General features: G+C 42.6%; 2 protein-coding genes across 6 annotated transcripts; both read left to right on the top strand.

Moving 5' to 3' along the window:
• The first annotated feature begins 12125 nt into the window (after nt 1-12125).
• LOC308225716 (tropomodulin-3-like) lies at nt 12126-37932 on the top strand. 3 transcript variants are annotated; one of them, XM_080626808.1, is made up of 10 exons: nt 12126-12169; nt 18576-18761; nt 20228-20384; nt 27384-27506; nt 28130-28219; nt 28774-28904; nt 30124-30231; nt 31644-31787; nt 32140-32284; nt 34862-37932. In XM_080626808.1, the coding sequence occupies exons 2-10, from the start codon at nt 18636-18638 to the stop codon at nt 34891-34893; spliced, it is 1056 nt and encodes a 351-aa protein (XP_080482934.1). In that variant the 5' UTR covers nt 12126-12169; nt 18576-18635; the 3' UTR covers nt 34894-37932. The 3 variants fall into 3 exon arrangements, with proteins under 3 accessions (XP_080482934.1, XP_080482935.1, XP_080482936.1); XM_080626809.1 differs by lacking the exon at nt 12126-12169 and adding an exon at nt 12576-13169; XM_080626810.1 differs by lacking the exon at nt 12126-12169 and adding an exon at nt 15941-16015.
• A 929-nt stretch (nt 37933-38861) lies between these two features.
• On the top strand, nt 38862-49825 carry LEO1 (LEO1 homolog, Paf1/RNA polymerase II complex component). Of its 3 annotated transcripts, none has more exons than XM_080626185.1 (12): nt 38862-38957; nt 39843-40568; nt 40830-40934; nt 41673-41767; nt 42151-42296; nt 43687-43771; nt 44111-44205; nt 44490-44624; nt 45193-45328; nt 45622-45808; nt 46096-46193; nt 49279-49825. In XM_080626185.1, exons 1-12 carry the CDS (start codon nt 38900-38902, stop codon nt 49381-49383), a joined length of 1971 nt encoding a protein of 656 aa, XP_080482311.1. In that variant the 5' UTR covers nt 38862-38899; the 3' UTR covers nt 49384-49825. The 3 variants fall into 3 exon arrangements, with proteins under 3 accessions (XP_080482311.1, XP_080482310.1, XP_080482312.1); XM_080626184.1 differs by having other exon boundaries at nt 40827-40934; XM_080626186.1 differs by having other exon boundaries at nt 49283-49453.
• Nucleotides 49826-70733: the final 20908 nt, after the last annotated feature.

Genomic DNA, 70733 nt, shown 5'->3' with positions numbered 1-70733 from the left:
GTCCTGATGTGCTAGAGACAGTAACCACATGAAAGAAACTCATGTAGGTAGAAAATGGAAGAGATGTGTAGAAAAGCATTTTGTCTTCTAGAATCTATCAACTTTTTTGCCTGTTTAACCAAAAAAACCTTCTGAAGAACTCATTCATAAGCAGCACTGAACTGCTCAGGTTTGGTCACCTCTTCTAACCCTTTCCATCCAGAACACAGCACAATCACTTGGTGGATCAAAGCGAATAACCTGTTTAATGATTTGTAGAACCGGGTCCTTTGAGAGGGTGTCTGGGGGGAGCACACTCAGGTGCATATGGCACTGAGCTCGGGGCTGGCACTGAGCAAGTAATGATGTGGCCAAACCTCTTCTATTCCCAAGCCCCGTTTGCCATCTTTTGTCATACTGTAGCAAAGAATCCCCAAAAAACCATGTATGTTTAAAATGCTGGTTTTCTCCAAGGCTAATGTAGGATGATTTCATGTTCTGTTCCTAGTAACAGTCCCATATACACACTGTTAAATAATTAACAAATATGTTGTCCTAACATTAGACTAGGCCTGAACCTTTAGGATAATCATCAGTGATCAGAAACTCCACTTCATAATTTGATGAGCCCTTCTGAACGTTGGTAATGCTCACACCACTCTGTAGTTTACATGACAGTTGGCTCCTTTACTGAGGGACTGATGACTCCTATGCAAATAAAATGCAAGACATCAATTCACTCTAATGGGAGTTCAGTCATGCCCTTTATGAGGAAATAACCATCATGTGTATTGCAAAATTATCCCTATGCATGTACTGCTATTATAGCAGATATAAAGGGATGAGTGCCCTTTGATTCAGATAACATGAAAGATTCTTCACTGGTGATCAAAGATGAAACATTAATGCTTCTTCCACTGATGCAGAATGAAGTTATATAATAACTAATTTCTGATTGTTTCTAAGATAACATTAGGGGTATTATATATATTCATTCAAAACATAAAACCAAGTCCTGGGAAGGAAGTAGATCTCTTCACAATGCCTGATGAATTATAACCTGTTTCTGGGTATCATCATATGTGTAAATCATAATCACTAGAATTGTTTCCATACAAAAATTATGACTAATTATACAGTGACAATATGATAATTAAAGCCAGTCTTACTTAAAGAAAGCTACCTTTAAATCCCTCAGTTGCTACCTGCAGGAAGAAGATAACAGAACAACCTAAGTGTTACAGATGTTAGTGGTATTCTGTATGGCATTCTGACACTCCAGTGAGGCATCCAAGTATGGGAAATGAGAAAGACTAAAGAGACCTGCCCATCTGTTGTGTTTCCTGCAGGGAGAGATTCCCCCTCGCTTTTAGAGGGGTAAAGTTTAGTTCTAAACCAGTGAAGCAACCATCTTCTGTTTCTGCTCATTGCAGCTGGTCACCTTGTGGAACTGGAAGGGAGGTTTCCTCCATCTTTAGAACTTTAGTGATTCTTTGAAAATCCATGCAAGGTTAATTAGCTTTTCTAAAATAAAAACATAACATAGCTACTGTCTGAAACTGAGGCTGGTGTGAAGTGCTCAGCTGAAAATCCTTGACAGCAGTCTTTTTATACAGAAAATGGGCTATGAAATGGCAGATCCACCCACAATTTGTCATCTGTAAGCTTCAGCTCTGACATGAACAGAAACACCCAGTGCTGAGCTGTAGAAGAAAACAGCCCCATCATTTTCTGTGGGGCACCAGTGATATTTTAACCTCTTTTGATAACCATCAGATTGTGCAGGTTTGATTTTGCAGTAGATAGGTGCTGACTGACCTTGGACAAGAGGTTGCACCTCCTCAAGTGAGCACCACCACAGAGCATTCATGCTCTCAGTCTTGTGATACAGTAGGCCATGGGTCTGTGGTCCCCAGATGAACATGGATAAATGAGTTCCGACATCATGCACATTACAGTAATAGCTGTGACATTTACAAGATAGTGTCTTCATCCTGTTCAGTTTCCCAGATTTTGTGTTGTGTAAAGAATGGAACCAATTGTTGTGGTGCCTTACCATCAGCCACTCTAGAGCCTCCCCACTTCACTGTCCTGGCAGAGGAAATGCCTTGTTTGAGATCAAGCAAAAAGTCTGTGGCATGACAAGGAACTGAATCATCTTCCAAGTATCAAGCGTTGGATCACTTTTCCTTTGGCCATGGGTCCCTTCTTCCATGGACAATCTTGTTTATTTAAGTGCATCTTTTAAATTAATTATATATACCAAGTGAAAACATAGCAGAAAGAGCTCCAAAGGCTAAGAGCATATACTACTGATTGCACAACTATGATCCTTAATAATGATCACTGTAGGGTAACTTCTAAAAAACCCTATTTTTGCACCTTTTGTAAGCTTTTTTTTCTCCTTACGATGTACGGAGACATCGTAACTACCTATATTTTTTGCATTTCGGCTGTAAACCAGGGCCAGAAACCATCTGTGATGTGTCCATCCTCATAGCTGAAACAATAAATAGGAGAAGGAAATGTCCCTGGAAACAGACTTTCTATTTTCATAGAGAAACAGATCAGACCAGCCCTGGAAAAGACAACCCTAGGTTTGTTTTTCATTGGAAACATCAATAGGAAAAAGGACACTGGGCAACATTAACAAAAGAGTGTTCCACCTTTGCTGCCAACAGACAGCACACAGAGTGTTACCTTTTTGTCACTGCTGTTCTCAGATTTCCCTGCTTTAGAACAGCAGCTGGGCCTTCAGCTGCTCCTTGAAATAACCCCAGTAAAGAAGGATATAAAAAATAAGTTTACAGATTTCTGTGGCACCAAGTAGTGTTGACCAAGTTTCACTGTTAAACAGAGCCATTGCTGCACTTGCTAATTTCTACTTAATTGCACTTGTTAATTCTGTTAATGGCCAATTAACAGAACATATGCATTCACCCCAGTGTTAACCTACCATGTGCAAATACATGTGGTTACCGGACGCTGCTCCATGCCCCTCAATGCCAATTCCTGCTCAGCTACCACAGACTGTTAAAGGAATACTCAGTCACAAGAAGACACCAAACTATGAGATTCAATAACTTAGGAATGCTACAAAAAAACCCTACAGCAGATTAATAACAGCAGAAATCCATAAACATTGCTGGCCAGAAGTTGTAAAATACTGGAAATAATACTAATTGGGAAAGGAAGAAAAGTTACGCAGCGAGAGAGCAAAGCGTGCCATTCTGAACAAAATTACTTAGATTGTCAAGGTAACAGAGGCTACTGGCTAAGCCCAGACAAATCCAGCCAAGCTAGGTGGATGGGAGAAATGATCCATATGGAACTCGGGTTGGCAAAGTCACTAAATGATTCATGTAATCTTCTTCACTTTTTACATAGTGATAAAAACTTAAATATATCTAGTGGAATGTAAGTTATATAGTTAAAAGCTGTACAGCACACAGCACCACAGCAAAGACAGTCTGTTAGCTAGCAAACAGGTGCAGAATAACATGGAAAAGATTGTAATATCATTTGTATAATTCAGCAAGATACCTCCATACAGCCTCCATACAGGTTTGAGTTTATTTTCCTAATAACAGTATCCCTTGCAAGGCACTTGAGGATGCGATGCCTGCAGTATTAGGCCAATTGGTCTCGGGAGTTTCTTTCCCATTACATGTTCCTACCTCCAGAATTGGAGGGCAGAACAGATGAAGTTCAAGGACAACTTCTGAGAATAATCAGTTAAGGAAAAACTTTCATATGATAAGAAATTGAAAGACTGCACTGATTTACTACAAATACACAACTGAAGAACTTACTGAAGACTTCCTCTACTCAATGTTTTCAAAAGCATAGATCTACAAAGTGTATTATTCATAGTACAAAAATATTATCACCTAATCAAATTATCTTTAAATTGCTGTTTGATACTGATACATTTCTGGACTTGTTTCATCATTAATGATGTTACAACTGGGGGGTTTTACGTTATGTTACTCCCTAAGTGCAGGATGGTCACATGAATATAACCAGGTCTTATTTATTTTTCAGTGTTATAGTCCTCAGATTTCCCTACGTGTTTCTCATTGATCAACTGTGGATTTTTACTCTGGTAAAAAAAAATTCCCCTAAAGCTTCCATCAAAGCAAACCCCCTTCAATTAGCAGAGGGCCACACTGGTAATTTTGTAATCAGAGAACAAAATAGAGCATGTGTGATATCTGATGCCAATGTGCAGGCTTTGGGGACACATTTTGCTCACCAAGAAATTGGAAATGTTACTAAGTGTTACTAAATCCGCATCCTGTGCCCGAACTTTTACACTGGTACATTTATTCTGACCTGCTCCACGGCAGCGGAGCGTATCCGCCCGCCCGCCCACCCGCCATCCATCCTGCCGTATTCCTGACGTACAAAAGGCGTGAGAGCTCCGGCACAGCTCATCTTCATCTACGAAAATATCTTCCTCCCGTATTTTATTAAATTGCTACATCTGATTTCTGTCATTTAACGCCTGACATAAAGGATGCGAGCACATCCAAGTAAATACAGCCGCCTTCCTTGGGAAAACGCGCTATTAAAAACAATAGGCAGGAGGGAAGGGCGCTCCGCACACCGTGCGAGCCCCGGGCGCGCCGCGGCCGCCCGTGCGAGCCCCGCCGCTTCTCACACACCGAGGATGCTGCCCAGCGGCTCTGCCGCCGGGACGCGCTGGGCTGGGGCCGAGCAGCCCCGCGCAGGGGATGCTCAGCGCAGGGGATGCTCCGCCGCACGCAGCCGCCCCTCCCGCTCCACACCGCAGCGCGCGGAGCCGCGCGAAGCCCCGCGGAGCCTCCGCCCGCCCGGGGCCCGCAAGCGATGCCGCGGGGCCCTCCCGGTCCCGTCCCCGTTCCGCCGCCTTACCCCGCCGTGGGGCCGGCCCTCGCCGGCAGCTGCCTGCGCGCCCCTCCGCGCCCGAGCGCAGAGCCGCTCACCGCCTGCGCGCCCCTCCGGCCCCGAGCCCGGCGCCGGCAGCTGCAGGTGGGTGCCCGGCGCGGCGGCTGCGCACCGCGGGCCCGGTCCTGCCGGGCACGCTGGGACTCGTAGTCCGGCAGCCGCCGCGGGGTCCGCGGGCAGCGGCAGCGGCAGCACCGCCAGCCGCAGCCAGCACCCCTCAACAGCTTCCCTCCCGCCCGTACCCGAGCAGTCACCCTGGGTCCGCTGCCCTTCCGCACCCCTTTACATGTCTTTCTGTCTCAAGCCTGTGGGTGAAGCCCCATCTAACCTGCATCCAGACCACGTTTATTTCCCCTCGCCTTTGGCATGATGCAGCCTCAGCCTCACCCCTCCCCTGTGCCCCCATTATATGGAAACCATGAAAACGCGCTGCGCTACTCCAAACACAGCCACCGCCCCTGCCCTGTGCACATCTCAAAGCAGTTGATGTGCACCCACTACAAGAGGATGCACAGACTGACAGCCTGCAGATGTGCTGGACAGCTTTGGGCACATATGTCGGCAGCCAGCCCTAAAGAGCATGTTTGCTTCTCCTGCACACCCTCTGCAAACTGAACCAGCCCAATAGGTCCTGCAGCAGAAGCCGGCTGCCCCTAGCCAGGCACCAAGACACGTCACTCCACGGAGCCAACTCTGGAGTAGAGGGTGCTGGCCTCAAAGGCTATTTTGATGTTCTTCCGCTCTTATTTTAATTAGTTTTGACAATTCAATTTATATTCTTGTTTTTATTCTACACTGAAGTTAACCATTGGTTGAAATTGTATAATATATATAATATTGTTTGAATGTGCCCCCTGTACTCAGGGGTATGTCCGTCATTTAATTTATGAGACTGCCTTCACTGGGCACTGTGCTTTAGCTGAACAGAGGCCCTTGGTTCTGAGCGCTAAGTGATGAGTCACTAGCAGCACAAAAGCTATTTCTGTGATTAAAATGTCTTTAAATTTCATAACATGTTGGCAGGAAAATAAGACATCGCCTTGTTAAGAAGCAGATGTGCACCAGAGACTTATTTTCCTATGGAATAAAGAAAGTGCAACTAGGAAATACAGTACTTTCAGCTTCACCCCAAACCCTATCAAACACCTCAGGCATCTGTAGCAAAACTTAAGAGCAGAAAACTCAGGCTGATATCAGGGACTGAAGGGTTACCTTGGGCTGCTCAGGAAAACACCTGTGTCCACAACCATGTGCAGAGAGCACAGAGATGTTCCAAAGCTGCAATTATCTGCTTCCATGCCTCAAACTCCTTATGAAATGGGATTTTCAGCTATAAGTTCCCAAAGCTTTTGCTAAACACTCAGATAGAAATGGGAAAGAAATAGCTCCATTTATTCAACAATTTTCCCCTATCTCTCTCCGCTTTGAAGCGTGCAGAGGAAACAGGGTGTGCATCCCTGGTTCGCTTGTCCAGTACCAGAAGTGTCAGGAATTGTTTTGAGACCTGCTTCTTTGTACCATGCTGGCTCAGTCTGCAGATGAATCTGTTGGCTTGGTGTTGGGGTTGAAGCTGCACTGCAAACATGGCTGATTCAGACATCAGACAGAGAAATGCGGATTTTAATTCTTAACATAGATTAAACCCTCTTCTGGGGTTTAATCTAGGTCTGTAGGATCAGGGCTTGAATGAGTTACTCAATTATACAAATACTGGAAAGCGAAATGTATGCTATCAACAAAGAGTGAAAGTTAACTTTAGGGTGTTTGTTTTCTGATAAGCTTCTGCAAGTTTTTCACTCACATTTTCCTGCCACACCTTAAAATGTGTTTGTTAAATTTGTTTCTCAGTTGATATGAATGGGAAAAACCCCTCCCATGCTGACTTTTCCATTTGCAGTTCCTTTGTATCTGCTGACAAATCCACTTCATATTAGTCTCTGTTAGAAATGTAACAATCTAAGATCTTTGCCATGAGTGCAGAGTTTGGCTAGAGTCGAGGTCCTTCTCCTTGGCTGTGGTTTCGTGCTTCTTTCTTCCTTTTGCCTCATGCATAGAATTTGCAATTGAAAAATTAGAAACATGATCAGTCTTCGTCTAAGAAAAGATACAGGTCACCTTCATTCATGAGACACTCAGCAAAAATACACCTGGTAAACATATTAAATGCACAGGTACACACAGAATGCTTACATGCATAGAAATAACAGTTTCCTTACAATCACAGCAAAGCAAACTGTATCACATTGCAGTCTCATGTACAGTGTGTGTTCTAGATAGTTTTTCATTCTGTCCAAACCACAAAATTGAAAAAGTATTCAATACCCTTCACAAATCTGAGCTATGCCCCATGTATGGGAGGCACCATAACCCATGTATGGAATACACTACAACCCATGTATGGGATGCACCAGAACCCATGTGTGGAATACACTATAACCCATGTATGGAATACACCATATCTATAAAAAATTTTGCTCCACTCTTGAGGGGTGCCTCTAAGAGCCAGTGGTCCTGTGGACCCCAAAACAATGCATTTCCTGGCTCTTCCTTCCCTTTGAACAGCGACAGTCTGGTTCAGAGCTGCTGCACGGTAAATGCAGTGTAGAGGTTTGGTGTTTTTCCAGCACTGCCTGAGCTGAGATTACCACCAGCAAGCTGCACCAGTAAATCACTGCCTGGGGCACGCAACAGCAAGTTTGAGTTCACTGAACTATTTGTAGCCAAAATGTGGTCAGTTGCTTTAAACTGTTATATTCTTTTAATAAAAAAACAGAGGGGCTGTTGTGATCTTCTCATCTGTTTTCCTTATAACACAGCTTGTAAGACTTCACGTAATTAATTCCTGCTTGAGCTGGAGCTTGTCTTTTAGAGAAACACCTGGACTCAATTACTGTGTTGTGCGTGATCTGATCTCTTCCCTTACAGAACAGCTGTTGATCAAATTCAGTGACCTATACCTAAAACCCCTTCATTCCATGCCTGATCAGCAGATCTTGGATCTAGGGTAGAGATAAAATTTGATTCTTGTTCACATGTAAAATTAGTGAGTTGTGGTGACACTTGTGAAATGGCTTTGAAAGGGGACCAATGTATGTAGTCTGACCCAATTTATTACAGCCTGGTGGCTCAAGCCTTAAAATGCTGGCCAGCAGCATCTCAAGTGGTCAAACTCCAACTATATTTAGGCTGGAATTTTTTAATTACATTGGTTTGATAGATAATAGGATTTTCTTGGGCTGTTTCATAAGGCAGAGTACAGTAATACTGTAATACACTAAATAACACTAACTTCAAGTCATCTGTTATTTCACCCAAACTTGATTTCTGAGAGCCCTTCTATATCCATAGCACTCTAAATCGTGAAGAAATGCATTTAGATTTGTACACTGTACTTGCCATGGTAGTAACAGTAATAATAAATACCTCATCTGTACCAGTTAATTCACAGCAGTAGATCTCAAATTGAATCACCTTTTCCACTTTGCAGATGTGGAAAGCAAGACACAAACCAGATGGTTATTTTACATCTGGGGCCCACTTGGCGGGCAAGCCATTGGTGACAGAAACACTGGACTCAGAAAGGCTGAAAGGTGGAAAGGATTGCCCAAGGATGTAAGAAGAGCACTGCTGACTCCAAGACCAGACCCCAGTGTCTCACCATTCTCTATGCCCCACTTACAAACAGAGGCATCACCGCTCTGCTCCATGCAGTGTGTCCAAAAGTGTGCCTTGGGTTGGATAACACTCCTCTGGAGCCACCCCTGAGTACAGGCAACATGACTTCTGCTCTATCCACTGAGGTACAGTTGCTCCTCCACCCATCCCAGCTCTGCCATTTGTGCTGGCATGAGAAGCAGGAGGCTTTGGAGGTACAGGCTAACTCTCCATGTCATTTAAACTGCCCCATTCAAAGTGGTTTGCTCCTCAGAAGGGAGCAGGAGCTAACAGATCCTGTCCCACTCTCTTTACGGGGTCTGCTAGTGGTAAAGATCTTTCTGTTCCACCTCTTTCTCCATGAACAGATCTGGAGGACAGCTTGTTCAGTGTTGGATTTCTTTCTCTACCTGATGAGCCTGAGGCCCAAGGTCAGACAAAGGCCCTCTGCAGCTGACCAATATTCACTGGGCACATTTCTCTGAGTACATGTTCCTTTTACACAGCCAGCTCACAGTGCACTGGATTAGTGTGGATATGTCTAAACTGTCTTAATGCTGTACTCAAGAAACAACCACCATGCAGAGTGGCCCCAGGTGCTGGGCAGAGCACATTAGACACCATCTAAGCTTCTGGAGATCCGGCTTAGAACACTGCAAGTGTGATGGTCAGCGCTGGAGCCTGCCTCCAGACACACCTTGGCAGGCAGGCAGGCAGGCCCCAGCTGGCTGTAAGGCAGCCATCTGCAAGGGGGGCAAACTCCACAACACGCACAGGTAGCTACCGCTGTGTCCTCACCAGCAAAGCTATGTAAGCCCCTGCTCATGGGGATGAGCCTCTCAACCCTTCATGTCAGAACATAAAATCTTCAAAGCATTAGGGTTGTGTCTCAAGAGAACCGGGGCTGAACCATGTCCTTCTTTGCTGCCACTGCAAGGAATATATTTCCTCACTTGTAATTTGTTTCAGTCTGAGTTTGGACACTCTCATAAAAAATTATATAGGATAGAGGGTTCAGACATCACTTTCTATTATCATCTGCTTTACGGACAATATCCTTCCTGTATGTATCCTGTGTGAATTCCCCAGCCAGGGAGATATTTCTGTCCCAAGCCTTATACATTGAACCTATGTTTTACATTTGTACCATATCACCATTGTAGAAAGTAAATATATCATGATTTAATCAGTTTAGGATTATGTCTGAGGCTTTGGATGTTCTCTTCCCGCTGTGCACAGCTCAGCTTAGCTCAGTGAACAGCAGTTAGGATGCTCCATGCTGTATCTGCTCTTGCTTTGCATGGCATTGTCTTAGCACTGGTGGAATTCCACTGCTGTCCATGTCTTTTATGTCCTTTGAGATTTCACATTTGTAACACTTCCCTCACCCATATATGATTGTCCTAAATTAAATCACTGCCTTTGAAAAAGAAATCTCTCCGCTAATCCTTTTGAGAACATTATGTTCCCCCTCTGAAAGACGGATTGGTCTGTCAGCTTCAAAAAGGCCAGCCCTCTAATGACTGGAGGATTACGAATCTATTGCTGAGTGTTTGCAGAAATGCTCTTGTGGTTATAAAAGTGTCTCTTCATTCACCCATGGGCTCGGTGCCAGAAAGGCTCAGTGTGGCTTTGTGGGTCTCTTGCCTCCAGTGCCGAACAAGTGATAATCTCACAGCGATCTAAAGCCCAGCTCTGTCACCCGCTGACTGCTCTGGCCTCCCCCTTTGCACACACACTGGGTCTTTCTGTCTTTGAAGTGAAGCACTCTTAGGTGGTTCAGCCCAGCACATTGGACTGTTCCATTTTAACTGTGCACAATTTTGATTTAACATGATTTATCAGATTAATTTCTGTCTCTGCTGAAGTTAATCAGAGCCTCAGTAATGACTTCAGCACAGCCAGGACTTCGCAAAATATCTTTGTTTAATGTACCAGTCAGGAGTTACTAGAATTTAAAGTATTTTAAATAAACTCCATATTGAACAAAATGGATCATGTATGATAAGTTACACTCTATATATCTTATGGAAATGAAATTTTGGCACTACTGGAGCAGACGGCAGAACTCATGCTGGCGCCAGTGGGGCCAACGTTTCACCTGCAGTTTCTTTTCCCAAACCTGCCAAGAGTTTCCAGTGACTCTGAACAAGTCAGCACCTCACTATTACCTACTGTGCACGCCTTGGAATCTTTTTTCTCTAAGTTGCAGCGGTATTGTAGGGCCCTTGATATCTGGAAAATGCAGAACTGCTATAGCTGTACTAACGATTATTATTATTTGTACGCTACAAATGTCTCGTCCTGAAGGCAGGAATGGCAGTGTCTACAAGGAAGGTTACTCAACTGTTTCTACTATAAAACCCTGAGTTCCATTGTTTTGTGTTTTGCCATTCAAATGGCACAGGCTGGACAAGTGCCTTCATTTAATTTTTATTTTGAGATGTGAAAAGTTAAATCTTTCCAACAACGAGATAAGAAGAAAGTAAATCCATGGTCAAAAAAAAAACCAGCCTCTGGAAACTGCTGTCTGAGCAGCTCCAGCTTTCACACACACAACGAATCGAGCCAGATCTTCCACTGTTTTCAGGACAATCTGCCCAGATTGCTTTCATATTATAACCTTTAAAACAACGTAGCTGATGTTTACGAGCACTTCATGTCTGGTAGCTGTAATGTCCAGCATTTGTGTTCATTAAGCACTGGCCAGCCCTTAACAGGGCCTGTTGGCATTTGAACTCCACCAGTGTCCTGCCAATGGGAGCACCAAAGGTGCTCTGTCCCAGAGCTTCCCAGGAGAAACTGCTGCATCCCTGTAATTGCTCCTCTTGTTGTGTCAGGGAAGGACTGGACATTGAACACAGCCACAGGGGACTCATCTCCCCAGTGCCCGGCCGACAGCCTGGAGGAAGAAGCTTCGTGTTTTGAATGGAGAAGAAACTACATGTAGGCAGAGGTGAAGATGAGGAGCCTGGAGAGGCCAAAGGAAAGAGAGATCTGCATGCATGTGGAGAGCTCTGAAGGCACCCGAGAGCTCCATGACTCCCCTGGTCTGGCACGGACGGCAGGACCTGGCTGCTTGGACGCCGCAGGCTGCACGCAGGCCGTGCCTGAGAGTGGGAAGCTCTCACACACACACACCTCGGCCTATGTGCAAATCCCATTCCTGCACGGGATTCACGTCCTGGGTCCCGCAGCCTCCCGCCCCATCCAACACCCACCGTGACCACCCAGAGGCACTGCTAATGTGTGTTAAGTGCCAGCTCTGCCCCAGACAAGCGCGGTTTCGGGCTACTGGAGATGGGGAGCCCTTAAGGCGCCGCACCACGAAGGATATCAATGATGATAGCGCACCTCCCAGGGACGTACCCACGCTCTCCACAGTGGCGCTCAAGTCCCCTAAACGCTAAAACCCTCCCTGTGCAATAGCACAGCAAGAGCAGCCGCGCCCACCCCACATTGCGCAGGCGCGGAGCCACTCCGAGAACGCAGGCGCGGAGCCCGGTGCCCCGCCCTGAGGCCGGACTACAGCTCCCGGCATGCTCCAGGCGCGCAGGCGCAGAGTGGTGGCTCGCGGTGGACAGAGTTGGTCGCTGCCGCCGCCCGGGTGAGTGGGGAGCGGCCGCGGGTTGGGGCTGGAGGGTGTCCGTGACTGGACGGGCTGTGCCGGGCGGGCCCCACCGGGGTGCCGGGGACGGTACGGGCGGGTGGTCGGCGGCGGGCGCAGCCCTGTACCCGCTGCCACAGCGCGGCGGGAGAGCTGCGGCGGGACGAGGAAGGAGGGGCTGGGCCGGCGCCCGCCCGCCCCGGCCCCCAGCGGTTCACTTTGGTGCCCGGACCTCCGCTGGTTTTGTGGAGCGGGAAGGTCCGGGCTTCGTTAGCGCGGAGCTGGGAGGGCAGGGCTGGGGTTTGGCGCTGGGCAGCTGTGGCTTCCTGGGCTGGCCGCGAAAGGGGTGCGGGACTTGGGAAGGGGAAGGGGCCGAGTGGTGTCAGCCGGTGGGTGCTCACGTAGGGCTGTCGGTGAGGTTTTATCCAGCGCCCAGCTTTGCTGTAAGACTCGAGAGCTGTGAGTTTGCAAACTCTGCCTGTGGATCTGATTATTGTAATTCTCTCAACTTGCTGTATGTGTTCTGTACAACTTATAAAGCACGCAGTTCACGGCACTGAACCACGGAGGAATGCTTTTCCCGTGCACCCGTGCCTGGGGGGGTTACTGCTCTGCAGCACCCCGGCACAGACCAAGGGGCCTGGACAAGGGGTGCTCCCCACGGGGCTGCCGTTTGCCTCTGCTCTCCCAGCTCCCTGAACTTCCCGGGAGCTTTGCACGTAAGCTCTCGGTATAAGCCCCTGGAAACTACCCACATGTTTCTTCGCAGGTAGGCACAAGCTGTGATGTTCTGGAGAGGTTGTTGAGTGTGTTAAATCTGTTATAATATATTGAATGCATCCTCAAGACTTGTGTTTTGCTCCTGTGTCAGGTGTACAGAGCTTGAAACACAGCCTGTCTTTCAAGGAGAGAATCTGAAATTGGCTACTGCTCAGAAATTTTCCCTAAGTAACATAATGGGAATAAAGTGACTTTCTTCTGCTGTCCTGTTTCAAGGCTTGTAAGTTTCACCACTTCTCTGTAGTGGATACAGATACCTGAATGCTTCTGTAGGTGTTTAAATAGCTCGTACCTGATGCTTCTTTTGACTGAAAGGCCTGTAGGTAGTTTCTTTGGGAGGACATGCTGTGTATCAGTGTCTATGTGCGGTACATTTTTACTGAGGAAAATACAGGTATATTGTCCGAAAAAAAACAACGCCAAAATATCCCTTACCCTGGCCAGCCAGTAACTCCGGATGCAGTGGTGCTGTCCTGCCTGTTTGGAGAGGGAATGGGCCACTGGAATGGGGATTTCTGTTAGAAGCTGCTTAGGGCGGGCAGTACCTGTGGTACCTGGGATTTTTAGCTTACCCCAGCCTTGTGTGTATTTGGGATCATAACACTTGCCCTGCAGCTAGGTTGATGAGCATGCCTGGAAGTGTTGTGGAGATGGGTGTGCTGGAATGCTGCCTCCTTGTGCTGCCAAGGCTGCTGCTTCTTCTGTGCTGTGCCCCGTGCAGCTTGCCAAGCGTGCTCTGTCCCCTCTGCTATTGCCTGGGCTGGATGGGAATGTCCATGCAGCCCTGCAGTGTGATGACTGTTTTTCAGGAACAGGCATGTGGAATAAGTTTTTATGGGACAATGCCAACTTGGCAGCTTAGCCATCACACAGAGCACCCTGCCTGCAAGATAGCTGCGTCCTAGTTCTCTGTAGCTGTATACAGGACATGTAAAAGAATGGGCTTTGTCTGGTTCCCGGTGCACTCTTACGCAGAGGAGGAGCTGTCAGGAACTGGAATTACAGCTGTTTTCCAGTCTCCTTCATCATGGAACAATCTTCATGGTCCTTGCATTTATTCTGCAGTAGCTGTCCCTCTCCATTCCCTAGGTCACCCTATGGACACATGTGAAGCTGGGGAAGCTCAGTTTGTCATGTGTAAAACTTAGTGAATTGTTTCTTTGAACAGAAAGAAGCCTCGGGCTTGCTTTTGTAGGAAAATAGCCCAGAATAGCTATTTCTTGCTGCCCAGAAAACACTATTTATCCTGACAAAAAGTGTAGGCAAAGAGGAGCTGCCACCTGCTGGCTCTGCAAGGCTGTGGGCTAGGGGATGCCTGTGGGATTGCTGGGCAGAAGAATCTGGTTGCTGTGCCCTGCCCCAGGCTGGAGATTCGGAGGGCTCAGCTGGGTTTTTGAGATCCTTCTGCTAAGAAAAGCAGCATCAGCAGAGTTACCGTAAGGCATTACAGAAACATGCCAAGGAACCAGCTGGGGTTGCGGTGATATTTATATTTCCTCATTTTTCTCCTAGCTTTGGTAAATAAAGACAGCTCCTTCAAGTGCAGCACATTCTTTCTATACAGCTCTGTGTAATCTCACGCACTGGAAAGTAAAGTTGTTGCTATCATAGGGGTTCCCTGAGGAAATTCTCAAATTAGGCTTCTCCAAGCAGTTGGGATGGTGTGGGCCCAGGCTGGTGCAGAAATGCCAAAGCCCTGTGGATCCCCCTGCTCCAGGTCAGGTTCACCCAGAGGTTGGGTGGAAGGAGGCTCTGAAGTAACAAATTTGATTAAAGTGACCTCTGCAGACATGCTGACCTGAACCAGCTCCGTTTGTTTTTCATCATGTCGCTGCTATTTTAAAATCCAAGTTATGGAAACCATTTGTGGTGGACTTTAAAAAGACTCCAGTTTCCTGTGGCTAAGATATTTCTAAAGGGTTACTCCTGCTGAAGGGTCCCCAAAACTTGTGTTCTTAAATATAACAGAAATCTGGGGGTGGTGATGAAGTTTTGAAAGAAAGTTGGAATCTAGCTGTTTTTAGAATCTTGGGTTTTAAAAAAATGCCTTTTCACACAAGGAAAGCAAATACTTTAACTTGTAGAGAAGAGGTATGTGAAAACTGCTTGACAGTCTTTCAAGGGGATAATTCAGGTAATTAAGAAATGCCCTAAAGTTAACTGCTGTCTTCTGATTTCTTCAGTTGTTCATGGCTTCCTCAGGTGAAGGAATAGTCACAAGATTTATGTCTCTCTGATGATGTCCAGCAGAATATCTTCATTTCTGATTTTTCCACTTCTGCCTAGCAAATAGAGCATTGAAATTTGATTGATTGGAAGCGATGGCTTTGTTTCCATTTCCCTACATGTTTCTTATGCAACTATGAAGTTGCTAGAGTAGAGAGCTTTACCTTGGAGTTTACGTATCTGAAAAAAAGGACACTAGCCTTTTAGACTTATAACATATGGAATGTTTTCATGGTAAAGCTAAGAAAGATACTTGGAGGAAAACTAGCTTTGCTCATCAAGAAAGTGTATTTGCAAAGCTGAAATTGATGGTTTTGGTTTTGCCTACAATTTTGTGATGAGATGGGCCACAAACATTTGCAACGTGGAAAACTGCTGCTTCTAAAAACTTCTACTTTGTTATGCCTGTATCTCTGCTGCAGTGAGTGTTGGAAAGCAAACAGTACCAAATGTGTTTAATGGGAGGTGAAAGGGCTTGTTTGATTAGGTTAGGGCGTCAGCTGGTCTTTATGCCCTTTTTAGGCAGTGAGAATTCCTGACACCATGTTTTAAAACCTGATTTTTAGCATGTTTTCTGGAGTGTCATGTGTATTGTTGTTGCTGTCGCAGGGAGTGTTTCTGAAAGTTGTTACCAGGGAATCTCTGTAGTACAGCCATGCTATTCAGTGCCACCAGCATAACTTCTTAAAAGTGTCTCACATTAAGTATGCTTTCATGTTTTAAAAAAATACTTTTGATTGATAGGTATTAGAAAATATGGCCAAAACTCTTTAAATTTGCCAGGCTGCATGTGATTCTCTTCCTCTTGCTGAAGTGAAGACTCAGTTACTACCGAAATAGGTTGGTGGTTTTTTTTGCTTTGCTGCTCTATTTTTCACTTTTTTGTGTGTGTCTGAGCACCGTGGCTCAGATTTGAAATGGCTACTTTGATCACATTATAGACACAAGTGAGACTAAGGGCTATGACCTGAACATTAATTGATGTGTTATAAAGGATGAGTAGTTTTCCAATGTGAAACATACTGATGCAATAAATAAAAGGTAATTAATTTTGGGTGACTGACAGCATTTTACAGCAATTCATAGAGAGTAAATACAGCCTACATAAATGTAATGCATGGTAATGCAGTGCTGCTCTCCTTCAGATTATTCTGCAATATGCTAACTCTTCTGTTCTTTATAATTACCTGTTAAAACTGCACCTTTTAATATTTGAATGCAAATGGACATGCAGAAATGTGGTAAATAGCGGCGTCTTGATGTAGGATTCAGATGGTGCAGCCTGGTCACAAACAATGATGTGTAATTGGCTGCAGGAAATGTTTTTCTCTTATGATAGCGTGTAATGGCTTGAACTGTAAGGAAGGGCAAAACATTAAGGCTCTTGGAATGAGAAGAGTGCATGCAGATTGTGTGGCATCTGCTGCAGCTATCAGCTAATTGTCTTCAGCTGCTATGAACCTGAAGAAACAAATAACCACAAGACTATGCAAGCTGTAGGAGGTGGCATGCCAGCCCATGGAGACACTCGTTTAGTTACCTCTGGAACATGGGTTTGAAAAACATAGGTGTGCTACCCTCTGTGTTTTCTGCATCCATTAAACTTGGACGTTCACAGCTGTGTGGCCTCTTGCAAAAGGTCCAAGCTCTTTCAACTTTATTGGGTGTAGTTCAGAGGAGGCCAGACACTTCTATTTGACATAATATACCATGAAATTGAGGATTCCTCATGGTTTTTATGATGCTTGAGGGAACTTTACTAAAGTTGGTAGTTCAGTTTTGGAATTGAGTCCTATCAATGTCAACCGTGGTTTACGAGTAAGCTGCTGTGTTAATATCAGTAATACTTTTTAAAAACAGACATCCTGGAAATAGCTGTAAATCTATTCCTTATTCTGCTGTAGATGTTGGTAGGAACTGAAAATTTACTGTTCTTGCAAAAGCAATTGTTAAAGCCATATTTACTTTACAAGTAAACTTGACTGAATGGTGTGGATGGGCCTTTATGTGCTTGTGTCTGTTCAGTGTCTCTGAACTAAAATATCACTGAGTGTAACTGTGACTGCCACAGAGACCTTTCTTGATATAAACAACTGAGGTGAAGGAATCCTGTAAGGAGGATTCCATGGTATAGTATGTATATATGCCCCTTCTTTTACGTGAGAGGCAATAACTTTAAATTGATCTGGTTTTGACATACAGTGTAAGTGCAAGTTTGAACTAATGCAGTAAGTACACATGGTGCAAGCATGTAAACTGGAATGTGGGCCATTGGAGAACACATTGTTTGCTGCATGTCTGATCTGTGTTGAGTATTTCTATAGGGGGTTAGGAAAGCTAATAAGCCTGAATGTATGGATCTAGATTTTGCTCCCCATATACATTGTGGACACTCTTGCTCACTTACAAAGAGACATTCAAGTTACCTTTTTTGTGCATGTGCTCAACTTGAAGCAAGAATTTGGCAGAACAAGAGGAAAATCCCAGAACTTCTTACAGAAAATTGAGAGAAACCAACTTGTCAGATTCAGCCCTGTTGTGATCAGCTCTTTGTTTTTGCAAGCCAAATGCTCAAAAATTGTGACTGTTAGAAGAAAGGTTCCCTGTGCTCTCCCTGTCTGTAAGAAGTACTATATAGGCTGGACATCTTTTGAAGAACCCCAGTTTCCTCCAAGTATACTATTTAGTGAGCAGTCTGTATGTTTAATTTTTTAATGGGGTGTATGTGTTTGTAGGACTGCCTGGAGTGCTGCTACTTTGGAGCTGTATTCCGTAAGCCTTTCATCAAGGTGTTTTAATTTTCCTTGGACAAAACAATGTTATTTCAATGGCAGTGCTATAATTAACTTGGAGGCAAACTTCCTTTGTTCCCTCTGTAGGTAACACATGGGGATATGAGTCAGTAATAAACAATTAGCTTGTTTGTAGTGAAGTTCTCCTTTACTGCTCTTCAACAGCAGCAGCAACAATAAATGTAAAGCATCTTAGCTCTCCTTTTGACTGCAATATCTGTAAAAGAACAGTGACATTAAGATGGACTCATAAATACTAGGTATAGTTGCCATTTACTCCATCCTGCCCTGCAGCCTGCCCAGCTTTGTGGGAATTGTGGCCTTGGTGTTCTCATTGAGAAAACTGGGTCTGGCATTCATCTGAAAATATATATTAGCTTAGCTACTGATGGAAAAGGGCACTGCAGGACAGGATTCTTGTCAGTGAAGTGGCAAGGTGTAGACAGCTTCCGAGTGCTCTTTGTTTGTTGTAGAGTAACAGGTAGATGTCAATACTGAATGAAAAAGCTTTCCTTTCAGAGATGTATTTGGAGGTTGAAGGTGCTTTGTACTTAGGATATTTACCTTAATTACTGTTGCTTCTTTTAAAAACTTTTCTTCTTTTATAGATCTGGTGAAGAATAAGACTTGGTTTTAAAGTGTTAGAGCAACTTGCTACTGCTCGAGTCATGACACTCCCATTTCGAAAGGACTTGGACAAGTACAAAGATCTCGATGAGGATGAAATTCTTGGCAAACTTTCAGAAGAAGAACTGAAACAATTGGAAACAGTTTTGGATGATCTTGACCCTGAGGTAGATATTAGCCAAGAGAAGTTTTATTTTTTCATTTGTTTAGAAAGTAGTCTGAAATAAGTTGAGACTTTTTTTACTTGTACTTTTGGACAGTTATTTCCTAGTCTGCTCATGATCTTATTTACAGATACATTTGTGTATATAATGTTTCAACTGTTTATTTCCTGTTTTCAAAGTGAATGCAACTGCAGTAGAGGAAAATGGAAGAAGGAATTGTCAGGAGGAGCTTTCTGGGATGTATTTATAATAAAAATTGCTTTGACTTGTGTTCTTGGAAAGACAGTTTATTGAGAAAGGCCTGTTTAACTTTTCTGCTTCCAGTGTTGTCTGGTAAACAGCCCTTCTGCATCTATTTTGTTTTGTTGCTTCCACTGTTAGAGTTTGATGGGAGAGGGAGGGTGCTAACCTCTTCTAGAGATTCCTGGTCTGGTATCTGGTAATCTCAATGTATTCCTGTCCTGGTGCTGACTTTGCAAAGAGGAGGCAAATAATTGCTCAGCTCCTGAGTTATTATGTTGGCATGGGGTATTGAATAACGAACATTTTAGCCCTCTGTTATGAAGGCCTATGTCCTCTGCTGATACTGCAGCTAATGTCAGATTCCAAGACTTGTGTTCTCACTTTCTGATTGTCTGTTCTTGCTTTAATAGTACCAAGATTAAGTTTAATCTGGATGTTTGGGTGTCATTTAAGAATATTATGATCACCTATTTTGTTGCACTGCAAAATACTCATGATACTTTAATTGGCTTTGGCTTCCTAGACATTTTAACAAAGAAGAACTGGCAAAAGTGATTGGTTATCCTTTATGACAATCTGAATTTCAAAATATCCCACTCTTTCCATACTAATATCCTCCATTTTTTGTTGTTGGTTGTGGGTTTTTGTTATTGTTGTTGTTTTTGTTTTGTTTGTTTCGGGCATTTTTTTTAGCTGAAATACTTTGATGATGGCAAAATGAACCACCCTACCTTGAATCATGTCAAAAGTAGGAATACCCTGTGTTAAATGTCATACAACAGTACAGGCAGCTGTTTTGAAGACTCAGAAACACATGGATGTAAGAGGTGGAGGGAGCAGTCTCTTGCTGAATGTCTAAGCTGTAAATAGTTGAGTTTATTTACTACTACTCGTTTAAACAGTATTTATTCTAGAAAATAACTGCAAATTACCTAGTAAGTCTAGCGCTGGGAGCTCTTGTACTTAAAGTATTGCTTCAGTCCTCTTCAGAGTCCAGTGTGCTCTATTTTTAAATATATTCTAGGTATCTAAAGAACAGATTATCTTGTGTCCTTCTCCTGCCCCCCAAAACAAGGAAGTTGGCAAGGGATCAAAGATTGACTAAAAAGGATGATGTGTCAAGTCTGAACCTTGGGGACAGGGAGAAAGAAGAGGGAAATGAAACTAAGCAGGTGTTCGCTCAGACTTTCTAAGCTGTACTTTATATGCTCCATTTTGTTTTGCAGAATGCATTGCTGCCTGCAGGCTTCCGACAGAAAGACCAGACTGCTAAAAAGGCTTCAGGTCCCTTTGACAGGGAACGGCTCCTGGCATACTTAGAGAAGCAGGCTCTTGAACACAAAGACAGGGAAGACTATGTGCCTTTTACAAGAGAAAAGAAAGGTAACGCCACCCTTTCCGGTTGGTGTGGGTGGTTATAAAATCTCTGAAGTGGACTAGCCAGAACTGCTGTGAACCAGAGTTTACTGAAGCACTGGCAGCTCTCATGCTTTTTAACTGGTGGTGTTTCCAAGCGAGTGCTAGCGTGCAGAGGCGGGATGCTTCCTGTTCAGGCAGTTGTGACGCTGGTGCTGCTGTGCTGTTTGTGTCTAGCACAGGAAGGAGACAAGGCTCAAAGATTTTATCAGATGGTAAAGCTCTGATGGGGTGGTATCCTCAAAGTAAGAGCTACCCCTGATTTGCGATATTAATAACAAATGCTGTTGTTGTGCCTGTGGTTTATGCCCTGTGGAGCTGAGTACAGACAGTAACATTTGCAACATGCTGAATTTAAAAAATAGCAGTATAATGATGATGTTGTAGATGATAATGTTCAAAGACATTGTAGGCTGACAAGGCCATGCAAGTGGTGTATGCAGTCATGTTGTTCTTCTAGTATCTTTACTGAGAGGTCTAATAAGATTGCATAGTTATTACTAACTAATTACATAGTTAACATTGCAAGCAGCTTTGAAATCTGGCAGTGGTTTGTGGTCTAAAAACCATGGAAACAGTGACCCAATGAGCAGACCCATTATTAAAGCATGGGATTTTAAATCTTTGTTTTGGATCTAGTTGTCTTGCTGACTTGGATGGGAAGTGTTTTCCTTTTCTGGAGAAAATAAAAGAATGTGAATCTTAAATATATAAGAATAATTTATTAGTTTTCTTCTGCCAAAAGCAAAAGTTCCCAAATTTGTTGTGCCTTACTATGGCGCTATTGGTATGGACAGAAACTCCCGGTCCGGAGCACATAGGCATAGGAGGAGACTTTTAGCTCTCACTTCACAGTGTTTGTGTACTGCTTGTGAATCCTAGCTTGTCTGAACCTTCCCCACCAGCAGGGCACATCTGCAGTAAGACCTCAGTAAATTGTTTGGTAAGTTGCATTCCAGCTGCCCAAGGTGAACAGGCTCCTCTCTCCTTAAGGGTTTGAAACCCTTTACATAATTGTCTGTGTGAATCACTTTATTTTAGACTTCAGCATTCATCTACTGAGTTTGTATGGATGATTGTGATGGTGGTGAATATCCCATGCAAGTTTTGTTTAGGATATTTGTATTTTTCTCTTGCCTGTACCAGATGGCTGTTTCTTGACAATGTTGATCTTTTTCTTTCCCTTGAAGTAATAGAGAGATTGTGACTTGAATGTGCTGCACTCTATGTGATGTACTACTTCCTTAATACACTGTGTTTTGCCTTATTTGTGTAGTTTACACTGCTTCCATTGGAAGGTAACTTTTGACACTCCTTTGCTTATAGGAGAATAGGAGTTTGCTGCCTGGATCTGTAAGAGTAACTGAGTTTGGGATAATGCAGTATATTGAATATAGTGAATTAAATATTCCTTCAGGCTGTGACGGTGGGCATGGAGGATTTGCTCTAGTTAGTACTTTGTATTCTACTGAGTGCTAATGCTTCATTCAGATAGGTGGTTCTTTAAACTCTGCTTATGTACACATGCACATGGAAAACTATTTGGGTAAATAAAACCTGTGTGAATCATGTAGAAAAACAGAAGGGTCCAGCTGTAATGCAGATCTTGGTTAAGAAAGATCAAGTGTCATTTCCTTTATGTAATATACTAAATAGCAGTCTGCCTGTATGTTGCAATATCTCATACCAGTTCAGTTAGCAAAACTTCCCATATCTTTAAGAAACCCCTCACTATTTAATAACATTTTCTACTATAAAGTTTTAGTACCACAGAAGAAGGGAGAAATTATATGAAAAATGAAATTCTTACTTTCATTAAAACTAAAAATGTGGAAGAAAACTGACAACTGTAACCTTCAGATTTGTAAGTTTTGGGGAGAAAGAGATGGACTGGAGTTGCAGCTGGTTTTTTAGTGCCATTTTTGTAGGTCAGGCTCTGCTAAAATATTTGTATGTGCCTAGGTGGTCTCATTGCTCTAACCTGGTCTAATTATTTTACGGAGCAAGAAGGGAAAAAATCTCTTCTTTCCTTTTCTGATTCTTCTAAAATGTTTCATGTGGCAATTTGGCCTGCAGGTTTATCAAAGAAGCTTACCCTGGATTGCTAATGATTCTGGTAATCTTGTTTCCCTACTACAGTGTAAAGGAAAATCTTCTCTTCCAGTTGTCCCAAGTACCTCATTTTGAGGTAATGCTTTATTAAAACAGTGTTGCATCATCTTTCACTGGTAGATGATGTGATTTCTCCAAGTCTTTGGAACTCTTTTTGCTCTGTGCTATGAAATGTAGATGTGAAATAATGTAAAGTGTCCTGATACGGTGAGATGAACAGTGCTAAAGAAATGTAAAGTTTAACAGTCCCTAAATTGTGTTCTGTTGCATTTTTCCACTGCCTGATTTTGTTCCTAAAAGCATTCTTAAAATCATACTTTGTTTTTAAACACAATTTAATGACTTAAGTCACATTCTGTTCCAATTAAGTGTTGAAACATACAGTAAAGCATTGTTCCAGAGATTCATGAGAGCAATGTGGTAATAATTTCAACAAAACCAGCTTTGTCTCAATCTGTGTGTGTAAGTATGTCATAAAGATTTTACAAGGCATAGTGCAAGGACAAGGATCTGTCATCTAAACAGTGAAATGAGGCTTCAGTGCTGGAGGCTGTTGCCCTCAAGTGTGTTCCACATTTCTGTCTGTGTCTGACCAATGCTTCTCACTTCTCTTGGCACAGCAGAAGATGAGGATTATTGTACCCAAGATAAAAACATACCTAACATCAGTAATGTACTTTGTGCTGCATAGTGCAAGAATGCTTTGCGTTTCTAGCCTTTGCACTCTCCTAATTGTGGCTTTCTCTTCCAACTCGCCCTCTGCATTCCTGCCAGAGTATGTTTGTCTGTGTAGATTTGCATTTGATATAACTTCCTCTTTAATGTTTTTGTTTTGGTGTTTTGTTTTGGGTTTTTTCCTGGCTCTGTCACCCAGGCTATTGTTAGGCTGAAACTGTAGTCACTTGGCTAGAGCTCTTTCGTTGCTGCCCTTCTCAGTTGTTGCTGTAGATCACCATTTGCTTCTGTTGCAGTAGGATTTGTGATGCTGTGTTCTGTTTGCCTTTCTATCATTTATCTTTAAAGGAAGTGTGTTACATGTTTAAACGGAAGCTAATACCCTATAGGAGCTTTGGAGAAACAATTTGGCGAATTGACGTTCTCCATACAAGACCACTAGAACAAAATAGCATGTGATATTGTAGCCTTAATGTAAAACAGTTTTCTAACTCACTGCTATGTGCTCTGTAATCAGATATGAGTACAGCAGTTTCTACAATAAGACACTGAGGAAGTCACTTGTAAGTGGATTAAAAAAATAATACTATTAAATTGTGCTTAGAAGTGAATGGATGAACCTAAGTCTGTCACATGGTAAAAGTTGGTGATCAATTTCTGGATTGATGAAACTTTAAGGAACATAAGATGTAAGGAGTATATCAGATGTTGCTCACTCTTCATGAAGTCAGTGATGAGACAAGTTTGTATTCAGTCGTCCTCAGGTGACACTTGATGCCTTTTCTGCAAACAGACTACTGCAAAGTGGATTTTGGATGTTCTTCTGATCTGCAGGTTGAGGTCACTTGCTGTCTAACAGCTTGGGGGTAGGACTGTGGGGTATGTGAGGATAGCACCAGTGTATGCAGTGCATGGCCTCACTGAGTGGACATGATTCCTGCAGGATTTTGAGTCCCACCTTAGATACTGTGAGTCTGTGTATGAAATATCATGGGCACTTCAACAGACATCATTCAACATTTCTGCCTTTTAAGCAATACGATTTTGTGGAACTTGGAAGTTCATTCTGCAGCAAAGAAGGTCTGTGAATTAATCCTGGGATGTGTGCCATTTAACTCCTTAGGTAAAGGCATAGAAGACCTGAATATATAGTTACTACCAAAAATATGTGAACAACTCTGAAATTTGCCTCTTTATGTTGTATTGCTTAATCTTTGCAGTATCCTTGTTGGCTGAAAAGGAGGATGATGTCTTGTTCCTTTATGTGATCAAATCCCTGCTATTTGGAAATGTTCCACTCAAGGGCCAGGAAAGCTATTCAGCTTATGGGTTGCACAGATGTATAGTCTGTGGGGTTTTTTAAACCTTGCATTAGGGAAGGGAATTGCTAAACTGTCTTGGCAGCAGGCCTGGAATTAGATCATTGGCCCCAGAGACACAGGGGTCTTATCTTTTTCTGAGGTATGTTACTAGAAGTGGGGAGTGAGGAAGGACTTGCTGTTCTATGTGCATGGTAAACCTCTGAACTCTGGGTAAGGATGAGATGAAGCCAATGAATGAGACATTATATACACAAGGGTGCGACCTGTTTTGTAACAAATACTGCTCCTGACCCACTTCATGTGACTGCAGTTGGCTGCAATGAAAGTTTCTGGAGGGGAGTGGCTCTTAACATTTTTGCTTTAATAAAAACTGGGTATGCTTGTGCCTCTTTAGGTTATCTTATGAGTCAGGCATGTATGGGTAAGTTCTGTCTTTTGAAGGAAATGTTTGGAACCAGAAGTTCCTAACCTATGTATTGAAGAATTACGTAAAGTAACACCAGGAAAAGCAGCTGTTTGTTGTGAGTACTGTGATGAACCAGACAAAAGGCTCATATAGGTTGAAATAAATTTTAACGAAGTTGCTTTTAACTGAGATCAGTTTCCTTCTCCCACTTGCAGCCTGCTGGTAAAGGATGACATGAAAGAAGGCTCAGGTGCTCACATCACACTTGTCTCTCCTCTTAGTCTGAAATCCTCACTTTTTTGCTTCCTGTATTACTGAGGGGAAACAACACAAGCATAGCTAATGAGAGGCTTTAGATCATGTATATGCTGTTCAGAGTGTTTCATGGCTTAATGAAAACCTCATCAAGCACTCATCTCTCTTCTGAAAATTACAAGTTGAAAGTTATTGCTTCCCCATCAGGTGGTGGTGGTACAGTGGAGGTACAAATGTACTGTGTCATCAATTATAGCAGAATAATCGTCAGCATTTGTTACTGAAGCCTGCAGTTTATGACTCTTTCCTTCATAAATAATTTCTTCTTCCTGATTCACCACAACCATAGTTACTTTTGCACTGTCCATCAAACCAGAGGTGTGGGTGGTAATGCATGTCAGCTGCTTTCAGCTGCTGTTTGTAGTCAATACAGTTATGTAAGGAGATTTATTTTCTGCTTCTGACTATGGATAATGACCATTTACACAGCCTTCCGAAGAGATAACAACCCAGGAACAAAAATACTGTGTTGCTAGCAACAGATCTTCATCATCAGATTGTGTTGTCAGGGAAAAAACTGATAATGCTTCTTTGTAATCTGTGCTAGTGGTCATTCATTAAGTTCCTTTAAAAAGAAAATGAACTACAAACTATTGTAATCTAGGATGGGAATTTGGAGAGAGAGAAAAGGTGGATGAGTTTTGTTATGCTTTTATGGGTTTTGTGTCTGCTCTGGACTCAGGACCTGACTTCAGGCATTGCTTTCCACAAGTGGTGAAACCAAAATCCTGCTTTGTTGGAATTTCCCAGAAATGAAACTGAAATATCCCTATAAAGCTTCTTGTCACGAGGAGGTATTTAAAAATGCTAAACTTAGTCTCAGTCCAAACATGTAACAAGATATGCTTGCATGCAGTTCAAGTTAAAAAAAATCTTCGGCTTCTGGCCAGCTGATTCTGGTGCATGGTGGGTTTTCACTCTGTAATTGGGATGAGCTAGAGTGATTTGTGTGTGGAAATGTTTTTTAGCTATGATTATGACAAAGGGTGGGTTCCTGGATTAGCACTGAGACTTCATAGGAAGATTATCAACACCACTTCCTACCCCAGGAAATAAATAACAACAGTTGGAGCCCCTTTCCCACAGCTCTGTTTGCTGATAGCTCAGGCAACTTGGAAAGCTTGAAAAACTTTGAGTAATGGTGAAGATGAGAGTCACAGTTTTCTAGTTGGGAAATACTTTTATCAAATGCATCGCTTTTGTTCTCTCATACAATACAGTATCATGTTAATTTGCCCTGGACCTAAGCACCCCTTACCTCTCCTGGGTTCTTAACCAGTGGCAGACTTAGTTCTGAAAGGCCAATGCTAAATCATTCCAATCTGAACTGGTTCAGAATATAACTGTTAGAATAGCTTTCTCATATTCTGATTTCTTACCCTAACTTTTCAGCTGAAGATATATGCACTGTGATGTATGAAGAATTATGCACTATAAATAGAGGTCTGTGTAGTTAGCATGTCTCCTGGAATAACTTTTCCCATTACCTGTCCTTAGTGACAGCAAGGTTGGTGCAGAATGTGGTATTACCACTGCTCCTTTTTCCATTGAATCTTCTGTGACCTTTCTAACTATCATTTTAGAAAATAGTGCCATTGGCAGAGTAATCTGTTACCCTGTTTTGTGCTGTTCACTACTGTGGTTTTCTCAGGCAGCTCAGGCATCTCCCTTTTCTACTTAAAAATTGAGTTAACATCTGAAATCAGAAATGCCATGTATGCAGTGAATAAAACTGCAGTGAATACTCAGGTCCATGGTTTCAGATCATGGCTTTTGATATGCTGTCTCTGACACATTCAGATTACAGTTCTGCCTGGGTCCCTTTCTCCCTTGAGAGGATACTGGTCCTCATCCTCTAGTGATACTAAATTTTCCTTATAGGCACTTTTTCTAGGCTGTTTGAAATATATAAAGGAGGCTTATATATACTTTCTAATCCTTAGGGAAGAAACAAATGATTATGTCCTGTTTATGTTTTTTCCCCATATCTGACTTTCAAAGAAACCTCATTCCTTTATGTTGTCCTTGGTGCTCTTAGGATTCATGTAATATATATTCCTTAAGTACAGAAAAGAATAAAGATGAGTAAGTCTAGAATATGAAATAACATCAGACTTCTCATTTTCTGAACTCCAGGGAAAATATTTATCCCCAAGCAGAAGCCTGTACAGTCTTACACAGAAGAAAAATTCACTCTTGATCCAGAACTGGAGGAAGCCTTGACCAGTGCCACAGACACAGAATTAGGTGACCTTGCAGGTTAGTTGTTCTTGAAATATGAATGGGCTGGTGTGTATTTAGACAGGAAAGATCTACAATAAATATGTTTGTGTATTTGTTATTTGAAATGTGACTAGAGGAAGTTGTATTTGTGATATAAACTAGATCATGTTATATGCCAGTTTGCTTGTAGTGTATCAACGTTGTTGCTTCGTGATAATTTGTAGGAAGGTAAATTATTTTGGCCTGCAAAAGATGCCTGATTTTCAAACTCAACCCCTTTAAGTTCGTTCCTCAGACTGGCTGGGGTTTCTTGTGTATGGTACTACTTTTTTTTGCATGTAAGAACATGCTGCTTTAGGAATACACGTACGTGTATTCCTGAAGCTTAAGTCAATAATTTTGTGACTGAGCTGCACTTTTAACTTTGATGCTTGACCCTGGTGAGGTCAAATCTAAGATGTGAAAGACAGCTTAAAAGTCTGCAATTAATTATTTTATTTCTACTTTTCTTTAAATGATTAAGAGATTGAATGGCTTATTGTACTGATGACGGGGTGTTTTACAAACACCAGTTGGTATTAAAGGAACTCTGAACCTGAGCTGAATTAGTCAGAAACAGCAAAATTGTTTTATTTGATTTTCTTTTTATCCTTTTACAGCTATACTGGGAATGTCCCACTTGATAACAAACTATGAGCTCTGTGATGTGGTAGGAAGCCGTAATGGGGTTGACAAAGACAGCTTCTCAGGTAAGTGTGTACACAAGTGCTAGATAAATGAGTTCTTTGTACTACAGACAGTTACTATAGCATTAACTCTTTTCTGTTGCACTAGTATTCTTTAGCCTATTCAGTCTTGAGTTGGAAATGTGTGTGTCTGTAATATTGCTCGTTGAGTTCTGGCAAGAGTGAAATTAAAATATACGTACGCTGCAATCTAGTCTGATTTTAAGTCACTTTTGGGGGATAAAAGCAGGCATAAACATGCATTTGTGTGTGTTGGGTTTTAGGTTTCATGTTTGTGTTTGTAATTCAACTCCTATATGCTTTCTGGTGTGGAAGGAAAGCGGGAAGGTTGTGAGGGCCTTTGGAAAAGAGTTGAACTTTATGAAAATATGGTCAGGAGAGATGGTATGCTTTTTGGGTGGGGAGAGATATAAAGACTGATGATCATAGAATCATCGAATAGTTAGGGTTGGAAAGGACCTTAAGATCATCTAGTAGAAAATATTTACTATGTGTAGCATTTATTCCTAGTGAAGGATGTGACCTGTTTGATTACAATTAAATGCCTTACTTTTCAGATATAGTAAAAGGTGAAAAAATGTTGCCTGTTTTTGATGAGCCACCAAATCCCACAAATGTAGAGGAGACACTGCAAAGGATTAAAGATAATGATTCTCGTCTTGTTGAAGTTAACCTAAATAACATTAAGGTAATTACCTGAAGTCTGCAGTAAATACGCTGCTTTTGCTCAGTAGAAGAGACTTTAAACTGCAAAACTCTGCATGAGAATTTTGCAGTTTACACTCATAAGAAGGTATGTTAGGTTTGTTCTAAGTAAAGCAGCCTTTCTGTTGAATGTTGTGGTGTGTGTGTAATCTCAGAAACCCAGAGCTAAACCAATAAGCCACCTTGGTTTCTTTTGCCAAATGTGTATTTAAAGTCTTAGGTTTTCTTACTGCCCAGATTTCTGTTGCCGCCAAGTTGGCAATGGTTCCAGCAGTTCACAATCATGGCATTAACTTCTTTGAATCCTTTATCCTTTGAAGGAGCAATGTGTTCTCGGTTACTACTGTTGCAGGCAAAGGGATACTTGTACCTGACATCCTTCTGATTCTTGTACAAAAAAGCTGTTGGTAATTAGAGCAGCTTCTGCTTACAAGTGTAACAATTGTGATTTTAAACATGGCTAAAAGTTTTGCATATTTGTGTGAAAGAAAACAGAACTATAGCACTCCTGACTTGCAGTGCAGACTGCAGTGACAGGCTGCTAGCTGCAGCCTCACTAGCAGCCTGGCATATTTGTTGCCCTTACTAAAGAAAGAAAATAAAATACATGTTTAAGATATTTTACAATAGACATGATAGCCAAAATAAATGCCTAAAAAGGCAACAGAACAAAATCTCTGATATAATAAACTGAGAAATTTGCTACCCTAATTAGCTAAAATTATTCCTTTTAAGCTTGGTTACTACTACACTGTAAAAGCTATCAAGCTATACATTGGCAAATTCTGGAATTATACTTAAAATAACACAGAGAATGAAATGCTAATGGCTTCACCACTCTAAAGCTCTAAATGCTGTTGTATTTGTGAGAGGTTAATTTGATGTGGATAGCAGAATGTTTTTTCGTGTAAATTTTGCTCAGTAACAGTTCCAAGTCAGCTAAATACTTTTCAACCTTTACATTATGGTAATGGCATCAGTGTAGTAAAGATGGTTTGCTTTATAGAATTGGTGACTTTAATAGCTGTTATACCTTAATTATAGCTTTGCTACATGTGTAGCCTTTTCCTTGAGACTACTGGAGAACACTGATAGTTAATATAGTACATTTTGCTGTAAAGAGAATAAGATAATGGAAGAACTTGGGGGGAGGGGATAAACTTGTGTATCTCAAGAGAGTGAAATGCTATTTTTAATTCAAGAACATACCAATTCCAACACTGAAAGAATTTGCAAAAGCCTTAGAAACCAACACGCATGTGAAGCATTTCAGCCTTGCGGCCACCCGAAGCAATGATCCTGTTGCTGTTGTAAGTACTCTTGATAATGTGCTTAAGCAGGGTGCAAGGGAAGTTAGGATGGAAAGACAATGGTGAGGGATTGAGCTGAATCCTGTTTAAGTATTTAGAGATTAAAATGATTAAATTCTGTTACACTGTAAAGTATGCTGTCTTTAACAAACCTTTGTTGTATCAAAGTTGGTGATTGCTAATTGCCTAACATGCAGCCGTGCATCAGATGTATGAGTGAGAGTTCTTTTTTTACAATTCCTCCCTGATCTTTCATTTTGCTAACTTCATGTTTTTCTCCTGTTTAGTTCCAAATGTTTGTTCCAGGAGTCACTAGTATATTCAAAATTAACTTTAAAAGAAGCACATTTGAAACTGAAAAAGCTCATAATCTTTTTCTACTAGCTAGAGTTTTAATTGAAGGAAGTTGTAAAACACCTGTTTCTTTGATACCCCTGCTACCAAAGATTGGCTTAAAGCTTTGGCAGTAAAGCATGATATTAGTGAAGGTATCTATTTTGACACAATTGAAACTTGGGCATTTGTCATCTGGTCCTGTTTTTCCTATGTTGAATAAAAAGCATATTTACAAAAAAGAGGTAAGAAAACATCACTAATTTTTCCAGGACAATCCTTTGCATTTGTTTTAATTTCATATTAGAAAGAAAACTATTTTGAAAAACTTCATTGAATGAATATCAGAGAGCTTTGGTTTGTGTCAATTAAAGGTCCCTTTCAGTTGAACTGAAACATTTGTAATAGCCTATACAGGCTTCTTTTCTCAGGTGTCATTTTGCCGGAGTATTTTTGCATTGTGACTTGATATTAAAAGAAAATTCAAGGTTATGGTTTTCACTAAAGTAAATCTCAGCAGTTACTTATTCTTCTTTTATTATTTTCTCAGAAATAAGATCAGGTATATGCTATTTCCGTAAGGGTGCTTTTAGCTGCATCCTGGTGCTGTGCTTATAGCTTTGCGTTTTACCTCTTCCTACCAAATCTTTAGACACAAGCATTTTAAAAGTCAGATCTCCTGTTTACAAATTAACCATATCTAATTCTCCTTTCACTTGACTAATACCCTTTCTTTGGCCTTTACTTAGCTGCTTGCATTACTCATTGTATACTGTGAAGGCTGACAAAATGGAATTGATCCAATATGCTAATTTCAGACTATTTATATCTGTGTAGCTTTTTACTTTGTCACAAGAGAAAGGACCTTTCTTGACTAAATACTATTTAAAAGGAGAATGTAGATAATGCCTGGTTGAAGACTCACTTCAGTCTCAGTAAGTGAAAACTTGCAAAGTTGCACCATGCATTTGTGACTTGTTAACTCCTGTTGAGCTAGTCAGTGGAAAAGGTCATCACTGTGTGCTATGATGTACTGTAGCAGAATTTGAGAGTTTAATGATGCTTTCTTGCCCTCAAAGGCTCTTGCAGATATGCTGAGAGTAAACACAAAATTAAGAAGTTTAAACATAGAATCAAACTTCATCACTGGAGTTGGAATTTTGGCACTGGTCGATGCACTGAAAGACAATGAAACATTGACAGAGATCAAAATTGATAACCAGGTAAGTGAGGTGGTGGTAATATCGTAGTCAAAACCAGTCTATCCTAGTTGACTGTGTATTTATTGAAGGCAGCTTGTGATAAACTCTCCAAAATATTTTGCTTTTAAATACCTTAACCCCATGAATTATTGTCTGTGAGATTCTCAGAAGCATCCTGTTGAGGTTGAGTCCTGGTCACTTCTGTGCTTGCTTGTGCTTTAAAGCGCACAGATGTATTTTGTGACCTGCTGCCTTTTAGATTAATCAAAATGACTCTTAGTGTTTATTGACTGTTATGACGAAAGTATTCTGATCTCTTTTAGGCTGAATATACATAAGCTCTGTTGTCTTTGTGTATCTTTTATTTTAACAGAGGCAGCAGCTGGGCACAATTGCAGAAGTAGAAATTGCCAAGATGCTTGAAGAAAACACGAAGATCCTCAAATTTGGATATCATTTCACACAACAGGGACCTCGAGCCAGGGCAGCTGCAGCTATCACAAAAAATAATGATTTCGGTAAGTCCTGTCAGCACAGAGTGACTATTAAATGAATGTGTGTGTGGTACAGCTGTCTGGGTTTTTCTGCTTTTCTGTTGACATAACCAGGATAGCAGAATATGAGTAGATCAGTTTCAGATTTCTCCTGTGCTTTATTCCTACTGTTCTATTGCTGCTTGATATTCTTTTACTTTATTGAACAGTGTTCAGGTGAATGAGTTGAGGATTTTTAGCATAGTCTAGAACAAGAACATTCAAATTCAACATGAGATGTGGCAAAGAGAGGGAAAATAATAGTTTTGATCAGTTTTATTGAGATAAAAGTCATCATTTCTTCGAAAGCAGTACTTGAAATTAATAGTGCAGGATGTCCTCTTTCATGCCAGCACACTCAGCCTCATTTGGGATTGCTTGAGAAAGAAAACTGAACTCATGTTCAGAGACTGGGGCTGGGTCATCTCATCTGTTATGGTTCTCTTCATGCACAGGTACCTTCCCTGCCTCTCTGAAAGGTAACTGCAGCAGTGGCATCTTTATTTGCTGCAGTAAGTTTCGTTGGAGCTCATCTGTTAGAATCCTAGCTAAATGGACCAGCAGAAGATTGGTTGGTAATATAGCACATGAATGGAAATAGTTCATATAATAAGGTCAAATACTTGAAGCTCTCAATTACAAGAAGATAATGTAGTCCATCTATTTAAATAGAACTGCATTTTAAAACTCCATTTAATTAAACCTGTTGGCTTTAGATCCTTTCTGATAAGGATTCCACATCTGAGCATCAAAATGGGCCACTAAAATGGGCCAGTTTAGTAGGACTAGTAGTTCAGGGACACATTAAAGAGAATGACATAGGAAACTGGAATTTGGTTTAACGATCTTCTTCCACTCTAAGTAAAAAAGTGGGGGAGAACAGCTCTCAAAGAGATGGACGAGGAGTAACGAATAGTGCATGTAGAGAGGAGAAAGACACTTGGACACTGCATAACTCTCAAAATAAGTTATAAATCAGTTACTCTTATTTTTTTGTCATAATGCTCTACTTCTAAGGTTTCTTTCTTTGCTAGTTCTTATTTTGGTGTTTGACAGTTGGAAATCTATGTTTCTATTGATCTCTTGCCTTTTTTTCTTTGCTTTCTTAGTCTGGAGTATGAGAGTAAAAGTTTCTGCAAATACCCTTTCATCTCTCCAGCCCTGAAGCTACAGATACAGTTACACTGAATACCCAGTTGGGTACTGAGCGCTGAAAACTGGGATGTTCAAAGTATCTCATTTCTGTCTTTGTATGTTTCTTTTAAAAAATAGTCTACATCATCTTTCTCCTTTGCTTACACTGTGTACTGCTTCCCTTTTCTTTGTCTGAGATTGTGTATGTGTTGCTTTGAACTGCATGATTGGAGAAGTCGAAGGTTAGAAAATCTTCCGTTTTTGTGATTTGATGGAAGCAGGTGTGCGTAACTGCTGTCACTGAAATAATTTGGATTCAAATGGAGGTAATGGCTTTAAATTGATGCCCTGTGAGGGTGGTGAGGCGCTTGCACATGTTGCCCAGAGAAGCTGTGGTTGCCCTATCCCTGGCAGTGTTTAAGGCCAAGTTGGACGGAGCCTGGAGCAACCTGGTGTAGTGGAAGTTGTCTCTGCCAGTGGCAGGGGTTTGGAACTGGATGAGCTTTAGGGTCCCTTCCAACCCAAACCAGTCTCTGATTCTGTGATAAGTCTATGGGTTATTCTCAAAGTGAGCAATACATTGGCTTTGTAAAGAGTAACGTTCTAGCAAGATTTTATTTTGATTGTTTTCTTAAACTGTATCTAAAGCATTTCTTGAGACAGGAAAGGGGAGGCTAAACGAAAGAGTTTTGCCTCTGTTATTTTGATCTGAAGGTAAAGATCAACTCAAGTTGCAAATATCTGTAAAACCACATAATTTCCAATGAGTGGATTTGAAAACAGAATCACTTCATGTATAGATGTGCTTGCTAACGGAGATCAATGGAGATGCCCTGTATAATTTTGAAGACATTTAGCCTCATGTCTTCACAGAAAAGGAAAACACAATTTGATGGGGGGGAAATAAAATATCAATTAAAAACACTACAAATAGTAAGCAAAACTCCAGTCATTCAGTCAATCTTGCATATTCTTAAGTCTAAAAAGCATGTGAGCTTTTAGTGATTTTATTCATAAATCTGTCACTTGCATTTTTTGACAATTGAATATTTTTATTAACAAATGGAATGTTTTAGGCTATTGAATGTAACTTTTTTTGTGATGTGTATAAATCATATTAGATGCACTGTGAAACTCTTGTACTGTTTCTTTTGAAGCCATGTAAATTTCAGTGAGAAAACTGCAACGTATAAGAAGAGTGAAGGTTAAATCTGCTTACCAAACAAAATGGTTGTTTCCCACGTCTCTCCTCACAAGTATTTGAAGCTGTTCATGAATAAGGCAATAAGCACTGCTAAAGCATAAGCTTAAAACGATGGATAACACTGTGCTAATTACCAGCTTTATGTGGCAACTGTTCGTGTTGTAGAAATATGAAAAGTAGTTATAGTGATAAAATGGTAAAACCCTTTTTCTCTCTCATTACAGTTCGCAAGAGGAGGGTTGAAGGAGACATCTAGCAGATCTTGTCAGAACTGTGTGGAGATTTCAAGGGTCGTCCAGGCATGGTCATCACTCTGGGCTTTGGCAATGTTGGACTACATTTACCTGGGTTAGAAGGGAAAAGACTGGAAACCCCATTCCTTTTAAAGCAAAGCTATATGAATAATCTGCTGGTATGCATCACGTTTTTCAGATTGAGACACAGTAGCTGCACCGGTTTCTGTACCATTGGGTTTTTTAAAGAACTTTTTGTGTTTCAAGACTTTCGCTGTGCTTTCTACAAAAAGTGTAATTGCAAATCAATGTTATAATTGTCTGTAGTCAAAGAATGGCACACTCAGAGTCACTAGTCAGATAATGACCCAATTGAAATGTTTGTTAGAAAATCTGGGGGTGTTTATTTACGTGGAGGGGTGTGTATATTCTTGGAAACAATGCATTAGTGATAAGGGATTCTTCACACAACAGTTAGTCTCATTGTGTAGAGCTGTTCAGCCTTGTTCATGCACTGAAGAGAAATCTTTCACAGCTATCTCAATTGTAATTCTACTTTCTATTAATTCTTGATACTGTGACTAATTAGAGACATCCCTTTAACCCCAACAAAATAAATTGGCAAAGGACTTTTTCCAAGAGATTTGAGAGACTAATAAAAAAGTGGAAGCTTTGAAATAGTAATTGAAAACAGTAGGTGCCTTGCAAAATAACAGTTTTTCTATTACACCTAAACTCTGAAAGTGTTTTTCAAGAGATCCCATGACTGTATCTTGCTCTGTATCTGAACTGGATATGGTTTTAGATCGATTTCATGTGTTTATCAACATTTAGTTTATATTCCTTGTTTAAAAATCTTTATCCACATTCGTAAGTATCAATTTCTCTAGAAGTAGTGGACATGCATTTTTTTTAATTCTGCGTAATTCTGTACAGAAAAATCCCCCTGACTGTAAAGCCACTGCTCCAATTCGCTGGCAAATGGAAAAATCCTTTTTTTTTTTTTTTTTTTTCTCCAAGCTGCTGCATTAAGCTATCAGTACTTCATATAAATCTGACCTTTTTTTAATAAAACAATGAAGTAACGCTTTTAAGAAAGGATTTTTCTATTCTACGTATGTCTTGATGTTGAAACACTACGTAAGACATGCAGAAATTAACCAATATGCAGTGTCAACTCAGTATGATGTATTTAAAGTTCTGTATCTAAGCAAACTAATAAGGCAACAAGAATCACTTCAACTTCTGTACATAATCACAGTAGACTGATATAATATGAAAACCTAGAGACTTTTTGGCACAGGTCAGTCGGTGCTATACTAGTTTGCTCACTGTCATGAGATCACAAAAATGTTCTTTAGGACTGCTCAACAATCTTTCCAGGGACAGAAAATTCAACTGACAACTGTTTTTATCACATGATCGTAAGCATTTAATGTATAGAAAACATTGGACTGGGATTTTGCATCAGGTTGTATATACTATAAAAATTTAACAGGGCAACTCCCTGACGCTGTGCCCAGCTTCTCATTTGCTGCAAATCTTGTTTTGGATCTTTAAAGACAGATGTTACTCCGGAGGCGACTTCAAATTTTACTGCAACTGTACTGAGAATTTTAAACCGTAGTGCCTTCATTGAGCATCTATATAACTGGTTTATACTTGTGGAAGAACAGTTTTCCTATTTCAAAATCAGCCTCTTGTTATAAATAAACGTGTGCTCTGAAAAGAAAGTCAATATTAATTCTGTTAAAACCAAAGACAATTTATGATGTCGAAACAATCAAACTATCTGACTCGTAACAAAAAGGGCTTCTTTTGGTTTTGGCTTTGTAAATTTTCAAGAACTGTTTAGCTTTTGAAATTCAAGTTCTTGTACAGTATACATAAAGTCACAAATTAAGTGTCTTTTTACAGGCAGTGCTGTATAAACATGGCCAAAGCATGTCATGTGCCAAGTTGCCTAAAGCTGTGCTACTTAATGTGCTAGGCACCATAATCATTTTGTGTCAAAAAACAGGCTGTAATATCTTCCTTCATTTGTTGAAGGGCTGCATGGTCGTGGAATCTGTTTGTGTATTGTGATTCTGTGATGATTTATTGTTATCAAAGTTAGGCAGTCATCTGCTTGAAGATGGAGAAAATGAATATGAAAATGAATGAAAATGGATTATGAAAATTATAGACAAAATCCCTTCCTTTATTAAATAAAGATAGCTGCTTAATGATATATATTCTGGTCAAAGGCAAGGGCTTTTAAGCTGCAACTCAGGTGCCTGGTCAAAGATGATAGTAGTAGACCTTAATAATGAATTTAGCTCTGTAGACAGCAAGCTGAGCATTTGACTGCTTATTGGCACTTTCAGGACAGGTATCTGACAGGCTGGGCATAGAGAACTAGTTTGGTTTATTTTCAACCAGAAGCATTTGGCCCTCCAAATTGTTGCAAGACATGGCATGGTGCATGGACCACTTACAGCCATCGCTTTAGTGCCTACAGTGTGTATCCTCATTGGAATAAATGAAGGAATTCAGCCTGTAGCTAGGAATCATAAACAGTCTCAACAAGCAAAGTGAATGTGCAACCTGGTCCAGTGTGAGGGATCCCTGCCCACGGCAGGGGCTTGGAACTGAATGATCTTTAAGGTGCTTTCCAACCCAAACCATTCTATGATTCTATGTAATGCTATCAAATGTAGTGAGATCTTGTGCATGACTTCATTATTTATGAGGGCAAAAGGGTATTTGGTTACCAGCTATCATAACCACAAGGTCTTCCTTTTTCTGAAAGAGGTGATATTTTTTTCTTCCTGATTATATTTCAGGCTTAATGCAGAAGTCAAATGACCACATATACTGAATCTGTTGGTTCCAAGCTAAGCATGGAAACATACCCTATATTCCAAAGCAATTATGTATTTACTGTTGTATGTTAAAGCAACAGCCTTATTCTCTCTACAGCTTGAATAATACTGTTTGTAAGCTACAAAGGAGCAAGTGTTCAATTTAAATTTCCATTGAGGAAACATGAATTGAGTGTTTCAGCATATCAGCACTATATGCTGTCAGATTGTAAACCAGTGACAGTTTTGGATGATTAAAGTACTGTGTTCTTGTTGTGGTTTGGGGTTTTTGTTTGTTTGGTTTGTTTAAATGTTGCCTTGACTTGCTTAACATGGACCCATGTGTGTCTGTTAAGCCATTACTTTCTCCAGTAGCAAGGTGAATGCCCAAATGGCATTTGTGGAAGTAAAAGGCTGGTGCTGTAGAACTCAGTATTTCAGAGAGCAGGCAGCAGGAAGATGAGTTAAGAGCCCCTACATGGAGTAACAGCAGATGATTCGTGTCTGTTCAATGCACACAAGAAGAAATGGGGGGGGGGGGACGGGACACGACGACGTTAGGCTGCCTCGTGCAGCGTTATGGCAGCCACAGTTGGCAATGGAAAGGTCTAGAGGTGCAGGTACCAGATTACGCTCCCCGTGTTGGACACACCGGGTCACTATCCCTGTTTCCGGTGAGCGGGCAGTGCCTCACCCATAGAAACGGGTGGGTCGCGCTCATCTCCCGTCAGTGTTAAACAGGAGGCAGGTCCAAACGCAGCGTGGTCGCTAAGCGTGGAACGGGTGCAGAGCTTGTATTTAATGGCGATAGCGTTAGGGCAGGGTGACCTGGACTCAGCAAGTCCCGCCAACCGGAGGTCGGAGTATCCAAGCAGCAGCACCGTGGCCAGCCCACGTGTGTCCGGTTCTGCTCTGACAGGCCCTATCGTGTAGCTGCGGCCACATCCGCCATCACCGTTTCCTCGCGAGGATTCTCCCTTAATAAATGGTTCGCGGGGAGGCGCGGACACGCGTTTACCTCCGCTGCCATCGGTAACGGCCGCGGGACGCGGTCCCTTTAAGAGGCAGGCTCCCCCCTCCCGCCCTGCCTCAGCCGCCGGCGCCGCGCCACGCTCCGTAGTCTCGTCGCTCCGTATTTGCATCACGGAGCGGCGCCGGCGGTGTGGCGGCGGGCGCGCGGGCCACCATGGCGGACATGGAGGATCTCTTCGGAAGCGACGCGGACTCGGAGGCCGAGCAGAAAGGTGCGGGGCGCCGCGCTCCCCAAGCTGCCCGCCCGCACTGCGGCGCGAGGCGGCCCGAGCGGGTAACGCACCGCTGCGGTGTGCCCCGGGCCTCCGCTGCGCGCCGGCGGGGCTGGGCGGAACGCAATGAACCCCGCGCTGCGGTGGCTGCGGTGCTCCTATGGCCGCGGCCGGGGAACCGGGGTTTGACAAACACACGCAGAGAGCGCTTCCGAATGTGATAGCGCCTTATCGGAGCTGTGCGGGTGCGGGAGGTGGGGGCACGGGGGGTGGCCGGTTTGCCCCTGGTTATCTTGAGACGCTGTCCCCATTGTCCATGCTGGAGAGCTGTCATCATCCTGTAAATGAAAACAGAACACATGGAACACCTCCCGGTTTAACTCATCTGTATGTTTTTAAAATGCATGTGTCAACTTCTGTAAATTACGTTTCAAGGCAAGTGTTTTTTTCCCCTGTTTGAAACAGCACCTTCCAAACTTAGCATTCAAGAGTAGCTCCATTGTAACAGGCGTGTCAGGGTACCTCACACAGCTAACTTGGGTGAAAGGCATGATGGCAGGTTCACGTTTGTAGGATCTCATATGTATGTATTTATCTATTTTAAACCATCAGTATTTCAAATTTTATTTTCATTTGTGTAATTGCTTATTCAATAGCTTCATGTGGCACCCATCATTTTCATTGTGTCTTTCATTGGCTGTACCTTTATTAGACATCTAATTTTACTGTTTTAGGTGACTTTTATATGTCTTTCTTACCATTCACTGTAGGTTCTCTCTCTGGATTTGGGGGTGTTTGTTTGTTTGGTTTAAAGCAAAGCCCAGCATCTTATGTGCATCCTTGTGGGGACATTTTAACTCTTAAAAAGTGATATTTGCTTTGCAGATTCGGACTCTGGATCTGAATCTGATTCTGATCAGGAGAATGCTGGCTCTGGTAGTAATGCTTCTGGAAGTGACAGTGACCAGGACGATGACAGAGAGGCAGTAAAACCAAGTAATAAGGAGTTATTTGGAGACGATAGTGAGGATGAAGGGGCATCCCATCACACAGGGAGTGACAACCATTCCGAAAGATCCTACAATCGCTCTGAAGCTTCAGGACATTCTGAGCATGAAGATAATGATCAGTCGGATGTGGACCAGCACAGTGCTTCAGAAGCTGCTCATGACGATGAGGATGATGAGCGCGGGCATGGGTCTGATGAAGGCAGTCATCATTCAGAGGGAGATGGTTCTGAAAAAGCACATTCAGAGGATGAGAAGTGGGGCAAGGAGGACAAAAGTGATCAGTCAGATGATGAGGAGAGGCAACAGAACTCTGATGATGAGGAGAGACAGCAGAACTCTGACGATGAGGAGAAAGCACAGAACTCTGATGAAGATGAAAGGCCGCAGGTATCTGATGATGAGGAAAGGCTCCAGAACTCAGATGAGGAGAAAATGCAGAATTCTGATGATGAGGAGAGGCCACAGGCCTCAGATGAGGAGAAGATGCAGAACTCAGATGATGATGAAAGGGCGCAGCACTCTGATGAGGAGAAGGTACAGAACTCTGACGATGATGAACGGGCCCAGCATTCTGATGAGGAGGACCAAGAGCACAAATCTGGTAGGATGGAATACAGTAGTAATGATTTGCTTTTGGTTTGATCTCTTTTTATTGTTTCATTTATATTGGCCTGAAAAGGTGCAGACTTCACTGTAAAGGCATTAATCATGTACTTTCAACTACAGTCATCTTTGTAATGTTCTTTTTTATGCAGCACTTTTAAATTCCTTTTCATCTGAATCAGCTTATTAATACAAAGGAATTTAAAACTATGTGGAACAAAATATTTAATTTGCTGAGAATAACTCTGCTCCTCAGTAGAGTCTGCAAGGGGCAGTGACAGCGAAGATGAAGTCTTGCGAATGAAGAGAAAGAAACCCATTGCTTCAGATTCAGAAGCAGACAGTGATACAGAAGGACAGAAAGGTAAATGGTAGCATTGTTCTGTGGGGATTTGGTTCCTTTAATCCCCCTTTTAAGCGCGACTGCTTACAGAACTTGATGAAATTGGTAGTGCTCGCGAGACAGTGTTAAGTGCAGTGCCATGGAAATAAGAAAACAGCCCAGCAAGAATTCTGCGTGAGGAAGTACATACTGTATTTCTCCTAATTATCTCTAGGTGGCTTTATCAGTGTTTTTGTTTTCTCCATGAGAGACAGAGCTTCTCTTTTGTGCATGTTGTTTCACACATTTTTACTGATGGTGTTAAGAAATGGTTCCTCTAATCAAAGCATCCCAGAGAACCCTTGCGGGTTTTGTTATGTTTAGCTGGCTGAGAAAGAGCTGTTGACTCTTCTGAGAAGTAAAACCTTCAAAACATGTTAATGAAGTTGCTGCTTACATGTATTTGTTTACTTGAGTAAAGGGTGATCTTACACCCTTAATTCTTCTGTTGACATTTGACTAGATTCTCTTACTTGATAGAGCCTTTGCAGGAAAACATACCTTGAATCCTTAGGTTAAAAATACAGGGGAAAGCTGTTCTTCAGGATAAGAGAACAGTATGTGCTTCATAAACATTAGTAATTTCTAACCTTTGTAGGTGATTTTAAGTACAATGAAAGTGAAGGATGTGTTAATTTCTTTTTGCTGTAAGTGTGCTTGCATGTAGGGGTGTGTGTATACACATATGTGTATTTTAAAATAGCATTTTTTCTGCTGAAGAGCATGCAGATGTCATGGATCTGTTTGGAGGTGCAGATGACATTTCCTCAGGGAGTGATGGAGAAGACAAGCCACCAACTCCAGGGCAGCCCATTGTGAGTAGACTTGACTTTTGAAATAAGCCTGAAACATGCTATTCCACTCTGAAATACTAACACTGATTATGATAATATTTTAGTGAAAAAGAGTAACCACATTAAGCTGAAAACTGTATGTCAGCTCCTTTGCTATTTCCTCACTGTCTTTTGGTCTCTCGGATTTACACTGGTTTTTGCAGTCACTTTTAAATGGCATATAAAAATACTGACTTGAATTGCTTTCACTGAAAACTTTCAATTTCTTTTACCCAAAGCTTCCTGACCTCTTTCTCTCTGCACACGGATGACATTTCTTTAAGCTAATGTAAGTGCTTACTAAAGCAACAGTTGCCAGGTAGATGTATTTTCACTTACGCTCCTGTTCTCATTTTCTTCATTAGGATGAGAATGGACTGAGTCAGGAACAACAGGAAGAAGAGCCTATTCCAGAGACTAGAATAGAAGTAGAAATACCAAAAGTAAACACAGACTTGGGTAATGATTTGTATTTTGTGAAGCTGCCCAACTTCCTTAGTGTGGAGCCCAGGTAATCGCACGTTAAGTACGGGATTGATAAGGTTTTTCTAGTGTTTCCCTATATTACTTTTGATTTAGTAATACAGTTAAATATGTTGGCCATATGTAAAATGGTTGACATTAAGATGAACACTTTCGGTTGTGATCAGTCAATAGTAATATATATTGCTGTTATTTAGTCAAGTGCTGAGTAATTTCTGATGAGCTTGGGTTTCAGCTTGATTTAATAACCTTTTGTATATGATTTAACTGAAAGCATGTCCTATTTCAGTTGAATCTTAAACATAGTTTCAGGCTCTCAGATGTATAAAAGCTGAATGGACACCATCTTTAGGCACTTTTGAGGGATAAAAACATCATTTTCAATTTTAGAATGAGCCCTTATTTGCAGATGCTAAATGTGCTATTTAACTATGAAGGGGCTGGTTACTCATTTTCCTGTTTACCTGACTAAAAGATTTTTCTGGAATTCATAAGGAGAAACAGTCAATTATTAGCATTGCTTGTGATATTAGGTTTGGCCCTAAATTCCACCTTGAGCACTTCTAGCAAAGTGCTGTCAAAGCCGTCTCTTGAAGTGTTTTTGTGAAGGAGATTCGCTGCACTGCTTAATTGATGCCTTGTTAGCTGGTGATGTAGCATTGGGTTTGTTGTACAGTAGCTAAATCATTCTTCCTGGTTTTCTTGCTATAGACTTCTGGGAGAGAACTGTAAAGAATCCATTAAGTGGCTCTAATCAGAGAAATCTTGGGGATCTTTGGGGGTCAGACAGGACTGAAAATAGGATTGTACAGTATCAGAGTCTGTTTATCACTTCTCTCCCTTGCAGCAGCCTGGAAACTATTAGGAAGGAGGCTAGGGAGTGACCTTCCCCCACTCACTCCCAGCCTAGTTGTAAGGTTTGTTGGAGGAAGAGGGGAAAACCAGTCTCATTTTCCTTTCCCTTTGGTTGGGTTTGAGATTCAAATTAAAAACAAATGGCTAAGGTTGTCCTCTTAGAAAATCCCTAATTCACCACATTTATAAAATGATATTTTTATTTTCTCTGTACAATATTGTATAGATTCTGTTCCAGACTTCACCCTGACCTTATTATCCTGATGCTAAGGAAACAGTATTTTCTGAGGCACACTTGCTTTCTTTAGCTAGAGCCATTTAGGGGGCCTGAATGTTCAAGTGGCTGTAATGGATGGTAGTGAAGATGCTTGAGTAGGCCTCCTGCGGTGTTGAATCAATGCAGTAAATGACATTACTGCAGAAATGGCTGTCTCACAGCTGTAGTGCCTACTGTTGTGTGCAGTGTATGATTTAAACGTTTCAAGCACCTGTTATTTTCACAACTCTGGTGTCATCTGGATTAATTTTTAAAACAATAAAGACTATTATGTCATTTATTGCAGACCTTTTGACCCCCAGTATTATGAAGATGAATTTGAAGATGAAGAGATGCTTGATGAAGAGGGTAGAACTAGGTTAAAACTCAAGGTAATGTTAAGTTTCCTTATCTCTTTTACACTCATCTAGGCACATTTCTTCAAAGTCTATTTCAGGTGTTTTAGAATGGTGTTTTGAGTTATGGTTCAGATTATGAAAGTGTGGACCAGGTCAGCACTGAGGAGAGTTGGTCCATTTTAGTAATAAATAAAAAAAGCTTTACAGCTGCATTTCACCTGTAAAAGCAGTACCTTTCACTTTCATTTCCTTGCATCCTGCAGCAAATGATCTAGCCTTTCTAACTGTAATTACTGACCTATACAGAGTATATTTTACCACAGTCTTCCTTACTGTGAGTTAGAAACAGTGTTTTGTATTTTTTCCTCACAGGTAGAAAACACAATACGATGGCGGATGCGACGAGATGAAGAAGGGAATGAGATCAGAGAAAGTAATGCACGGATAGTCAAGTGGTCAGATGGAAGGTTAGTTTGGACTTTGTGCTGTTCAGGGAATACAGTTGTTATTCCAGTGAAATGCTCTGGCTTGCAAAATTGGAAGGTCAACAAATTTTGATATCACTTCTGCACAGCAGTAATTCCTTTACTCTCAGTGCTTTGAAAATGTTATGCTCTGTTTAGTTTGGATTGAAATATAATTATTGGCTGTATTTGAAAAGGAAACATGAAGGCTTTTTCCATTTAGAAATGAGGCAAAAAATAGACTGTGGGGAATTTATCAAATAATTGATATATGAATCTTTTTTAAGCATGTCTCTTCACTTGGGCAACGAGGTCTTTGACGTGTACAAGGCGCCATTACAGGGAGATCACAACCATTTGTTCATCAGACAAGGGACAGGTCTACAAGGACAGGCTGTTTTCAAGACAAAATTAACCTTCAGGTAAGCATGCTATTCTGTATCAAATGTTGATACTTCCCTTGCAATTAAGTGCTGTAATTAGTATGTAAAGGTTAGAAATACGAGTTCCTAAACTTGCAGAGTGTAACTGTTTAGTAAGAATGTGCTATTTTCCGAAGTCAGTATTTCAGTAAGATTTGTCCTAAATTAGGTGTTCCAGTTTGAAAGGTTAATAATGCCATTCACTGCACTATGTAGGCTACATGTGTTGTTTTACATATACTTTAATTTACATTTTTAAGTGTAAGTCCTCATCTGAATCAGAATATTCCCTGAAATTAACCTTTTTTCTGATGCCCAGTTGCTGTCAAGATGATGTTTACAGCCTGGGCTATTGATGTGAAATGTGAGGATGATTATTTAGGCTGGACTGCAGGTGCTTTCTTGAGAGAGGATTGACATCTCCAGTAGCTGTTACAATGCACATAAATAACAATAAAAAAAGGATGATGCTTTTACTGTTGTTTAGGTGAATCTTTGAAATCTTAAGTATACTGGTCCGACTGATGTTGCTTGAAGAAGTATTTAACCCATTGCTATTTTTTAACAGGCCACACTCTACAGACAGTGCCACTCACAGGAAGATGACTCTGTCTCTGGCGGATAGATGCTCAAAGACCCAGAAAATCCGTATTCTGCCCATGGCGGGTCGGGATCCAGAGTCTCAGCGGACAGAAATGATTAAGGTATTGTGGTAGAGAGGTCTCTTATGTGCTGATTTAATCTAAAAAGTCACAGCCCTAATACAGCTGAACATTTTGTGACTTTATGAAAAACTGAGTGTATTTTGGAGTTATAGACAAGAGTTGTTAGCCATGGGTGCTTAACCTTACATATTACAAAAAAAATCAGTACAGCACGGTCTTCACACTGCTGTGACGTTACTTCAGAAGTTAGAGTAGAATACAAGTTCCTCTTGAGTTGGTTTTGTTTGTTTTTTTTCACTCAGTCTTAATATATTCCTTGTTTCTTCGGACAGAAAGAAGAGGAGAGATTAAGAGCTTCCATTCGCAGAGAATCTCAGCAGCGAAGAATGCGGGAGAAGCAGCATCAGCGTGGTCTGAGTGCAAATTATTTGGAACCTGACCGCTATGATGAAGAGGATGAGGGAGATGATGCAATCAGTCTAGCAGCTATCAAAAACAGATACAAAGGTGGCATCAGAGGTAATAATAAACCTTGACGGGATGTTAAGGTTTATATGTTAAGGATGTTCAGGGCCTGTGTGATTCACATGGATTAATTTCTTGGGAGAGTCCTGCTAAAATTGTATTTTGTCAGTTCCTTTGATACACGAGCAGACGTGAGCTGAGTTTGTGCAAGTCTATTTTGTTTACTGTGAACTTGGATTCTGCCAGCTTTCTGTGGGACTAAATGTGGAAGAATTATTTTTTATATTATCTCCTCCTCACCAATTTCAGGTAAATATTTGTCTTCTGATTTTTCTCTGCAGAGGAACGTGCTAGAATCTACTCTTCTGACAGTGATGAAGGCTCAGATGAAGATAAAACACAAAGACTACTCAAGGCAAAGAAACTTACTAGTGATGAGGTAAGAAAAGGATTTTGTTCTTAAGCTGCTAATTTTCAGTCAGGAACATTTCCTGCACTAAATCTGTTTTTTAAAGCTGAGACTTTTTGTAGTTTAATTTCTGCTCTGATTAATGTATTATTTGACTTGGCATGCTTTCCGTTGCAATTAATCACCAATTTCTTACACACTGCATCAGTTCGTAGACCTGAACGATTCCCAAAGGAGGTCACTATTGTTATTGCTGATTTAAAGATGGAAAAAATTATGCAGTGTTATGTAAAATGACTTTACCAAAATTATGCAAGAAGTAGGAAGACTTAATCTCTGTATCCTAGTGCAGTGTTATCTCCTAAGCTACATGGTCCTCTCCTGTTTATTATGTAAATAGCAGAAGCATTTTCACATAGTATTTCTTCACTTATTAAACAGAAGAGCTGAAAAAAAAGAGTAAAGAAGAGTTAATGTCTGTTGCTACATAGATGTTATCCATCACCCAAGTACTATCCTAACCATTAGGCCATGGTCAAGTTAACTGTTAGCTAGAGTGGTAGTGCTGTTTCCTCTTCTAAAATTGTGGTTTATTGGTTCAGAATTTTATCACTGCTGGGCTTAAGCAGATGAATCTTTGTGCACATCACATCTTGAGGCTTAGTTCGTTTCAAGTAATGTGACTTCTGACAGAGCACTGCAGTGTAGCACTTCCCAAAATTGACAGATGCCATTTCTGAGATTAAAACTTAACTATCTTCATCCAGTGGCAGAAGTGAAACCAGGAAGTAGATGGGCTCTGTCCTATATCAGCTGCACCTGTGTAGTCTGTTTTCCTGACTTTTGCTCCTCATTGTAAAGTGCCTCTGTGGCAAAGAGCCGTAGGGCTTTTACTGTATACCTTGGGAAGCTGAAAAAGAGGGAATTTTAGAATTCATGACAAATGGCAGTTGACGCTGGCTTCCCACTGCCCTGTTCAAGAGGGCATTGGGTTGGGTCAGGTGTTTTGGCCTACTTGGTTTTAGTAGCCCATGAGTTTGCTTTCCTTTAGACATCACCAGTTCTGTATTACTGTAATCTTGCTGTTGATCAGTATAGTGCAGCCCCGAGTTGCAGCTGTGCTTGCGTTGCTCTCAAGCCAAGATTGGTTTAGGAGTGGCAGTTTGGACACACCTGGCTCTGCTGATAGGCACCTTCACTTATGTGGCAGAATAATAAATGCAGCCTAGCTTAGCGTAACAGGCTCTTATTACTACCTTGTAGGTATGAGAGATGTTTCTGCATTGGCATGTTAGTTTGATTAATCTTCCTGCCCTGTTTTACTGTTTGTCTTTCAGCTGATTTCCTACACTCATCTCTAGTGTGCTCTTTTAATAGCTGCTGAAGTGGCTAGAACCTTATCCTTGAATTTTAGAGGTTTTTGCAATACAGCCTATTCTTAACAGGTCTAGTCAACAGGGTTTCTTTGCTGCTTGAGGAACAGTAGCCTCCATTTTAAAATTAGATGACTTACAGGTAACATTCCCATCAGGGCCACGGAGGGGTGCTACAGTGTTATGAAAAAAAACCCAGGATGCATCATCGCTGCTTACTTTCAGTCACCACATAGGAAGTATGGTATTTGTAATATGTATATACATACATGAAACACCAACTTCCTCATACGCAGACTTTTTGTATGCTGTCAGTCAACAATACAGCACAAATCTTTGTCCTGATAATTTGTTACCATTACTGAAAATGTCAATCTGCTATGAATACATTTTATCAACACGTGGCAAGTAGTTTTACTGTTACTGTAGTTAATGGGCATATTCTGTTAACCAGGAAGATGAAACATTTAACAATAGCTTGGCTAGATTACAAGAGAATGCTTGTTTTCAGGAAGAAGCTATCATTGAGATTCCCACCCCTACTAATAGCTGTTTTCCGTGCTTAAAATTCCTTTCCTAGGTTCTCACTGTGCTAAGTTAATACAGAATAAAATGCTTTAAATAAAAACCATTAGAGTTCTGAAACTCCAATAATTTGTTAAAGTTCTGAAGTTCAATCTTTGCTGCTGCTTAAAATCCGAGTAATATGTGTTGCTTTAAAAAGAAATCAACCGAAAAACTCACCCCCAAACCAAGAAATGGAGAAAGGGATGAGCTTGCTTAGACCTGAAGGTATTTTTAAGATACTCTTCTTTTTAAACAATAACAGAGTTTGCCCCTTGTACTTCATGTCAAAATCGATGAGTTTTACATTAATAACTAGTGATTTGTAGTTTGATTACACATTTTCATTGCATTCTGATTTAAAATGTTGTTTGGAAGCAGGCTTTAAACTGAGTCCATGTAAATGCACATGGAATAAAAATCAATCTGTTGACACTATATTTAGGTGCTAAAAATTGGGCATCCAGCCTATAAAATCATTATGGTATTGCTTGCAAACAGGTAACTAATTCAGTCGTTTGAGTTCTTTTGACTAGCTCTTTGAAGCCTCCTGAACCATTATATTTCTTGGAGTGTAAACTGTAATGTTAGTTCTCAGTACTAGTGGTTTCTCATCAGTCTTCTTCCTGTATGCCAGAAAGTGATTTAGTTGCTGGTTTGGGTTTTTTTTTAATGAACAAACAAAATGCCTACCTGGTTACTGAATTTCTTCTTTGCCTCAGTAGCTCTAACTTAAGGCATACAAGTGTCGGTAGTCTGAAAGCTGAGCAAAGCTGCCTGAAGGGAAAGCTTCTATGTGTTGAGAAGTTCACTACAAATTCTAGGAATTACCCATGCTCGTAAGACTTGCTGAGAATGATATTGCACATTCCATTAATCCAGATTATGACCTAAATTACTTCCATGCCGTAGTTCAGCTGGAAGCTGATATGGTTGCATGTCTGACGTAAGTGGAGCTGCAGATGTATTATGGACCCATTCAGGTTGGGCCTTGATACTGGTAGAAAATGTTTACTGAACTTAAAGTACAGATCCATAAGCAGTTCTGCATCACAGTACACAAAATGGAAAATAATTTTGCTTTTCTTACAAGAAAGACTTTGAGGTCTTTTTATTGTTCTTCTGAGTCTTCTGTTTAGCTTGAAGTACATTGAGTTTTGCCCTTTTTGTGCCTTTAGGAAGGTGAACCTTCTGGAAAGAGAAAAGCAGAGGATGATGACAAAGCAAGTAAGAAGCATAAGAAATACGTGATCAGTGATGAAGAGGAAGATGATGATGATTGAGGAAGCGCACAAGTTGATTTTTCTTTTTTATATATATATATTTATATATATATTGTACAGTTCCCTTACAGCAAAGATGTAAGTAACCATAATGGGGTTATTTTGATAAAGGAAAATTCCATTGAAGTCTGAGTTTCTGATGTGAATAAAGTTTTTTGAGTTCCTTTTACTTTTTAAGCTTTTTCTCTTACTGCAGCAACTATTGCACCAGGGATCGTCGCAGTGCTGTTCGTTATCTCACACAGTACATTTCAGTTTTGAGAACTGTAGTAACTGATTATCCAAGTGAATTAATCAGTGATTTTTACAGTATTCTTCAGGAGAAAACATTCTAATGTTTATAGAATGCTTAAATGGTAAGTTTGCCTGACAAGGGTATGGTGATTTAGCTTACGATTTGTATGGAATGGTTGGAAGAACATATGAGTGATACTGTACAATTCTGGTTTTCCTTATTTCCTGTTGACTGTGGACAGTACGTCACTATCCTGGTATATTTTGATGACTAAAAATATTTGTTACTGTGTTTGAGTAAGCGGTGAAGTTTCTGCAGTTAGAATAGTTAACTCATCACATGAGACATTTATTTTTCATGCATTGAAGCCCAGAATGAAATCTGCATCTTGCCTGACATTAATAATAATAATAGGCACATGCTAGTGATGTAAATGTCAGAGAAAAAGCACCTATTTAAACAAAACTAAGAAATTTCTGCCCGCAGAGATGAAAGTCTCCTTTAAAAGGTGAAATGAACCATAATGCAAAAATACATCCTAATAATAGTGGCTCATAATCTCTTATAATCCTTATGGTGTTATTTCCTGTTGTTCCTGCTTGGTTTTATAAATAGGATTGTTTAGCTGGGAAGTCACTGGAGGTGAATGTTCTGGACAGAATCATTGGTGCTTTTGCACTATTTCTAAACACCTTATTTGATGATGCAATTCCAGTTGTAAAGTGGGGAAAGACTACAAGAAATATCTGAACTTTTCCATGCTTTCTTTCCAAGATGAAATATCCCATATGTAGTTTCTCTCATTGGTGAGAGAGCATTCAGATGTTATCTGTGTTGCTTTTTTAACTGTCTTTGCACACAATCCTATGGAGTTCGATGCGACTTAAATAAGGTAACAGAAAGAAAACAGAACTAGCTTAATGCCTTTTTAAAAACAGTAGAAGGCAAGTGCCTCATAGTCAGTATTTTGCTCATGACATTCTCTGGTTCTTTGAGGCGCAGCTTTCAACCTGGACATTTTGGGATTGTCGTCTTTAATTAGGATAATAGCTTATCAAAGTGCTGTACCTCAGTTTCTCCTGCCTGGAAGGTACAGGAAATGTTCTAGCTGCAGTAGGACAGAGCTCTGTGTTAATGTATTCTGCTGAGCAGCTGACTGCAGTGTAGACATTTGCAAGTATGAAAACAAAGTGAAAAATATCAACTCAGGAGTCTGAGTGCCTGAGAAACTGTTGTGGGTTTTTTCTATAATTAAATTGTTATCTAAGAGTTCCTGTGCCTCTTTAATGTGCAGATAAAACCTTTCTCCATCTGCTGGAATTTTGACCCTGTAATCCTCTTAGCTCAGACCTCTGCTGGGAGACTGGTTCCTTACATGAGGTTACCTGCTTTCCATTCGTAACCTTCTCAGGAACAAGCCAGCTGCTTAGAAAGGGACTCATTCTGTATGGATGTAACACAGAGTAATAAAAGGCACCCAGATACTTCTTAAACAACAAATTTGCTGTATGGAAACACACTGCTATGTCACTGGTAATGTGTTTGCTCTTATGTCAGTTCAATTAAATGTTGACTGTTTTTATTTTGACTACACTCCTAAGAGTGCAGATGTTTTAATCACTTTCATAGGTCTGATTCCTAAGTACTCCACTTTAGCTTCCAAAAATTAGGCTTTTTGTGGATTATGAAGATGAAAAGAAGTAATTTTTTTACACTGTTGTCCTTTGTAAATTGCTCTTTTACAATCTTCTTTAGACATGGAATTTTAGAAAGTGTTTTCTCAAATTGGTTTAACAGTCATCATGTAATTAAAGTCACTTGAATGAACTTAGCCTTAGCCACAGGACTTTCTTAGTTGTGAGTCTAACGTACAGTTTTACTTAGCTCGAAGACAGTTTCTGCTGTCCCTTTTCCCAGCCTCCAGTATGAGAGAAGTACTTGGAATTGTTTCATTTTACCCAAATTAAACATATTAAGCCAAAGGTAAGAGAATGTGGATTCAACTGTGTTTACTCTTGTGCTGACTGGTCAGAATACTGCTTCCAGAAAGGGCATGATTTAAACAACTTCCAACAAGAAAAAATTTCTTTGAAGAGCTGATACTAAGCTCTGTCAGTAGCGGATTTTATGGCTAGTGGCAGGATGCAGGATGAACTTTCTTGAAGCAGTCACTGAAAGCTGCTCTTGGCTGTATAGTTTTGTGGTTTCAAGCACATTTTTTAACTTTATCCTGGTTTCCAGTTGTTAATTTTTAGTTTTCTTTCTAGTACCTGGTAGCATTTTCCACCATCCACTTTTCTCCATCCTGACCGTGAAACTTGGCATGGATTTCATGTTTCAGCACATCCGATGGGTGAGGGAGTACCCATTGAAGGTAGCAGCTGCTCGTGCAGTCCCTCACTTCTAGCAGCAGGTTTGGCAATAGGTAGCCCAGCTCAGTGAGTCAACTTGCTAAAGTGCCAGGAAACGTCTTTTCTGCTGAGCTGTGTGTTCTGCCAGGCATGCCTGCAGGACTGACTGCCCTACTGCCGTGGGAGCAGCAGAGCCAGCTCAGGGAGTCTGTGTGGCCACAATGGGGAAATCAGGGAAGGGAGATCTCTTTGGCAGGGGTAAACATTGACTTGGCTTTCTTTGAAAACTTACCCTGACCATACAGAACAAAATGAATAGTTTTCTACTGCTGTAGCTGCCAGAGCTGGCACATTGAAAAGTCATCTGTGCCTTGAGGTGGTGCAAGGGGAAGCAGGACAGATCCTGTACATGGCAGCAAGATTTAGCACAGCTCTAACACAAAGCTGCAGCCTGAGGAATGTGTTAAACATGAGATGGTGACTTTCCTATGAAGTCATGGTTATTTATTTCTCTGCCAGTAGGCATGGGGGGGGTCCTTGTTGTCAGCCCATTCTAGCAGAGTGCCTTTGTTTATCAGCGTTAGACTGCTAATGAAGTTCTCTGGGTGTTGAATGTATAGAGATTGTTAGGTGGGAATGATCGAGATGATCTGTTTCTGATAAATGTTATTCTCGTTTTTGCTGTGAGAGGTATAATGTCTGACACTTGTGAAACATAGGCAGGCTGTTGTAACGCTCAGGAGCTTGCCTGTAACTTACCTTGAAGTGCTTCTTGGAGAGCATGTGACTAATACCTGCTGTTGCCTAGTGATGCCCTTTGACTTGAGCTGGGTATTTTTAATACCTGTCTGGACATGACAGACTTGCAGAAAAGCTGCGAACTGGTATTGATTACCAGCTTGTATCTTTAATTGCTTTAAAACTCCTGGGCATTCTGGGGAATTATATAAGCTAAGTCATAGAGAAAATAACAGAAAATAACAGAAAATGAAGTAAATCTTTGATTGTCTGATACGAAACCTTTTGATTAAAAAAAAAAATCCTTTGAGAGGAATCCTTTTTGAAAAGACTTCTGGTTTCTTCAGGGGTTTGGTGGTGCTTTTAAAGGGTATTTTGATACTTTAGAAGCCTGTATGAAACTTACAGGCTGATGTTTGAAAAAAGTCAGTTATTAATGTGGAGGCTTAACTTCAGAAAGTGGGGTTTTTCCATTAAGGCTTGATCTTGACGAAACAAGAGGTGGTGGTGCCAGTTTACCAACAAACGTAACTTCATGTCTCTGGGTGATGTTGAAATTCACTGGGAAGCAGTTGCATTCATGCAGTTATTGTTAGTCATGAAATCGTATCAATGTTGTATTTTTTATTGTAAATTAAAGATAAATAAAATCTTATAAAACAGTGGAACTATTAACTAACATACCCTCTTTTTTCTATCCTTGACTAAGTCAGGTTATATCTCATATTGTTTCACGTTTTTCCTGTTCTTTGCAAGGTACTTCAGTATGTAACTGTGGAGTTGGGGTGCTAATCTTAGCCCGGTAATTTGGCATTTTTCTGAGGTTTTCTTTTCATGCCATGTAAAGGTATACGATAAACATTCTGTACAGGACAGGTTCTTACAGTAAGATTCCTTACTGATCTTATGGTAAATCCGTTTTTGGAAAATATACATGGATACTGAAGGAGCACTCGCATTTTCAACATATAAAGGAAATAAACATTAGGGTTTTGGTAACAGCAGTGCCAGCCCTTCCGTTCAGGCATCTATATTAACATTAACACCACTTTAGTTATTACCCTTTTCCATGCCCACCTTGTCACACTATCTATGTGTGTCAGATCGGTAATGTGTCTTTTGGATCGAATTTTCTGTGGTGTTCCTCTCAGTACTGGTGTTTCTGGTGATCAGGAAAGGAAATGGGAATATTCTGCCTTTGGAAAAAAAAAGTGCAAAGTATCTACTGTGATTTTGAGAAGCATCAGTGCTCACTTACAGCTTCGTGTCTCATGATGAAACAAGAGGCTTAAATAACAAGGACAGAAATAGTGGAGTGTTAGCTTACTGACAAAAAATGTTTGCCTGCTGCCCTTTCCAACAGTTCTGTGAATTGCCTTGGGATGTAGATGGTGTTCCTCTTCCTGGAACTTACACCAGCGTGTTATTGAACATAGACAGCTATAGTCTAATGTAAATGCAAATTTGGGCCCAAATATGTTTGGATTCTTAAATCAGTCTTATGAAAATGACTGGAACATGTTCTTATTTTGGAACTAAGTGCATTTAGATCAACCTAGTGGGAGAACATAGGATAGAGATCAAACTCTTGCAGTACCTACAGTAAAGACATTTAATCCTGTAGCTACCTCCCACATTTGAATAAAGAGCTAAACTTCCAGATTGTAGTTTCAGGAAAGCATGTACATTTTGTAACAGTCCAGCTATGTATAAACGGTCTGATACACCCAAGATGGACATTGCAGTGGTCTTCTGTAACAATGAATGGAAAGCAATTTAGAAGGGAACAACCTTCAAGTCAGCAAGTTGACTTGGCAGGCCTGTGGTTTTTAAGGAGGGTTGCACTTCCAGAAGTGTTTGGGCTTATGGGGAAGGATAGCCAGTCCGGGCTAAAATATTGTAGAGATGCAATGGTCAGCTTCCAGAATCCTTAAATCAATGAAATGCAGGCACACAGTCTAGGATTCGAAAGCTGTCTTAAGAAAAAATCTTTCTATTGATCTAGTCAGGCTGTTTAAGGCTGCTACAGCCCCTGGTGAGTATTTATGGTAGGCTTGTAAAAGAGGCAAGAAATGTGTTGTACAGTGGAAACACTCAGCCTTGACCTGTCACTGTGTGACTGGGCATTGCTATAAAAACAGAAGAATTATTTGTTTCGGGTAAAAGGGGGGATCAGATTCTCTGAAAAAATAAGTTTTCTTAAGTGGGATGTACAAATAAAGCATGCTTGGGAAGAAAGATTAATATCTTCAGTAGAAATACAGGGATTTGTTACTAGCTGTTCTCTAAAGCTATCAAGACAAATTGGTCTTCATTTCAGGATGCAGTGAAGTGTGCAGTTACAGGATGTGCCTGGTCACTGTCAGTATTAATTTCAACTCTGTCCTGAAACTTCTCCAGTGGTTTACAGAGCAAGCCAGCGAGCAGCAATACAGGGCATATGGGCAGGTTTTGAATAGGGTTCATCAGAGCCCAGAGTGAGGAATGCAGCGTCCTAGCAGGTGCTGAGTTCTGTCGCTCAGTCAGCTTCTATGAGGTTGTTTAAGTCCAGCTGATCACAGCACCCTTAAGGCATTGCTGTCCACTGAGTCAAAGTGGGATACACATAGACAATATATTGATTTTAATCTTGGCAGCCAGCTGACTTGATCTGGCTGCCCTTCCTCTGTAGATGTGTTGGATAGGATGTTGCTGTAAATAGAAAAGTAAAATATGCATGTCTGAGTTTAATACTTAATTGCAATGGGATGAAAAAATCAGAGGGCAGGGGAATTAATATTCAAGGATAGCAGGAGCTGGCCTACATTGGCTGAAAGAGATCCAGAGCTTTCTGCAGCTCTGACTGCCCCTGTTCTTATCACAGAGGTAACATCTGTGCATCTATTTAGGTTATTTATGGTGCTTGTCTGGTTGATAATTGGGTTTGTGTCTGCAGTAACCATTTAGGTAATGTTTTCCCAGATCTCTGCTGGCAGGTGGCTGATTTTCTGGGTTTTTTTAAAGAGAGTGTGGTAGAAAGCTCCTTCAGAAGGGTCCCTTCCTGCCCTTCAGCTGATGGTGGTGGTTTCGTGCTGCAAACAGCTCAGTGCTCGAAGCTGTTTTCCCATGGTCAGTACGCTGCATTTTCCTTTGGAGAGCTGTTCATTCACAATTGCCTTGGGTGGAAGCTTTTCTGTTGTAAGCTGGGTGCTATTTTCATGGTAGTGGCGCATCACAAAGAATTAAAACCAAAGACTGGGAAGTTTCATATGTAAGCTATTGTTAAGGACCTCGTCAACAATGAGCTTTGGGAAACTCTTCAGAACTGTTAAATGCTGTAATTGCAGATGGGGTGAGGCATATAGAATCACTCAAGTTGGAAGGGACCCGTAAGGATCATCAAGTCCAACTCCCTGATTCTCGCAGAACTACCTAAAACTAAACCATATCTCCTAAGAGCATCATCCGGATGCTCCTTGAGCTCTGCCAGTCTTGGTGCTATGACCACTTCACCCTCTCAGTGAAGAACCTTTTCCTAATTTCCAACTTGAACTTCCCCTGGTGCATCTTCATTCCATTTCCCTGTGTCCTGTTGGTGGTCACCAGTGGAGATCACCACCCCCCTTGAAGAAGGTGTAGGCTGGGATGAGGGGACCCCTCTACAGCTGTGTGCAGGTCGAAGATGCTTGCATCAGTGTATCGTTTCGAATTCACTACCAATTAATAGTGAATAATATCACCATGGACTTTGCTTAAACAACTGACATTTTAATACTATCTTTAAATACTTCTTTTCCTTCTGAAGAAAACCTTGTTTAGAAAAGTTGATTATTAGAGAATATTGATGGGTTTTTCTTTGCTAAGAAAAATATACTGTGCGCTGTTGATGTGCTCCCTTTGTTGATAGTATGGCTGTGGGAGAACCTTCCTGTATTAGTGAGTCAGAATTTGTTTGAGGGGTAGATAAGAGGTGACTGGTGATTTATGAGTACCATTCCCAGCTTTTTTATGTATTTACATTTGTGAATATATATTTTCTATGTAATTCTAATGTCTCTGGACATGGTCAAAAACTTTCTTAATATCTACAGATGAAAACGCTTTTGGAACATGATTGCGAAGTAATCACACTGAAACTGAGAACATTTCACTAATCTGTGGATATGTTACCCTTTTGGAAATCCGGTTTGATCTCTCAGAACTAAATAGGATTATTCTGGCACTCAGACTTTCTCAAGCACTAAACCTGGAGTAGCTGCTGGCATGTAGCAGGTAGCACCAAGTATGTGGTTGTCTGTCTTAGGGTTTAGTCCTTCCATAGCATGAAAACTAAATCTGTGAATGCTGCACTGCCAGGTTGAAGAACTGAGTCATTTGAAATTTGGCATTTCATTGGACATCAGGGCTGCCATTTTCTTTAGTTATTTCCAACCTCTGCTCCTGTAGTTTTAATTTTTAGGGCAACTTTTCCTTCAGTTTACCAGCAAAGTTTTTGAGTAAGCAGGATTATCCGAGCTTTTTCAAGTCGTTTGAATGTCCTTAATACATGTGACAGTGACATTTGTTAAAGCCAATTCTGGATTGATGTCATGTGAATTATAGCAATGTGTAATGCACTGTGATTGCAATATGTTCAGTAGAAATGCTTACACCTCTGCATAAGTCATGTAGCTGTGTAGAACAGCATTTTTAAATCTCATTTCTGTCTCTGAACTTACTTGCAAGGGATCCACCCCAGGTAACTCGGGAAAGCTGGACAGTTGGGAGTAGGCTGATGTCGAATGTGCAGAAGAGCTGATACTACTGTTAAATGCTAAGGCTGCAAATTGGAAAAGGTTGAGAGTGCTGGGCTGGATGCTTGGGACAGTTCGTGGTTCTGTATGTAGCACTGGATATGACAGTAGTTTGTATCCAAAATACACTTGGCTGCATAGGAAGAATACTTCCCAGATAAGCTGGAAGGAAGCTTTTTAGGGTAAAAAACTATTTTGAGATGTGTTTCATAAACTCCTTCCAAGCCTATCTTTATCCCTGGGTTTGGTTTTTCTTTTCTTTGCCTTCTTTTCGCAACATCTCATTAAATCTCTCCAGACCTTCCTAGGCCAGACAGGTTTTTGTTGTTACACAACATTGTCCAAGGTGCGCTGGTGGATCAGCTGCTATTGCCAGAGCACTAGAAGTGAGAACTCAAACTCTTTGACACAGTTAAGAAGAGAAAGTGTCACAATTGAGCTGGGGCTCTCTGGGAGCAGTCTAAGGCAGATGCATTGCGTGCTGCAGGGCTGGACTCGAAGCAAACACACTGTTTTTTTTCAGTAGACTGTGGTGGTAGAATTTAAAGACTGTGCAGCTTTCAGAAGTTATTAGAGTTTTTAGGTAAATTGGCTTTTGGAAGCCTTTGGGGTCCAGCTTTTAGATGTTCCTTACATCAGGTTGTGTGTTTCAAAAACCTGAAAGCTTTAAAATGAAAGGAAGCCTGAAATAGATGGGGAAAAAATCCCCCATATTTTTGGAAGCAGAGAAGTGGCAGAACTGTTGGCAGGCGGTTAATCTGGCAGAGGGGCTTTGTTGGATGAAGCCGTGGCTGTCTGAACCTGCAGTGCTTGCAGGCACTGCCTGTCCACGAGCCATGCAGGGCCACGAGGGGGAAACATGCGGATGGTGTGAGGGGAGCGACGGCACAGGTCACACACACTTGTAGTGTGTATTGTGTCTTGACCTTGTCCCCAGGGGCTCATTGCAGCTGTAGGTTTGAGGGAGGCAGAGCGTTATTTCTCACTCTTTGGGAAATGTGGTAATTAATGAAGAGTGGGCTCACAAATGAGAAAACCCAAGCATGCCCTGCCTTTCTATAAACATGCACTAATTACTCAGAAGTACACGAGTTGCCTGCCAGAAGGATGTGTTCTTCAGGATGTGATTCCAGATGGTTCTTTCTAAACCGTATAAATATACGTATTTTAAAGTTGGTAACAAAACAGACTGTAAAATAAACTGAACACTTGCATTAAAAAAACCCCAACATTTATGACACATACCAGTGTGATTTAGGCTGAGAAGTCATTTGGATTCACAGCAACACGGAGGTGCTTCCCTGCTTCGATTTGACCAAGCTGCTGTGCTGGGGCACAGAGCCCGATGCTCGTGTGGACACTCCTCGTGCCCACTGTCCCCTGTGGACCTGCCACCAGCGTGTCCTCCCTGGTTAGTCGTTTGTTTATCACTCCATCTCGATGGCTGAGCTTTCTGGTGTATTTCTGCTCTTGCAAAGGCAGGGCCGTGCTTTTCTACATAGGAAATATTTGGCCGTTGCGCAAGTTGGGGTCTGTGAAGTGTTTTTCAGACAAGGTGCAATGTTACCCTGCTCCGAGGTATCAGCTTAGGGGAAAGATCCTAGGAGTGTGTGGCTGTTGGTAGCATTGGGGTTTAGCCTGTGTGTGAAGCCTCCCTGAGGCTCAGGTTGTGAGTTGAGGGCTGTGGTGTGACATGGCAGAGGGCTGGTGTTGGATGGGTGGGAGCAGAGCTTACAAATCCTATCAAGAGTTTACCAATGTGTTCAGAAAGTAGGGAAATGTTTGTTGAAATATCAAACCCTGAATGCCAAAGCCCTGCAGTACAGAATACTCAGTGCTTTGGTCCTTGGGTTGCTCAGCATGAAACACCAGTGGGTTTAGGCTCCTAGAACCTAAACCTGTTTAGGTTTGGACGTGGACCTCCATGCTCTGAGACAGGATAAACTTGGCGTAAGCCTTCCTAACACATTTTAACCCGTAAATTCCTGGTGATGATTGCACTGTGTACCTGTCTCCCATTTCCTAAAGGTTTCTGAGTCTCAGCTGACCTTTTGCTGCAGCTTCCATCAGTACATTCTCTACTCCTAACAGGCAAGGGCAAGCTACTGTTTTCATAGGTGCTTTTTGAGCTTTTTTCTCAATATGGCAGTGTCTATCTCATTCAGCTGTGGGCCACCAAGCTGTTGCCAGATCCCATTTGCTTGGACTTCCGGACTCCTATTCCTGTCTCTGGAGAAAAAAACCCAACCAAACCATGTCTTAAGGCCTTACAACGTAAGGTCTGTTGTCTGTCTGTCTGTATGTGGAGAGTCTGTTTGGTGAGGATGAAGTAAGGCTGCACATTGCATGAGGTCGTTTGGAGGTGGTGGGTGAAATATCTTTGTGCTTTGGTGTGACCCCGATAATGTGTTGGCAGAGCTTTGATGTGAAAAGCTGGGATTGCTGCTTCGGGCTGGCTGTAACTAGTCCGTGTCGCCGTTCATCAGTTTTAGGGTTTCAGAAGGGAACAGGGCAGATTAAGAGAGCAGCACACCTAATTCTTGTCTTCAGGCAGCTTTTTGGTCCTTGTGACCTGTTTCCATGGCAGGAAAATACGCAGCTTTGGTTAAACCTGTTACGTGTGACTTTGTTGTTGTGCTCTAAAATGGTTCCTGTATTTCACAGCAGTGTTGAGCAGCGCAAAATCTGCTGTTGCCAGATAGCGAGTGGGTGTTGTGCCAGTGTTTGTGCAGAGAGGAGCTGCTCCGGCAGCCGAAGGGCAGCTGGCAGCTCTCCTGCCTCGTCATGCGCGTGCTCTGATTCACTGCACAGGATCATCTGCTGGTCCGGGCTGTGCTTGTGTCCCCTTGGCTTGATCAGGGGTAGAAAATGAGATTGCCTCTGCACGCACGTGGGAGTTGGGAGTTTGTGTACAATGAATGCTGAATTTGAGGGGAATTGCTGAAGATCCCAGCAAACCCTGTGATTCCTCTTGTCCAAAGCCAGGTGCCTTTGGGAACACGCAGCAGTGATTTTTTTTTTGCTGCCAGATCTACCAAGGTGATCCCACAGGTATATTTCCATGGAGTTTGGTGCAAGTATGGGGGCTTGTGGACTGTGCGTGCTCTTCCACTGGCAAAAGGAGTCTCATGATCAGTGCTGATCAAATCATCATCTGTTCAGTTCTTTCTTTTTCTGAAGGTCTGCCGTCTGTACTACAAGAACAGTGGTGCAGAGCCGCCACTTGGGGAAAGGTGCAGCAAGGAAGGGGTTTGGGTTCTATAGGAGGGGTGTCCCTGGGGAATGTTTGTAGTAAAGGCCTGGTAGTTTCCCCCCAGCTTACCCCAGGCGCTACTTTCTGCGGTGGAGGGATGCTCATGTGAATGCCATTCCTGTGCTGGATGTGGGCAGCCAGTTGTGTGCACCAGCCCTTTGAGCAGCCCTGCTGAGGTACCAGGGCAGCTGTGCAGCCCGTGTCTTGCCAGGGCACTTCCTGTGCTTCACTGCTGCATTCCCCTCCTTTGCTTTGGGTCCTCCTTCCCTACAGAAGTCAGTGCTGTTGGTTTCTTTCTGCTTGTAGTGAATTCTGAATCCAGGTGTGTATTTAGCAGTGGTTTTAATCCCTTTAAAACTGTCGTGTCTGTTTCTGTTTTCAAGAGCAGCTCAACACTTTGTTTCTCTCCGACCTCCTTCCACTTCCTAGCCCTCTGTTGCAGACCGCTGAGGTGCAGAATCGCTCTGTCTGCGACTGCTTTTAACTGATCATAGTTAATCACCACCTTTTGCAAACCAGCCTGCGATGTGTCTTCTTTCTTTTCCTCTTCTGCTGGCCTGCTCTGTTCTCTTTCAGTTTGATTTATAGCTCTACACATGGGCATGTTAATGGAAAAACCTTGAAGGGACAGATTGTGTATGCTCAGACTGCCACTTCAGCAAAAGCATGCATTTAGCTGCTTGGATTTCCATGTATGTGCAGCATTATGGCTCAGCAGAGCAAGTGGGGTGTGCATTTAATTTAGTAAATGTCTTTCCTAACCTGTCACAGTGTTGCTTCTTTTCACTAGAGCATATGCTCTGATGGGGGCTGTTGATTCAGCAGAAATAATGATAGCCAGTAGAGCTGATCAGATGCTGCAGAAACAGTTTATCACATAAATTATTCAGTGACTGTTGCTGTTCCTTATCACGTAATGTGTTTGACCACCCGATGGTTGGTGCACTTGTGTGCAGCAGCTCTGCTGAGGGGGTTTTCTGCTTCACTGCCCTTTGGTGCAGGTACAAAGGTTTCCTGTGCTCCCCACAGGCGGTACGGGGGGGGGGGATGTGAGAGCCTGGATGGTTGGTAAAGCCTTGAAGTGCTCCTAAAACAATTCCTGGTTGGAGCCTTGTAAGTGGTGAAACCATGGAGAGCCCCTGTGCATGTCTGAGATGTCACCGTTCACTTTGGCCACCAGTTGGACACAGCTGTGCCAGTGGAAGGGGTCACTGAACGTGGTGCCTTCGGGTAACCCGCCCGGCTGTGCCCAGGGCTGGGCTGGCGGGGCCCTGGGATGACCTCCATCAGAAGGCGGTGGGTTCACTGGGGGTTCGGGTGTCTGCCCGTGCTGCAGCACAGGGCTCGCACAGCTCTGCCACCAACAGACCACTTCAATGAGCCCTCGTGCACTGCAGTTGCGCATTCCTGCCCCTTGCCGCAGCGGCTGTAGGGAGCAGGGAGTTTAGGTTCAAAGTGTGGGGGTCTTTTGTTTGGGTGAAGACATGGTGTGTCTCATGGTTTCCTACATAAAGTTTGTTTGCTGCCGGATGTGACACATTTATGCTTGTGTCAGGGCTTGCGGGGTTTGTGTTTTTTCCTGTTTCCTGGGCCAGGTAAGTTACTTAATGCTTAGGTTGATTAGATGAGTATAAACCTTTTATGACACTGACAAATGGATTATATATCAGATACTGAGGGCGCTGGGTAAAACTGAGGTTGAGAAAGATCTTTTGTTATCTTCCACCTGCGGTTGTCCCTGTCACCTGCCCAGTTTGACACAGTCTTCCCATGGGAGCAGCCTTTTCTCTTCCCCAGTGCTGGAGTCAGTTTGCTGGGGCATCAAAACACCTTCTGATGCTGGTGGGTGGCTTGGGTGTTGATCTTGGTGAAGGTGGGCAGTAGCAGGGATGGGTACGTTGGGAATGCCAGGGAGACCCCTGGAATTTGGATTTTTTCCCATAGGAATCTGTGTTGAATTGTATTTGAAATAGCTGGTTCATCCCTCCGCTGGCTGCTGGGCAGTGCTTTTACCGTGTGAACATCTGTGGTGAAAATCCCAGCTTCCCCTTCAGAAGCGGCAGAAGATGAGGCCTGCCAGTCTCTCCAGGATGATAACTTGCCTGTGCACGGTCAATTTGCATTGCAGATGTGGTTTCCTCACAAGCCAGGGGCTGGCGACCGTTCTCCACAGGCATCCTGCAGTCCCCACACCCGTCCTTGCCTGTGGTGCACTACCTTGTCCCTCAAGCACTGCAGCTGGAGCATTTTAACCCAGCGCTTGCGATGGTGAGTGGCCAAAGCAGCCGGTTAAGCCCTGCTCCGCCAGCCCAGCACTGTTTGCTTGGCATTGAGCTGCCTCCTGCAAATGTTGGTGTCTGAGGTATTTTAGATACATCCACGCTTGCATCCTTTTGAAATGGTCATTAAGGAGATGTGGTCCCCTTAGACCTGTGAATAAAGGTTGTGGTGAGCAGGGGATGTGAAGCTGTGGTCCTGGCCATGGTCCAGGATGCTGTCACTGGTGTGTGGAGCTTAGAAGGCACCACTGACATGATCACCCCCATAATGCTGTTCTTTCCCATGGTCACCTCTTTCACATGGAGCAGGAGGGAAGAGGAGGGTTCCCTTGAAGGGGTCCGGGATGTGCTGTGGCCTCAAGGCTCTGCTTCAGTGCCTGGCTTGGGAGGGCTGTCGGGGGTCAGCCCTGTGCTGCCGCTGTGGGTGGTTAGTGTGAAGCTGTGCGAAGGACAGGGCTGCTCCTGCGGTGGCTGCAGTTCCACGCTGTGGGCGCTTTGGTGGCAGTGTTCCCCTCTCCACCCTTGGCTTCTCGTCCCGGCTCCTGGAACTGAGGGAACCTCTCCTGGTGGTGATGCAGCTGTGAGTGGGACTCTGTGCCCCACAGCTCTGCCCTTAAACACAGACCTGATCTTATCCTTCTGGGTTTTGACAGGATTAATACAAAGACCTAGATCTGTTCCTTGGTTAGCGAAGCCCCATGGAAAGTTCTGTCACTGGCAGCCCCAGGGGCAGCTTGGTGTGAGGTGAGAAGCAGATATCAGCCACTTCTGCTGCCCAAGGGGGGTGAACTCCACCTTGCTGCAGAATCAGGCAGGATTTTCATCTACTCGGTGATCCACCATCCCCAGGTGCACCTTGTGATAGACGGACCTCACAGTGAGAGTGTCTGTGGCAGTTTGTGCTGCTCACACCGTGTTGTGCACCCAGAATTCAGCAACCTGTTTGGAGAAGGAAGGATTTAAAAGCCACAAGCCAAGAGCTAAATGTCTTCTAATGCTCCCTCAGTGCCCGTAACCACCACCCATCACATGCCTCTTAGCTCTCAATGGGGTGGGATTCAGCCTGCTCTTAATGCACTGGTGTGTTCAGGGGGGAATTGCAGCCTGTGAGAGTACTTCATGTACCAAGCTGTGCCTCAAGGTGCAGCCCAGAGCCATGCTTGCCTTAGCAACAACACCTTCTGACAAAACAAACCAAAGCCACTTGATTAAACTATTCCTGCTCCAACAGCCGGTTTGCTGACAGACCCACCTGTGGGGCTGCAGTGTAAGGGGGAGCACTGCAATAATGAGTTTGGAACTAGACTTCAGTTGTGGACTGTGCGTCCCTCAGTGTCTGATAACATTGTGAAGCAGCAGAGAGCGTTACTGGCCTCCCAAGTGAGTGTCTGAGGAATCTGCCTCCACCCTGACACCAGGGAGGGGGTCAAGAGCAGGCACTGTATCTTTGGCAAAGGCTCCTTTATGTGTTTGCATTTGCTGCTGAGAGGAATCGCCTGTAATGGCCGAATCTGAGTGATTCAGTTCATTTGGTTTCCTTGTTTTCCCTCCAGCCCGTGGTGGTTCTGCAGTGCTGCTCAGGGATGCAGATCTGAGGCTCTTTAAATACTGCTTACTTTTGCAGTTTATCACAATCTTCCTTGATCTTTCCTCCTGCCGGTGAAGTGATGCTTAAATATCTGTCACATGGGAAGCATGCAAGTTAGTCAGTTAGGATCAATTTGTTGTTAATAGCTGAGGAGACCATGCTGGACAACCACAGCATCCTCAGGACAGCAGTACTAACCTGTGCTGGCCATGCTACAGCTGGGGAAACCCCTCTAAAAGCCAGCTGTGTTGCCAGTCTAGCTTGAGAGTGGCGACTGAAGCAGGTAAGCTTAGATGGGCACCATGGGGGTTCATCAGCGCTGGAGCTGATGCTGTGCTTCCTCTGGTGGATGTTTTGGAGCTGTTGTTGAGCTTCCCCCTTTGCAATGCAGTCTTGCCCCATCCCGCAGTGCCAGGTCTCCCTCTCTGAGGGCAGCAGCACGTGTGGTGTGAGGGCAGTAGTTACAGCGAGGATTCTCCTTTGGTTCTGCCGGCTTCTCACACAGCCTTTACGTTAGGGTGGCTCAAACAGACCCAAAGGCTGCCTGAAAGCGAACGTTTGGGACAAAGCATGGTGCATGGAGCGGAGCAGCACACCGTGCCAGTGATGGATGTGCTGTGGTGGGTGAAACACCTGCTGCCCTGCGGCTGTTTGAGGAAGGACGGTGCTAGAACCTGGGCTGCCTTCCCACAAACCTTCCTGCTGCACGGATGTGCCAGGTGGGCCGGCGTGGGGACTCATGAGCAGGAGCCGTTGAGAAACCGTGCTGGAGAAGGGAGCTGCTTGCAAGACTGTAGTTTACAGGGCAAGGTGTGAAGCACGTCTCACTGCAGACACCCAAAGTCACGCTCCAGGGGTTACGTTGTTCTTCTACTTGCAATTCACTTCCAAGATGTTCCTCCGACCAGGGAGTTATTTTTGTTTCATTTTAGTAGCCGGACGAATCTTTCTCTCATGAGAATGTTCTGTACTAGGCAGAAAGGAACTGACACTAATGTGGGCACTGCCGGTGTTTTCATTGTCATGGCAAAGGGTCTCAAGTGGCAAGAAAATAAGATGAAATCTGCAGCCTTTTCCATCATTAGCTCCAGCAATAGATGCAGCATCCACACAGCACTGTGAGTCCTGGCATTCATTCTGAGAAAAGCAGTGACACTGTGAGGCCATACCAGATGGGTTATGCACAGGTAACCGAACCCAGCAATAGTAAGGGGAAACTGGCTTGAACATGAGAAGGTCACGTTGCATTGCTTCTCTGGTTTCCCAAGCTAAGGCCCGCTGTGTGTCCCCGAAAGACCTAGGTAAAGCTAAAATTAAGTCACTCGAATAAATATTTATAGTAGATATGTTGGGATACAATCCTCAAGCGGCCTGGTCGCTCTCTGTATGCTCCAAAATGTACTAAAGGGGAAATAATAATGCTATAAATACAGCCCTGTTCAGCTAGGTCATTACCTTAGGGGTGTTTATGGTCATTCTCTGGGGAACTAAAGCTGCAGCAGTGAAAAAATTAGCAGGGAACTGAAAAACCAGTAGAGGGTGATCCCTTTGCCAATGATACTTTGGTTCCGAGGCTCTGCTTACACAATGATTCATCATCACAGTAGGAATCAGGTTTAAAGTCCTTGTATGTACAAGTCATGGCAGCAACCAGTGCGGTGTTCACGCAGGTTGGTCAGACCATTTCGTTGCAGGCTTCTTTGGAGAAGCCTCATCCATCAGCTCTCTGGTTCGTTTGTGGTGGGGGTTTTTTTGGTTTGGTTTTCGTTACTTCAGGAAATACAGCAGTGCACCAGGCTTTGAGGATTCAGACAAAAACAATAAAATTATTATGTTATTTTTCAGTTGTTTCCCACACCAATTTACTTTGCCATCTTCCAAAGTATTTAATATCTGTACACAGGCAAAGTGCAGCCTTCTGTAGTGAGTGAGTTTCTTTGATTTGGTTTTGCTCTTTCACTTTTTAGGAGCAAAGCTCAGTGCACTGCTGAGTATGTGCTTCCCCTGGAGCAGCCCGCTCCAGTCTCTGCGATAAAGTGGGTAGAGTTTGCAGGAATTGAAAGCACAGAAAGGAAAAGGACCTGACTTTCACCAACCCGCGATCCCAGCTTCTGTGGGAAAAGCTCCGAGGTTGATGTGCTGCTCCCTTGACCAAGAGGCTCCTGGTATGTGAGCGTCCTGCTGGGAAACGCTTGGCGTTTGATTTGTCCGCTGACCCCCTTGGAGGGAGGGAGGCTGGCTCCCAGGGTCAGGAATGCGGGGTGTGCCTCCTGCCCGCGGCTCCGCAAGCCTTTCTGCTTGCGGATCTCCAGAACAGTCAGGAGGGAGCTGTGCTTGCCTTGTTTTCCAAGGGGGAAGCCAGCGTTCACGCAGGGACTCTTTATCCATCCTTTTTCCTATCTGGTAACCTGAGCCCAGGTTGTCTCCTTAATGCCATTGAGTCTGTTCCTGTTAAACCTCAGCAACCTCACTGCTCCAATTCCTGTTTCTCTACAGTTAATTCTGAAATGAAGTTTCTGCAGCATCACAGCCTTTATAGCAGCGTAGCAGTTTGGGATAAGCATGTACTGTTTATCCTACACATGGCACCACTACCAGAATAAATCTGTCTAGCTGGTCCATGTCTTCATTTACTCTATGCAGACAGTACATGGGATATATTTAGGGTCATGGCTATATTTAGTTCTGAAACATCTGACAGCCAAAAGGCCTGAGTTGTGAGCACTTTTGCTTCTACCAGCAGAGAGCTGAATCTTTCTCCTTTCTCCTCATTGGTGTTTGGGTTATAGAAAGAGCAAAGAATTTATTCTGCTTTAATTTATGTCATCAGTGTGGTGTTGATTTTCAGCTTCTCTGTGACCACAGCAGTCCTGGAAGAGATGGATAAAATTTCTTTCCTTTGCTGAATGTAGTAGCAATGATGTGGAAGAAGTAAGTGTACAGAGTGTGGTTTGAGCTGTGTTCTGGCCTGGGATCCCTGTGGTCTTCAACCAGTGCATTTGAATAGGCATTGCTCTGTGATTGTCAGCATGACGGAGGAGTGCCCTGTAGCAGGGACCAACTGACTTCCCCTCACCCAGAAAGAGAATTTAGTTTCTCTATTGCCCATCACGTTTGACACAAGTTTCATGTAGTTTCACCACTCATCTTTGCACCAAACTTCCTGCACCCTTGGCTTTGGCCTGGGTTTCTGATCTTTCTCTTGTAGTTGTGCATTGTTGTGTTCATTGGGTGGCTGTAGCCACTCCCCAGACAGCTGCCAAGCTCTGGAAGCTTTCTGGATCAGTCGGCACCATGCGGTGGGACTAGTCTGCACTGGGACAAGGTCCACCTTATTTCTCTTTTTTTGCCCTTCTTTGACTCCAGGTGGATAGCTGGAAATAGCCTTGTTAAACAGACCTCCCACAGAAGCCTGTGTGAGTCTGACAAACACTAGAGATTGAGTAAGTGTTTCATGATTTGGTTTTGACTTAATAGTTCATTTCAGCATTTGAAAAAAACCAAAACCAAAACAAAGCAAAAGGCGCTGCTCCTTCTTACTGAAGAGCTTTCAACTTTGTGCTTGATGACTGCATTTATCTGATTATGTACAAGATGACTGATTTTCATGTGATTGCCTTCTAATGTCAAGCCGTAAAGCAGCCTGGATTCTGATCCCGGAAGACCTTACCCAGCACTGTCTGCCAGCTGCAGCAAACAGTGATTTCTTGCAAATAATGAAATCCCTGGGGAGCATCGATAGCTGGGTTGCTAATATCACATTTAGATAAGAAGGAGGAACTGTAGGTGATGGGGGAGAATTACTTTGAAGAATCTGCTGTCTCTCTAAAGCACTTCCTAACTGAGGGCAGATGTCTATCAAACCTTCCCCTTGCCAATTAAATTTAGGGCTGAGATTGCTGCTAATGTAGAGCTTCCGGAGGTCCAGCCCTACATGAAAACATCAGCTTGTTGGTTTTCTGGACTGGTGCAGGCTAAGGCTGTGATCAGACATGTCCAAAGTACCCCACGCCTGGCCTGCTCTCCCCACTCTGGCTGCCTTTAACTGCAGGTACAAGGGCAGGAGCTGGAGTCAAACCTTTCTTGCTGACACAGCCTATTCCCATCCTTGCTCAGGGCAGCTCCATGCTCAAAGCCCATGGACTCAGTGTGTAGCAGACTTCCCCAAGCATGTACTTGCGCTTGCCCCTCACATCAGGAATGGAAACTTACTGGGTGCATCTTGAGCCTTCAGTCAGAGTGGAGGTGCTTTCCCCCCCCTCCACACATCAAGCTGTTGTGTTTCAGAGGAGCTGAACACCCACAGGCTCTGCCACAGCTAATGGGAGCTGCAGTGAGAGCTCAGCAATCATGGAAATCAAGCCTTCAATTGCACTCTTGGGGGTGAAAGGAGATGGCTTACCCTGCCATGAACCTTTAAAACCCTGGAAGTGCAGTGGAAGTGGTTTGTAATAGCAGGAATTCATTTGTTATTAAATTTCCCCTTGCTTGTGCTGTCACTGGTTCAGCAGGGCTCCAGTGTGAGCCTCTGCTGCAAGGTGGCTGGTGCTGAGGCTGGGGAAAAGAAGCTCAGTGCTTCAGGGATCTTGGTCATACCATGGGTCTGAGAAAAAGCTTCCTAACTCATTTCAGTACTCATGGGGTGACAGATATTTATTAGCTTGATTACCAGCTTGTTTCATTCTGGGGTGTATGCTGTGCATAAAGAACAGCAACTGTAATATTCTTAGGAGAGTAAGTTTAAAGAAAAAACATAGGAAAGAGGGATTGACTGTATAAAACACCAACAGGTAACAGTCTTTCACTGGCAGGGAGAAGAAAACTGTTTTACTGGGTTTCCCTGATTACTGAGGAAATAGCAAATACCCTGGTTTGCTGTTTCATATATCAAACGTACAAAGGCACGGATCTGGAAGGCAGAGGACTATTGGCGTTCTCCTGCCTCACCTGTGTCTTGTGCTGCCAGGAATAGTGCTCACTGCTCCTGCAGCCGTGTCCAGCACATGTCCCCTCCTGCTCAGCACCGCTTCTGGGGCCTGACTCTGATGGATCGAGTGGCTGCAGCTGCACAGGGTCACCTCCAGCCATCCCTTGGGCTTCTCAACGCAGCAGGGGACAAGTGTCTGCACCATGGGGACTTCAGTTCTTGGTCTTGGTGCAAGCCTGTCTTTGGCGAAGCAGGTGGCTGAACTGGGAACTGAGCTGACCCAGATGCAGACCCAGGAGTGGCATATTCCAGAAGGGATTAAGGAGGGTAAAGTGTCTTTGCAGGGCTGCAGGCAGCTTGGCTGGAGCCCAGGGTCAGGATGCTCTCCCTTGCTTCTGGTTCCTGCTGCTGCACTTCCTGGTCTTGGATTTTCCTGTAACTCGTTTCTGCTGACCATTTTTAGTCTCTATCTCCTGCCGCAATCCTGCTGCATCCTGGCTGTTTGCTGCAGGGGGTCCCCTCACCCAACCACTGTGGTTCATCATGGGAATTGTTTCCTCTGTCAGGAGGCGGTTTGCTGTTTGGTCTGTCACAGTGCTGTTTTGTGCAGTGTGAACCAGGGCTGGCCTTTCTGCTCTGCCAGCAGCACAGCATTGACTAGTTGTTTCATAATTAAGCTCTAAGACAAGACGTGCCATGTGTTTCTGGGTAACTGAAACATGCTGCAGGTGATGGTAGTTCTGAGGCAAAAGGATAAAGCGGCCCCAGTGTAACACTGGCCTGCCTGAAGTGCCTTGCCAGAGCCTGCAGTAGGTTTATAATGATCATGCTTAATGCTGAGTACTTAACACTCTTCATCTTCAAAGCACCGGCAAACATTAACTAATTAATCGGCACAAGAGCATAGCGAGGAAGGTGAGACCAGCGAGAGGATGTTAAAAGCAGAGCCAGCCAGTCCTCAGAGGAGAATTAAGTGGATACAATAGGTAGCATTTTATTGCATGGCCATTTTAGCACAATGGAAGGACCCGAAGTGAAATGTGTGAGCTGCATGGGAGCCTTCCTTGTCTGTTACCCTGGCAGGGAGGAGCAGACCCCGCTCCACTCAACCATCAAGGGCCATGCAGCGCTGCCTTGGCAGGCTGTCACTCCAGGGCTCTTTGTGCACATCAGGGCTAGGTTTTATAGTGCGCATCTAAACATCAAA

This window comes from Psittacula echo (genome assembly GCF_963264785.1).
Source record: "Psittacula echo genome assembly, chromosome: 10".
NCBI lineage: Eukaryota > Metazoa > Chordata > Aves > Psittaciformes > Psittacidae > Psittacula > Psittacula echo.
This window is presented reverse-complemented; position numbering and strand designations above follow the sequence as displayed.

What these genes read in the sequence shown, in the direction of transcription:
- LOC308225716 (XM_080626808.1), top strand. Translation starts at nt 18,636, where the DNA reads ATGACACTCCCATTTCGAAAGGACTTGGACAAGTACAAAGATCTCGAT. An exon ending in TTTTACAAGAGAAAAGAAAG is followed by an intron (nt 20,385 to 27,383) that starts GTAACGCCACCC and finishes TCTGAACTCCAG; the next exon opens with GGAAAATATTTATCCCCAAG. An exon ending in CACAAAAAATAATGATTTCG is followed by an intron (nt 32,285 to 34,861) that starts GTAAGTCCTGTC and finishes CTCTCATTACAG; the next exon opens with TTCGCAAGAGGAGGGTTGAA.
- LEO1 (XM_080626184.1), top strand. Translation starts at nt 38,900, where the DNA reads ATGGCGGACATGGAGGATCTCTTCGGAAGCGACGCGGACTCGGAGGCC. An exon ending in CTCGGAGGCCGAGCAGAAAG is followed by an intron (nt 38,958 to 39,842) that starts GTGCGGGGCGCC and finishes TTTGCTTTGCAG; the next exon opens with ATTCGGACTCTGGATCTGAA. An exon ending in TGATACAGAAGGACAGAAAG is followed by an intron (nt 40,935 to 41,672) that starts GTAAATGGTAGC and finishes TTTCTGCTGAAG; the next exon opens with AGCATGCAGATGTCATGGAT.